This window comes from Ranitomeya imitator, chromosome 8 (assembly GCF_032444005.1).
Source record: "Ranitomeya imitator isolate aRanImi1 chromosome 8, aRanImi1.pri, whole genome shotgun sequence".
In the NCBI taxonomy this organism is placed as follows: domain Eukaryota; kingdom Metazoa; phylum Chordata; class Amphibia; order Anura; family Dendrobatidae; genus Ranitomeya; species Ranitomeya imitator.
The window spans coordinates 14,168,465-14,229,412 of NC_091289.1; the positions used below are offsets into that span (position 1 = coordinate 14,168,465).

Below are 60,948 nucleotides of genomic sequence, written 5' to 3' on the forward strand. Positions count from 1 at the left end.
GACTAAGGGACCTTTATAAACGCTTAGGAAGCCTTTGCGGGTGTTTTTTTTTGTTCATTATTCTAATTTACTGAGATAATGACTTTGGGGTTTTCATTGGCTGTAAGCCATAATCATCAACATTAACAGAAATAAACACATGAAATAGATCACTCTGTAATGACTATGTAATATAGGAGTTTCACCTTTTGTATTGAAGAACTGAAATAAATTACCGTAACTGTGATAAAATTCTAATTTTGTGAGAAGCACCTGTATATTTTCCTGGAATATTTTTCTAATTAGTAATTGAAGTGAGATTTTCTGTAAATGATTGAAATCTGGATTTATTTTACTATATATACTGCCATCTAGTGGTGAATTGGTGCATGATCTGATCGCTTACACTCTTGTAATAAATGGGATCGGTTTTTGGTTAATTTTAAGGAAAATGTTTAAAAATATTTACAAATATATATTTTTGAAATGCCTAAATAAATAGATATTTCTATGGAAATATTATGTTTCAGTGAACGTACGTGTGATTCTCACAAGCCTATCCTAAGGACAAGACCCCAATTTCTTAGTCCTAGACATTAAATTTAAGGCTCGCTACTCCACATCACCATAAAAATGGAGAAGATGTAGAAAAGTAATTGCTTTGCTAAAGGGGTTTTCTCCTACACATGGGATACCATCAATGCCTGATGGATCTGGGGCCTAAATCTTTTTGTTGGTCTCCAATCACCAATTTTTGACATTGAGGGTGTGCATAGACTTAATTGGAAAAGTGTCTGCTCCATAGGAGTCTACGTAATTACAGAAAGAGCAGAGCAGGAAACACAAGTAACCTTATCGTTCAGAATTCGAGATAGATGGGTAATAACATCTACACAAGCGATGATGGCCGTGATATTCGTTGTTCCCATGTTCCTGTAATAGAGGGAAAAATTAGAAACCACAGAAGGTCTTATGCCATTTTTTTAAGGGAAATATATCTCACTGTGTTTCGATCTTTTGGAAATTGATCAGATTTAATTATATAAAAGAAAAAGACATTTAATGTAATAGTAGCTGAAGAGCCCGGCGTTGCCTGGGCATAGTAAATATCTGTGGTTAGTTATAGCACCTCATGTCTCTTATTTTCCCATCACGCCTCTCATTTTCCCAATCACATCTCTCATTTTCCCCCTCATATCTCTCATTTTCTCCCCTCACATCTCTCATTTTCCCCCCTCACATCTCTCATTTTCTCCCTCACTCCTCTCATTCCCCCCTAACACTTGTCATTTCGACCTCACATCTGTCATTTTCCGATCACTACACTATTTTCCCTCACTCCTCTCATTTTGCACTCACACCTTTTCATTTTCACCTCACACCTCATTTTCACCTCAATATATACATGTTTGTCATCTCCCTTATATATAGTATACACCTGTATGTCATCTCCTGTATATAGTATATACCTGTATGTCATCTCCTCCTATATATAGTATATACCTGTATGTCATCTCCTTCTATATATAGTATATACCTGTATGTCATCTCCTCCTATATATAGTATATACCTGTATGTCATCTCCTTCTATATATAGTATATATCTGTGTGTCATCTCCTCCTGTATATAGTATATACCTGTATGTCATCTTCTATATATAGCTTATACCTGTATGTCATCTCCTCCTGTATATAGTATATACCTGTATGTCATCTCCTCCTGTATATAGTATGTACCTGTATGTCATCTCCTCCTCTATATAGTATATACCTGTGTGTCATCTCTCCTGTAAATAGTATATATCTGTGTGTCATCTCCCCTGTATCTATATATATAATTGCCTAAGGGTTTTTCCGTCTGTCTGTCTGTCCTGGAAATCCCGGCTCTCTGATTGGTCGAGGCCGTCAGGCCTCGACCAATCAGCAACGGGCACAGCGACGATGATGTCATAAAGGACATAGACATCTCACGTTTCTGATTCAGCGACGGGCACAGTATCGACGTAGATGTCATAATGGTTGCCATGGCGACGATGATGTCATAAAGGTTGCCTCGACCAATCAGCGACGGGCACAGTGTGCCGCGAATTCTGGAATCATCATTGTCCATATACTACGGGGACATGCATATTCTAGAATACCCGATGCGTTAGAATCGGGCCACAATCTAGTATAGTATATACCTGTGTGATCTCCTGTATTAGACCTCGTTAACACGTTATTTGCTCAGTATTTTTACCTCAGTATTTGTAAGATAAATTGGCAGCCTGATAAATCCCCAGCCAACAGGAAGCCCTCCCCCTGGCAGTATATATTAGCTCACACATACACATAATAGACAGGTTATGTGACTGACAGCTGCCGTATTTCCTATATGGTACATTTGTTGCTCTTGTAGTTTGTCTGCTTATTAATCAGATTTTTATTTTTGAAGGCTAATACCAGACTTGTGTGTGTTTTAGGGCGAGTTTCGTCTGTCAAGTTGTGTGGCGACATGCATGTAGCGACTTTTGTGAGTTGAGTTTTGTGTGGCAACATGCGTGTAGCAACTTTTTGTGTGTCAAGTTGCATGTAACAGGTTAGTGTAGCAAGTTGTGTGCAGCAAGTTTTGCGCATGGCGAGTTTTGCGCGTGGTGAGTTTTATGTCTGGTGCCTTTTGAGTATGTGCAAGTTTTGTGTGAGGCAACTTTTGCATGTGTTGCAAATTTTGTGCATGTGGCAATTTTTCCGCGTGTGCAAGTTTTGCGTGTGGCGAGTTTTCCATGAGGTGAGTTTTGCACTTGTGGCGAGTTTTGCGTGAGCCTAGTTTTTGCATGTGGCGAGTTTTGCGCGTGGCGAGTTTTGAGCGGCGACTTTTGTGTTTCGACTTTTATGTGGCGAGGTTGGTGTATGTGTGGTGAAATGTGTGCTGAGGGTGGTATATGTGTTCAAGCACGTGGTAGTGTGTGGCGCATTTTGTGTGTGTGTTCATATCCCCGTGTGTGGTGAGTATCCCATGTCGGGGCCCCACCTTAGCAACTGTACGGTATATACTCTTTTGCGCCATCGCTCTCATTATTTAAGTCCCCCTTGTTCACATCTGGCAGCTGTCAATTTGCCTCCAACACTTTTCCTTTCACTTTTTTCCCCATTATGTAGATAGGGGCAAAATTGTTTGGTGAATTGGAAAGCGCGGGGTTAAAATTTCACCTCACAACGTAGCCTATGACGCTCTCAGGGTCCAGACGTGTGATTGTGCAAAATTTTGTTGCTGTAGCTGCGAAGCTTCCAACACTTTTCCTTTCACTTTTTTCCCAATTATGTAGATAGGGGCAAAATTGTTTGGTGAATTGGAACGCGCGGGGTTAAAATTTCGCCTCACAATATAGCCTATGACGCTCTCGGGGTCCAGACGTGTGACTGTGCAAAATTTTGTGGCTGTAGCTGCGACGGTGCAGATGCCAATCCCGGACATACACACACACACATACACACATTCAGCTTTATATAGTAGATATTGTTCATTTTGAAGCATTGATTAAATTACAGATCGCCCACGGGTATTGATCAAGTTGAAGTCAAACAAGGGTCTTCTCAGTAATTTGATGTGATGACACACTGATTAGGGAGGCACAATGGATAATTTGCTGATAGTTGTTGGTGATAGTGACTCTGTCAATATATAACTGCCAGACATACAGAAATCTCATAGCCATTCAGTTATATAATAAATATATAAGAATAACCACCCAAAAGACTGACTCTATGTACAGGAATATAACTACTATAATACTGCTCCCATGTGCAAGAATATAACTACTATAATACTGCCCCTATGTACAAGAATATAACTACTATAATACTGCTCCTATGTACAAGAATATAACTACTATAATACTGCCCCTATGTACAAGAATATAACTACTATAATACTGCTCCTATGTACAAGAATATAACTACTATAATACTACCCCTATGTACAAGAATATAACTACTATAATACTGCTCCCATGTACAAGAATATAACTACTATAATACTGCTCCCATGTACAAGAATATAACTACTATAATACTGCCCCTATGTACAAGAATATAGCTACTATAATACTGCCCCTATGTACAAGAATATAACTACTATAATACTGCCCCTATGTACAAGAATATAACTACTATAATACTGCTCCTATGTACAAGAATATAACTACTATAATACTACCCCTATGTACAAGAATATAACTACTATAATACTGCTCCCATGTACAAGAATATAACTACTATAATACTGCTCCCATGTACAAGAATATAACTACTATAATACTGCCCCTATGTACAAGAATATAGCTACTATAATACTGCCCCTATGTACAAGAATATAACTACTATAATACTGCCCCTATGTACAAGAATATAGCTACTATAATACTGCTCCCATGTACAATAATATAACTACTATAATACTGCCCCTATGTACAAGAATATAACTACTATAATACTGCTCCCATGTACAAGAATATAACTACTATAATACTGCTCCTATGTACAAGAATATAACTACTATTATACTGTTCCTATGTACAAGAATATAACTACTATAATACTGCCCCTATGTACAAGAATATAACTACTATAATACTGCAACTATGTACAAGAATATAACTACTATAATACTGCCCCCTATGTACAAGAATATAACTACTATAATACTGCAACTATGTACAAGAATATAACTACTATAATACTGCCCTTATGTACAAGAATATAACTACTATAATACTGCTCCTATGTACAAGAATATAACTACTATAATACTGCCCCTATGTACAATAATATACAGTAACTGCTACAATTCTGTCTAAATGTAAAAAAAATACTAATTCTGAAATCATTTTCTTGGTTGTTACATTTACTTGGTTATTGATTGTACATGAGGGGAATATTTTCCTTCCATTCGCTATGTTTTCCCTGGGGACACTTTTATGACAACTTTTATTTCAGTGTTATGGAAAAATGTCGGAGACCAGTACAGTCCTGGTTGCAAAACAACCTTGAAATGCCGCTAATATCAAGAGAAGAAAGCAGAGACTCTTGGAAGACGCTGCTGATCAGATGAGGTGATACACAAACAATTACAGCTTTGTTCCTTGCAAGGACCATTGCTCCTTTCCCAAGTTCCTGTCAAGGACATGGAGTCGCCAATGTGAGTCCTTATGCCCGCAGTCCCTTTCCAGTGCCAAGAAGAGATGGAACCAGTGCCAAGGATCAGTCACTTGTGTCCAACTCTCTGGACAACTGTTAATCAGAGAGCGCAGATGGAGATTGTAAATAAGATGAGAGATGATATGAAGCTGGACCATTTATGTGTGTGTAACGCGTAAAGAATTCCTCCGGCTGCCAGTATGTCTGCTCCTGGCACATAGCGCGGTCTGTAATGCCGTCCCAGCGTGTCACACAAGAACCTACAGAGGTCACTCACTAGACGCCAGACCTTCCTACATGTCTCAAAGGGGAAATTTCGCCTCCAAGGAAACCTGCTTAATATATCTCACCACATAACAATATAGCAGTGCCACGCTCTGTGCCCCATGAACATGATAGTGCCACGCTCTGTGCCCCATGAACATGATAGTGCCACACTCTGTGCCCCATTAACCTGATAGTGCCACGCTCTGTGCCCCATGAACATGACAGTGCCACGCTCTGTGCCCCATGAACATGATAGTACCACGCTCTGTGCCCCATGAACATGACAGTGCCACACTCTGTGCCCCATTAACCTGATAGTGCCACGCTCTGTGCCCCCTGAACATGATAGTGCCACGCTCTGTGCCCCATGAACATGATAGTACCACGCTCTGTGCCCCATGAACTTGACAGTGCCACACTCTGTGCCCCATGAACCTGATAGTGCCACGCTCTGTGCCCCATGAACATGATAGTGCCACGCTCTGTGCCCCATGAACATGATAGTGCCATGCTCTGTGCCCCATGAACATGATAGTGCCACGCTCTGTGCCCCATGAACATGATAGCGCCACACTCTGTGCCCCATGAACATGATAGTGCCATGCTCTGTGCCCCATGAACATGATAGTGCCATGCTCTGTGCCCCATGAACATGATAGTGCCATGCTCTGTGCCCCATGAACATGATAGTGCCACGCTCTGTGCCCCATGACCATGATAGTGCCACGCTCTGTGCCCCATGAACATGATAGTGCCACGCTCTGTGCCCCATGAACATGATAGTGCCACGCTCTGTGCCCCATGAACATGATAGTGCCATGCTCTGTGCCCCATGAACATGATAATGCCACACTCTGTGCCTCATGAACATGATAGTGCCACGCTCTGTGCCCCATGAACATGACAGTGCCACGCTCTGTGCCCCATGAACATGATAGTGCCACGCTCTGTGCCCAATGAATTTGAAAGTGCCACGCTCTGTGCCCCATGAACATGATAATGCCACACTCTGTGCCTCATGAACATGATAGTGCCACGCTCTGTGCCCCATGAACATGATAGTGCCACGCTCTGTGCCCCATGAACATGATAGTGCCACGCTCTGTGCCCCATAAACATGATAGTGCCACGCTCTGTGCCCAATGAATTTGATAGTGCCACGCTCTGTGCCCCATGAACATGATAATGCCACACTCTGTGCCTCATGAACATGATAGTGCCATGCTCTGTGCCCCATGAACATGACAGTGCCACGCTCTGTGCCCCATGAACATGATAATGCCACACTCTGTGCCCCATGAACATGATAGTGCCACACTCTGGTGCCCTTTAACATAATAACAAAATACTGAAAAAAATACATATAATGGACCACCAAAACATAATCCTGCCCCACATTAATTGTCAAATGTAATAGCGCTACACACTGTGCTCCTGAATAATAGTGGCACAAACTGTGGCCTTTGAAAATAATAGCACCGCGCAATGTTCCTGCAAAATACTGCAACATTCTGTCCACCTGAATATAACAGTACCAGACTTTGCCCTGTGAAAATAAGATTGCCACATACAGTGTTCCCTGTAAATAATGGCACAACGCACTGAGCCCCCTGAATGTTATTGTGACACTCACCATGCCTTAGAATGTAACAGTTCCATACAGTGCCTCCTGAAAATAATAGAGCCGTAAATAGTGAACTCTGAAAAAATTGGGCCCAGTGTCCCTGAAAATAATAATGTCATAGATATTGCTATCTGAATATAATTAAGCCACACAGTGCCCCTTTAAACCATTAGTACCATACATAATAATAGTAATAATAATATTTTTATTTATATAGAGCCAACATATTCCGCAGTGCTTTACAAATTATAGAGGGGACTTGTACAGACAATAGACATTACAGCATAACAAAAAACACAGTTCAAAATAGATACCAGGAGGAATGAGGGCCCTGCTGCTCGCAAGCTTACAGACTATGAGGAAAAGGGGAGACACGAGAGGTGGATGGTAACAATTGCTTTAGTTATTCGGACCAGCCATAGTGTAAGGCTCAGGTGTTCATGTAAAGCTGCATGAACCAGTTATCTGCCTAAGTATGTAGCAGTACAGACACAGAGGGCTATTAACTGCATAAAGTGTATGAGAACATGATGTAAGGAACCTGATTAAGGTTTAAGTTTTTATTTTTTTAATGGGCCACACAGGGATAGTTAGGATAATGCGTTGAGGCGGTAGGCCAATCTGAACAAATGAGTTTTTAGCGTACGCTGTGGGGATTAATCGTATTAACCTAGGTAGTGCATTCCAAAGAATCGGCGCAGCACGTGTAAAGTCTTGGAGACGGGAGTGGGAGGTTCTGATTATTGAGGAAGCTAACCTGAGGTCATTAGCGGAGCGGGGGGCACGGGTAGGGTGGTAGACTGAGACCAGAGAGGAGATGTAGGGTGGCGCAGAGCCATGGAGTGCTTTGTGGATGAGGGTAGTAGTTTTGTACTGGATTCTGGAGTGGATGGGTAACCAGTGTAATGACTGGGACAGGGTAGAGGCATCGGTGTAACGGTTGGTGAGGAATATGATCCTGGCTGCAGCATTCAGGACAGATTGGAGTGGGGAGAGTTTGGTTAGAGGGAGGCCGATTAGTAGAGTTACAATAGTCCAGACGAGAATGAATAAGTGAAACAGTAAGAGTTTTTGCAGAGTCGAAAGTAAGAAAAGGGCGAATTCTAGAAATGTTTTTGAGATGCAGATAAGAAGAGCGAGCCAGTGATCGGATGTGGGGGGTGAATGAAAGCTCGGAATCAAGGATGACCCCAAGGCAGCGGGCATGTTGCTTGGGAGTAATGGTGGAACCACACTTGGCAATGTCGGGCAAAGGTAGGTTAGTAGAGGGAGAGAACACGAGGAGTTCAGTTTTTGACCGGTTCAGTTTAAGAAAGAGGGAGGACATGATGTTAGAGACAGCGGTAAGACAATCACTGGTGTTTTCTATGAAGGCAGGCGTGAGATCAGGAGGAGAAGTGTATAATTGGGTGTCGTCAGCATAGAGATTCTAGTGGAAACCAAATCTACTGATTGTTTGTCCAATAGGGGCAGTATACAAAGAGAAAAGGAGGGGGCCTAGGACTGATCCTTGAGGAACCCCAACAGTAAGGGGAAGGTGAGAGGAGGAGGAACCAGCAAAAGATACAGTGAAGGATCGGTCAGAGAGATAGGAGGAGAAACAGGAGGGAACGGTGTCCTTGAGGCCGATGGAGCAGAGCATAGTGAGGAGGAGCTGATGATCCACAGTGTCGAATGCTGCGGAGAGATCCAAGAGAATTAGCATGGAGTAGTGACCATTAGATTGAGCTGTTAGTAGGTCGTTGGAGACTTTAGTGAGGGCAGTTTCAGTAGAGTGTAAAGAGCGGAAACCAGATTGAAGAGGGTCGAGAAGAGAGTTATCTGAGAGATAGCGGGTAAGACGGGAGTGGACCAGGCGTTCGAGGAGTTTAGAGATGAAGGGAAAGTTAGAGACAGGTCTATAATTAGCAAATAATACAAAACCCGGCACTCAACTTTGTGGTGTGAAGAAACGAAAGATTTATTATCCCAAATCAGAAAACGTTTCGGTCACACAACTGGACCTTCATCAGTAACGTTTACTGGGACAATATATAGATTCAAGTGGCTATATGGCCTGCCCGGAGGTAGCTACCAATATAGTATTGGATATCCAGAGAGAAAAGTTACAGCCTATATGGGTGCTGTCATCGCGGCGTCCACCGCTGAATAGCAAGTCGACTTGCTATTCAGCGGTGGACGCCGCGATGACAGCACCCATATAGGCTGTAACTTTTCTCTCTGGATATCCAATACTATATTGGTAGCTACCTCCGGGCAGGCCATATAGCCACTTGAATCTATATATTGTCCCAGTAAACGTTACTGATGAAGGTCCAGTTGTGTGACCGAAACGTTTTCTGATTTGGGATAATAAATCTTTCGTTTCTTCACACCACAAAGTTGAGTGCCGGGTTTTGTATTATTTGCTGATTACGGTTTGGGAACCTACCCGTGCACCTCATACGGTTGTGCACACGTGTTTCTAACTAGGTCTATAATTAGCGGCACAGTTTTGGTCGAGGGATGGTTTTTTAAGTAATGGATGTTTGATGACATGCTTAAATGAGGAGGGAAAAATACCGGAAGTGAGAGAAAGGTTGAATATTTTGTTAGGTGAGAGGTGACAGCCGGGGAAAGGGACTGGAGGAGATGTGACAGAATGGGGTCACTTGTTGTGAATTCTGTTGTCAAGCTCCCTCCTGTGGTCATAAATGGTACTTCGGCTGGTTCTGTCCATGGGCTTCCTCTGGTGGTTGTGAGTGGAGCTGTGGCTTCTGAGTTTCCTTCCACAGGTGACGAGGTTAATTCGTTAGCTGGCTGCTCTATTTAACTCCACTTTGATCTTTGCTCTATGCCACCTGTCAATGTTCCAGTATTGGTCTAGTTCTCTCCTGGATCGTTCTTGTGACCTGTCTTCCCAGCAGAAGCTAAGTTCCTGCTTGTGTTTCTCTGGTTTGCTATTTTTCTGTCCAGCTTGCTATTTTGATTTTTGTCTTGCTTGCTGGAAGCTCTGGGACGCAGAGGGAGCGCCTCCGCACCGTGAGTCGGTGTGGAGGGTCTTTTTGCGCCCTCTGCGTGGTCTTTCTGTAGTTTTTTGTGCTGACCGCAAAGTTACCTTTCCTATCCTCTGTCTGTTCAGTAAGTCGGGCCTCACTTTGCTAAATCTATTTAATCTCTGTGTTTGTAATTTTCATCTTTACTCACAGTCATTATATGTGGGGGGCTGCCTTTTCCTTTGGGGAATTTCTCTGAGGCAAGGTAGGCTTTATTTTTCTATCTCTAGGGCTAGCTAGTTTCTTAGGCTGTGTCGAGTTGCATAGGGAGCGTTAGGAGCAATCCACGGCTATTTCTAGTGTGTGTGATAGGATTAGGGATTGCGGTCAGCAGAGTTCCCACGTCCCAGAGCTCGTCCTTTATTATCAGTAACTATCAGGTCATTCCGTGTGCTCTTAACCACCAGGTCCATTATTGTCCTTACCACCAGGTCATAACAGTCACTGGTGCAAGTGGTTGGGCGAGAAGTTGCAAGGAGCCTGATTACTTCTTCTTCTGTAACTGGTTCAAAGTCAGAGAGTGAACTAGATGCAGTGGGGGAGGGAGGAAAGTGCATGGTATGAAGAGTTTGGGAGATGATTTCCTGTCGAATATGGTCAATTTTTTCTTTGAAGTAATTGGCCAGATCGTCAGCGCAGAGATCTGTGGTTGGGGCCTGCACTCTTGGGTTGAGTAGGGACTGGAAAGTGTCAAAGAGACGTTTAGGGTTATTGGACAGTGAGGTGATGAGGGTGTTAAAATAGGTTTGTTTGGAGAAGTGAAGGGCAGAGTTGTATGTTTTTAGCATGAACTTATAATGGATGAATTATTCGGGTAGATTAGATTTTCTCCACAGACGTTCGGCGCACCTGGAGCACCGCTGCAGGAAACGTGTTTGCAGCGTGTGCCAGGGTTGTTGCCGTCTGTGCTGAGTTGTTCTATGTATAGGAGGTGCAGCTTCATCCAGGGCACTTTGCAGGGTTTAATTGTAATGCTTCAGAGCAGAATCAGGACATGAGATGGAGGAGATAAGGGCCAATGAGGACTGCAAGCTCTTCATAAGATTCAGGGTGTTAATGGCCTGTATGTTTCTATAAGTGTGGAAAGTGGGGGTGACCTGAGCGGGATGGCAGTTCTTGATATAGAATGAAAGAAGGTTGTGGTCAGGGAGCGGGAGAGGGGAGTTTGTGAAATCGTCCACTGAGCAAAGCCGGGAGAAGACCAAGTCAAGGGAGTTTCATATGTGCCTATGAATATAACAGTGCCCATGAAAATATAATCGTGTCATATATAGTGACCCTTCAGTATGACAGTGCCTCACAGTGCCCCTGAAGACAGAACTGCCATACAACTGCCATACATTGTGCCCAGTGAACATAACATTGCCACACAGGGCACCATAAAAACAACAGTGCCACTGCCATACATAACGCACACTTAATATAACTGCCACACAGTGACCCCTGAAAATGATACTGTAATGCCATACATTGTACCCTCAGATCACTGTGCCATAAAGTGACCTTGAAAAAAAATAAGGCAATATAAGGTAATCTCTGAGTACAATAATGCCACATGGTGCCCCTGAAAAGAATAGTGCCATGTTTTGTGCCCTCTGAATATAACAGTTCCACACATTGTGTTTCTTGAAAGAAATATATCTGCAGGTTTTGTAATACAGCTCAAAATAACAATCGCATCAGAGAAATGTATGCATTTTTTATAATTATCTAAATAAAAATTTTAATTCCATCCCAATGCCGAAACCCGGGATCGAACCAGGGACCTTTAGATCTTCAGTCTAACGCTCTCCCAACTGAGCTATTTCGGCTGGTGATACAGTGAGGCTGCAACTACCATAGCTGACACTAGGGGCAATGGGACTGGTGGAAGGTTCTGTGTGCTATTGTATCTCATAGGTGAGTATGAATGTATAAAGAATAAGTAAATATATATTTACCCATGAGATACAGCCGAAAACAGGATCCTCCCCGAGGTGTATATAGATAGATATGATGGTTTTATGTATTCCCTGTATATCAGACGGTCAGTACAAGACACTATCCATATGAGCATTGCTGATACTAATAGTACACTATGGAGAGTATTATTAGTCATATTGTCTCGTTTCCGTAGAAACAAGAATTACCAGTTCTAGCATTCGGAAACAAATCATAAAACTTATTCTCAGCTCATCTTCTCGTGAGTCTCTGTGGCGCAATCGGTTAGCGCGTTCGGCTGTTAACCGAAAGGTTGGTGGTTCGAGCCCACCCAGGGACGGTAACTATTTTCTTTGTAATTTTGATTAGTATTTTTTTTTTCATTGGTATTTTGCATTTCTTACAATTATCTAAAGTGTATTCATCCAATAATAAGTTGCTTAATCATATCGAGATGGTGAACATAAAAATGTGAGGTTTATTAGTTTGCTCTGAATATACTTCTGTACACATTTATCCCAATGAGATGTCCATAAATAATTCATCATTGTGATTTATAGAATGTATAGACTATACCGTATAATAAGGCACACATTGATCCACGGTTCAATGTAAATGTTAACTGTAATTCGCAAACTAGCCACACGGTGGCGCTGTGACCGCACAAATAATAGATCTGCTGCTGTACAGGAATTTGAGTGTGTTAGCACATATGACACATGAAGGAAGGACACAGTTTTCACATTAATTTATTTTCTTTGTACACAAGCAAAATATGTAATATGGGAGGTAATAAAAAATGAAAACTTATAAGTGAATATTTTCTTATATTCTAAGATGAGCCTGCCAATCAACCATGCAGGCAGAAGACATAGATGAGAAAATAAAATGGATTTCTACATGTTGGCACTGGCAGTCCCTATGGCACCTGCAGGCCTCAGATCAATTCTGTAACAATGCGGCAGAATACTCCATAGTTTTTACCCCATGTTCTTTTGGTCTAACAGTTTCCGACATGTATGCGATTATTTGCGAATCACTTTATTAAGAAATCTGTTAATAACTATGTTACTATGTTACTATGTATGTCTTAAATTCCTGTACAAACATTGCTGTAAGTGGCTGCAGGCAAGTCGTAAGAAGTCCAACTTTGTCGGGATTTTTTAAACTTGCATGTTGCAGTTGTAGTACCCTGGGGGGCCGCAATGCGACCCCATTCACTTGTATTGCGCTGCAGTAATGGAGCGGCACTGAGCGAACCTTAGTCGCATGACAGGTGGTTTAGCCAAAGTCGCCATGTAGCCCCAGCCTAAGCAGAACGCTCAGGAGGAAACAGGAGCTGAGACATCACTGCCATCATCTGTACTCCATATGTTCTGATATCAATGCAGCTGAAGGCTGGGGAAAGCCGGGGTATGGAAGCCAGCTACATGCATTTTTTTTTTAAACAACTGAATGAAAATCTCGTAATAAGTGATATACAGAGTTTCATAAATTTAAAATAAATGAGAATATTTAGTTACACTTTTCAACTGGCATTTGGTTTATCAATGTTAATCTGGGAGCACTGGATTAAAATGCATCAGACTGCAAAGGCTCAGCCATATCAATAGATCTGAACCATCTCTGGAAGCCTATGTGTTAGGGGAGAGGCAGGCTGTGTGCACACGTTGCGGATTTTGCTGCGGATCTGCAGCAGCCTTCCATGTGTTTACAGTACAATGTAAACCTATGGAAAACGCAATCCGCAGTGCCCATGCTGCGGAAAAAAACATGCTGAAACGCTGCGGGTTACATTCTGCAGCATGTCAATTCTTTGTGCGGATTCCGCAGCGGTTTACACCTGCTCCTTAATAGAAATCTGCAGGTGGAATCCGCACAAAATCCGCATAAAATCTGCAGTAAATCCGCAGGTAAAACGCAGTGCCTTTTACCTGCGGATTTCTCAAATCCGCTGCTGAAAAATCCACAGAGCTCAAAACTACGTGTGCACATAGCCTCAGACGGACATATGCATGACTCAGATGCAATGGGCGGACTGGCCGGCGGCTCTCCCCACCTGAGTGTGTCAGCATACATTTCTATGCAGCTCTCCCGCTCGGGTCAGGAGAGCCGACAGCCAGTCCGAGTGTTGCATTGCGATCCCTGTCTGTGTGATGCGGCCGTCTGACTCTTCCCTTAGAAACTAAAATACTATAGGCAGCAGAAAGTGCGCCAGCACCTGGTAAATGTGATCAACCTCAGACCTAGAGGCCTGTGCCCACTACATGCATGCTTTATACAGCTCTGGCGCTGGCTGTGTTGTCTAGCCGCCAGCTGAGTCCAACTTGTGATTTCATCACTTGAACCCATTAGTTGTTGGCATTTAAGAGGTTTAGTGATGAGCGAGTGTACTCGTTGCTTGGGTTTTCCAGAGCACACTCAGGTGGTCTCCGAGTATTTATGACTGCTCAGAGATTAAAGGGAACCTGTCACCTGAATTTGGCAGGCCCTTTTTTCGGTCCGATGAGCGGTGTTTTCGGGTCTTTTATTCACCCCTTCCTTTTCCGCTGGCCGCAACATTGTCTTGAAGTTGATTCGCTTTCCTCCATAGAACACGTGTGCGCAAAGCAATCTTGCCTTGCGCACGCGCAGTATGCTTTGCCCAACTGCTGGCAAAGCCGAAAAGCATTAGTGCGCATGCGCCGGCGCACTATGTCCTGGAACACAGCGAAATACTTCCAGGACATAGTGCGCCAGCGCATGCACACTAATGATTTTCGGCTTTGCCCGCAGTTAGGCAAAGCATACTGCGCGTGTGCAAGGCAAGATTGCTTTGCGCACACGTGTTCTACGGAGGAAAGCAAATCAACTTCAAGACAATATTGCGGCCAGCGTGCGAGGAAGGGGTGAATAAAACACCCAAAAACACTGCCCATCGGACCGAAAAAAGGGCCTGCCAAATTCAGGTGACAGGTTCCCTTTAAGTTTTCATCACCTCAGCTGCATGATTTACAGCTACTAGACAGCTTGATTACATGTGGGGATTCCCTAGCAACCAGGCAACCCCCACATGTACTCAGCCTGGCTAGTAGCCGTAAATCATTCAGCTGAGGTAATGAAAACTTAATTTCCAAGCACTAAAAAATACTCGGAGATCACCCAAGCGTGCTCAGGAAAACCCCAGCAACGAGTACACTCGCTCATCACTAAAGAGGATGTAAATGGAGAGCGGACTCCTGACCCTCATTACCACAGGCCCTATGGAAATGTGGGATACCAATGAAGTGGCATAAAGAAGGTCATTGTGTCGGCCATCATGGGAGATCAGTCATTTTATAACACATAGCAATATTACAGTGTATTATACAAGTCCTCTTTTGGGACTACTACACTATGTAAAAAAAACAATAAAAAAATTTAAAAAATAAAAAAAAGTCAGAATCGCTATTTTATTTGGTCACTTTGCCTCCTAAAAAGAATAGCTCTGAAAATAGTACAGACTCCAAAATGGTAATACTAAAAACTACCGCTCGTCCTGCATTAAACAAGCCTTGATACAACCTATAGATCGAAGCATAAAAAATAAAAAGTTATAGCTTTCGGAAGGAGAAAGGCAAAAATTGAAAGCAAAGAAGGGCAAGAAATACCTAGAGCCGGATCTGACGAGCAGGGCTGCATTTCCCTAAGAATTTACTCTCATTTCTGGTGTAAGTTATGGTGCTCCTGTCTCATTTATTTTTAGAAAAATGGTATTAGAAGTAAAAATGGAGTTGGGGCAGTAGCATATTTCTGTACAAGTGAAAGACCCTTGGTAAACGTCATCCGATGAGTCCGCCTTCAGTCTGGGGGTCCCGGAACTCGCACCCCCACTCATCGTAATGTCTGCGAGTCACAGCTAGGCGCTAGGGCCACAGATCGCTACATGTCACATTGCAGCGCAATACAAGCGAAAGGGGTCTCATTGCGAGCGCTACTAGGGCACGCGACAAGTTGCAAAAAATCCAACCGGCTGCGACTTTGTTGGCCCTTCCTGCTAGTTTGGGCCCACTCAGATGTCAGATTCTCTCGGATGAGCGCTATATGTGTTTTTTAGGGACAGAACGCAGATCTGTGATCGTCTACGGGACCGTTCACGTCTGTGACTTTTCACACATCGCGGAAAATCCCAGAGACGCGTCTGATTTTGGTCTGGGGGTCGGATCCAGGGCCGCCATCAGGGCATGACAGCCGTGACTGGCGTATGGGGCCCGGTGAGCAGAGGGGGCCCGCATCGGGCCCCGTCTCATCTGCTCACCGGGCCCCCCCTGCAGGCGCTGCGGGCGGCACACTATTGACGTGCGGGCCCGCGCCCGCACGTCAATAGTTAACAGCCGCCAGCCAGTCTGAGGCTGGAAGCTGAATAGGGCCCCGGCCGCAGTGCGCACTCGCCGGCGTCGCCGGCGTCTGACGTCATTGTCAGCCGCCGGGCCCGGCGGCGGCCAGTGCGTCTGTGTGGAGCCTGGGGGGATCTTCGCCCGGCGCTGGAGCATGGCCAGGTAAGTCGTGGGTTTTTTTTTTTGAGAGCGGCATCCAGGGGGGCCCGGGGGGCAGAATGCTGGACACACAGGGGCAGAAATGCTGGACACACAGTGGGGCAGAATGCTGGACACAGTGGGGCAGAATGCTGGACAGTGGGGCAGAAATGCTGGAGACACAAGGGCAGAAATGCTGGACACAGTGGGGCAGAAATGCTGGACACAGTGGGGCAGAAATGCTGGACACAGTGGGGCAGAAATGCTGGACACAGTGGGGCAGAAATGCTGGACACAGTGGGGCAGAAATGCTGGACACAGTGGGGCAGAAATGCTGGACACAGTGGGGCAGAATGCTGGACACAGTGGGGCAGAAATGCTGGACACAGTGGGGCAGAATGCTGGACACTGGGGCAGAAATGCTGGACACAGTGGGGCAGAAATGCTGGACACAGTGGGGCAGAAATGCTGGACACAGTGGGGCAGAAATGCTGGACACAGTGGGGCAGAATGCTGGACACAGCAGGGCAGGAATGCTGGACACTGGGGCAGAATGCTGGACACAGTGGGGCAGAATGCTGGACACAGTGGGGCAGAATGCTGGACACAGTGGGGCAGAATGCTGGACACAGTGGGGCAGAATGCTGGACACAGTGGGGCAGAATGCTGGACACAGTGGGGCAGAATGCTGGACACAGTGGGGCAGAAATGCTGGACACACAGGGGCAGAAATGCTGGACACAGTGGGGCAGAATTGCTGGACACGGGCAGAAATGCTGGACACAGTGGGGCAGAAATGCTGGACACAGTGGGGCAGAAATGCTGGACACAGTGGGGCAGAAATGCTGGACACAGTGGGGCAGAAATGCTGGACACAGTGGGGCAGAAATGCTGGACACAGTGGGGCAGAAATGCTGGACACAGTGGGGCAGAAATGCTGGACACAGTGGGGCAGAATGCTGGACACAGTGGGGCAGAATGCTGGACACAGTGGGGCAGAATGCTTGACACAGTGGGGCAGAATGCTGGACACAGTGGGGCAGAATGCTTGACACAGTGGGGCAGAATGCTGGACACAGTGGGGCAGAATGCTGGACACAGTGGGGCAGAATGCTGGACACAGTGGGGCAGAATGCTGGACACGGTGGGGCAGAATGCTGGACACGGTGGGGCAGAATGCTGAACACTGGGGCAGAAATGCTGGACACAGTGGGGCAGAAATGCTGGAGACAGTGGGGCAGGAATGCTGGAGACAGTGGGGCAGGAATGCTGGAGACAGTGGGGCAGAATGCTGGAGACAGTGGGGCAGAATGCTGGAGACAGTGGGGCAGAATGCTGGACACAGTGACAGGGGCAGAATGCTGGACACAGGGGCAGGGGCAGAATGCTGGACACAGGGGCAGACTGTGAGACCCAGGGGCAGAATGCTGGACATTGGGGCAGAATGCGAGACACGGGGCAAAATGGAGATACGGGGCATGATTGGAGACACGGGGCAGGATGAAAGACATGGGGGCATGACTGGAGACAGATGGGGCAGGATTGGAGACAGATGGGTCAGAATGGAGACACAGGGGGCATGATTGGAGACAAGTGTCAGGATTGCAGACATGGGGGCATGGTTGGAGACATAGGGGGCAGAATGGAGACATGGGGCATGATTGGAGACACTGGGGGCAGAATTGGAGACAGAGCGTGCAGGATCATGGGGCAGGATGGATATGATGGAGACAGATGGGACCGGATGGAGAGATCACATGGGGCGATCATATGGGGCAGGATGGGGAGATCATATGGGGCAGAATGGATACTCATGAGGGCAGGATGGGAGAACATCTGGCTGACGCCAGGAATGAGACACACGGGGCCAGGATGGGGGATATTATTAATACCATAGGGGCTAATTTAGGGATATTATTACTGCAGTGATGTATTTATTTTATTTTCTGAGTATACTGTTTTAAATGGGGGGCGGTCCTGTTACTGTATAGAGTGATACTATGTCGCCTTCTTCATGTGGTGTAATGTAGAAGTTGTGAAAAATTAAGTAATGTGTTCTGCAAGCGGAGCTCGAGATAACTGTGTTATTTCCTGCAGAGAGAAGTCCTGGCTGGATGAAATGATGGCGGTCTGTGCTGGATGAAAGATGAAGGACTTCACCTAGAGACGTCACTGGTGAGTCAGTGTGTTACCTATACACTGACACTATACACTGTATACAGAGCTCCTGTGTATAATTTCACTAGTGATCACTATATTATCTGTACACAGACACTGCATACTAAGTACAGATCTCCTGTGTATAATGGCACTTATGGTGATAGTATGGTGCTTTTTTTAAAATTACTGATCAGAATTGTAGTATTCAGTCACTATGTGGTGGTAATATGTGGTCTGGACATGGTGTAGCTGTATTTGTTCCTTGTATGTGATATTATTCGATCACTGTGGTGGTAATATGTCATCTGGTCATGGTGTTGTGGTATTTGTTCCTTCCTTTTAAAAATTGAAAAATAAATAAAAATATACCTAAATTGTATTGCATATTTTAACAAATATTGAATAGGTTACAGCAGAGTAGGGCCCGGCCAAAAGTGTCTACCGTGTTACGGTGGCGGCTTAAAAAATCTTTTGGCCAAAACAAAACCTGCCGGCTATATGTGTGATCTGGTGATGGGAACTGTTAATGTGTGATAGGTGAGAAGTGGAGATTTTCCAAGAGAGAGCGGTGGGACTGTGGACAGTTCGAGGGGTGGAGCCTGGAGGCGGGGCTGGGGTGGAGCCTGGGCGGAGTCTCAAGGGGGCCCTGAAAATTTTGCCAGTATGGGGCCCCGAAATTTCTAGTGGCAGCCCTGGTCGGATCAAAACCAGCAATGCAAGTCAACGGGTCTGTGACGTGTGAATGAAGCCCAACAGGGAGGGTGAAGGACGGGAACATTTGTTTCTCCATTGCTATAAATAAATAAAAATAAAAAACAAAACGTCGCTAATCTTTGTATTGTTTCTACAGCGCCTATGCGTCTCCATGGGAACAGACTACAAACAAACCATATGTAGTCTGATACCTGTTCTTTGTCCTCTGCGTTTATTCAACAGGTTAAAGTTAGAAATGGCAGAAACCCCTGGAGAAGAACGACCGCTCTTGCGGATGGTTTTTACTCCAGGACGAGGCTGACTGTGCCAGTATGGTTTATAATGTGGCAGATAAAAAATAAAATGACTTTGTTATTAGGACATTGTTATGTTTAAATAAAGTTTCCTTTAAAAAAAAAAAAAAAATAGAACTGGAAAAATAAACACACAGCTGCAGGCGCGTGCGCAGTGTGGCGGCGTGGTGCGCGCGCTCCGTGCGTCGGTGGGTCACATGACTGACGGGGACTTTCAGCCGCGTCGGGGGCGCGCTCAGTCAGTCACAGGGTCCGGCCCGGTGAGGACGGTTCCGCCATGTACCGAGCTCTGTACGCGTTTCGCTCTCCGGAGTCCAATTCTCTGCAGTTCGGGGCCGGGGAGAACTTCCTGATACTGGAGCGGTGTAACCAGCACTGGTGGCTGGCCAGCCGCTGCAGCAGCGGGGACACGGGCTACGTGCCGGCCTCCTACCTGGAGAGGATCAAGGTGAGCGGCTCTGGGGGGGTCCTGATAGGTTCTCCTCTGTGTGACGTCATCTGCTCCTGCACCTGTGACGTCATGACTGCATTCAGAGCGTATGACGTCAGCTCACACTGCAGTGATGTCATGTCCTAGGACTTTTATGGCACTTTCCATTGGAGTTTGTGGAGTTTGATCGATGGGCGGCAAACAAAATAATGTTCTGCCGTCCGCCCCGGTGTGTGCCGGTGGCTGGGTGTAAATCCTGCGCACTGCGTGCAACAATCACCGCCGCAGGCGACTGACAGCCCTCACTGTCTACATACGAGAGAGACCTGTCAATCATCCGCAGCGGCGCTGGGAAGAGGCGGCTGCTCCGCTCTCCTGCTTGGGTTTTGCAGAGTTGCCCACTTACCATATTGCGACAAACCCCTTTAATAAACTTTGCAGCAAATCTACTGTCTTGTGTATACAGCTTCTATGCAGACTAATGCGTCTCTGTGCAGTCGTGCTAGTTTGCTCTGTTTTTTCCTTGGTAACGTATAGACAGACGTTAGGGGAGAAGCGTAAGATGGAGACGGATTGGTTTCCATAGGAGCTGGATACAGAAAACAGTAAGAGATGTCCTAAGCGTCGGGGAAACTCGTCTAGTGATTATATGACATCACGTGAAAGTATTGTGGAGATCTACTAAAACGTCGTGGCGGCCAATCAGACTGTGCTTCTCCGAAAAAGAGCTCAGAAAAAAAGAGATTTGGCCTCCACTTTTATTTTGCGCCAGTGTTTATCATACTCCCTTATTGTACCTCAGTTGTGCCAGCGTTGATGCCCTCGGGGGAATTCATCCTTTATTGCTAAAACTCTGTTACTGCTCTGATAAAGTGATGGTATTTCCTTCGAGTTTATGATCAGCGGAGGTTTCATCTGTGGGACCCCCACTGATCCAGAGGGTGAAGGGGCACAGAGGTAGTATTGCTGCACATTAGTTCTTCTGGCCACTCCTGTGCTGCACATGCTCTGTCTGTTCATTTGAAAGGACCCTGCCAATTCCTCGCCCAGTAGGGCTACTGTTTAAAGAAATATTCCCACCGTTGAATTTTATCCCCTCTTTATCGGACAGCTTGGCCCACCAGCAAATTGGATAATGAAGCAGAGGTTGCACATGCTCGACCTTCACACCATTTATTTTGTACAGAACTGCAGGAAATTGAGCGCTGCTCTCCAGTATTTCTGGCCGTCCCATAGACAATGAATGGGGTGGAGATTGAGTACGTGCAGCCTCTGCTCAATTCTCAGGATCCAGTGGACCCCAAAGTTATCCACTATCTCATAGTTGGGGGTAACTTTTAATTGCGGGAATGCCCCTTAAGTAATAGCATAGCCTAAGGATGATCCATCGTATTATAAGAATGGAATGCCCCTTAAGTAATAGCATAGCCTAAGGATGATCCATCATATTATAAGAATGGAATGCCCCTTTAAGTAATGGCATATCCTAAGGATGAACCATTTTATTATAAGAAGTCACAACCGGGGCGCAGCAGTCTCCTATTCTGCATGCTGCGCTTGTGGCTGGTTCGGGAGGGATACAGTTGATGTCCAGGATGTGCATCAAGGCCGGCAAATAGTCAAATCCAATGTAAAATATCTAATTTAACGCTACAAGAAGTCATTTCCATCCGTTATATGCCGTGTATTAATAATCTGATAGTTGCCTTCTGTAAATTAATATAAAATCCTCCGTTATAGAGCGAATGTGACGGGAGAAAATTGAAGCGGAGAACGAACATTACATTATAGCCGAGAATTACGTCCTGCTGAAATGAACCTATTATACTGGAACAACACAGGATTGTTAAATACGATTTTATAGTTCTGATTCGCGACTAATCTGTTTTAGCAATTCTACATCGCCTCCGGTACCATGCCCCCATCAGCCGTTATATGGCTATTACAAGTCACAGGAGCCATATAACAGCAGAGGGCTGCGGGTGGTGGAGATCTGTGCAGGTCCTGGAGCTCCCGAATCATTTCCAGCATCCTTAAAAATTGCAGATTCTTCTTATATACCCCTCCTGCTGCAGAACCTCTTTAAGAAGTTGTCCTGGGCTCGGATATCGATGATCTAGTCTTAGGTAGGTTATCAGTTTGAAATGGCTGGTGGTCTGACGCAAAGCACCCCGATCAGCCTGGAAGTAAACATGTATGAAGCCAGAACAGCACAGCTCCATAAATCCTGCGCATCTCGGCTCCCATTCACTCCAATGACAAGGATTGACAAAAGCCTTCTGCCTCTGTCTGCAGTACGTAAGGCAGTTCACCATTAGATATGTGCAATACGCACACTCTCAGCCCAAATTTTGTTCCTTAGTAAGGCAGAGATCTGCAGCCGTTCTGCAGGAGGCCCACCGGGCAGGTGAAGGGCATCTGTTCCAGGTACCGGCTAGCAGCCTGCAGAAGCCGGCCATCCATTTTAGGGGCTCGATGTTTACCTTGCTTGGTAGGGCCACATTTTCTCCCATCTTTGCCATCATGAAATGTGGGCATGCTGGAAAGCTGGCCATGTACATAAGAGAGCCAATTCCTCCTGACCTCCTTGTAAGCGTGCACACATCGCTGGTCCCAAGCGAGCAGCTGTTAGGACACCGCTGGCAGCGACTTATCTCCCTGCACAGTAAAGGATCAAGCATAGCGAAACCCAGCATATCTGATCCTCTCCTCCATAACATCTGCCGTTGGGGGCTAGATCCCACCAATATTAATCCAGTGTGTATAAGTAGCTTAGGAAGAGAAAAATAAAATGCACCATGCTGAATGATAGATGGGGTTTAGCACAATTACATGTAATGGATATGAACGGTTTCCGTGTTATTCAAGTCCTCGCAAAGCAGATTTTTGCTCCGACAGCGTATGTTGTATGTGAAATGCTCCAGTGCCGGCCAGGGACAGGTATAACTGCAGGCTGGACAGGTGGACCGCCGCTGATGTGTGCACTGATGGGGACAATCCCATTACTGCAAATATCGATCAAAGTTTGCATGGACTCAATACACTGACCCGGAGATGGGAAATGCAAGGTTTGGTCCGTGCACAGACTCGTGTAGCATGCAAGTCACATCCGCTGTAGACTGGGACCGGAAATATCATCTGTGCCAGAAACCGGACATCAACACCAGCACAATGTGCAGAACAAAGAGAGACTAGCATCCAGTGTAATCTGGTATCTATCCATCGAATGTGCGCTTATAATTGGAGATTTAATATGCAAAATGCACAAAATTCTGTCTCCTTTTTCACCCATACACTGATGCACCTGGGTCACAGCTGTCAGATTTACTAATGGCACACACAAATAATTTGGTGCAAATTATTACTGTGGTGAGTAAGGAAAGCAAATTTATTATATAGCCTCGCACCGTTGCTGCTCTTCTCCCTTCCTCAATGTCTTTTTTTTTTGAGAGGTTCTGCAGCAGGTGGAGTATATTACAGTCCATATACTGTTTGCTGCTGCAGAGCTTCTTCTCGTAGGGACGTTCATGCCAATCTGATTGACATAAGCAGCCCTGCAGTCGGCTGACCTAAAAAAGAACCTTGGAAGGGGAATGAGAGGCGAGGAGGGCCGGGTATGTCTGTCAGTCACATATTACATCTCTCCATAGACCCTAATGTCCGATCCCGCCTCTGATCCTGTCTCTGTCCTGCCTCGGATCCTGTTCTCCTTTTAAGATCCTTAAATAACTTTTACCCATTTCAGATTTGACTGTCATTAAAGCGGCGGTTGCAGATCAGCCCTCCGAAAGGGAATGTTTACTTTTAATTTACGCTGCCATGTTGCATGCATAATTTACAGTGTTATGGTGTTGATATCACGCGCGTCGGGCCCCAGGGGGCCACAGACATGCATTATTAAAATCCAGGAGCTGAGATCCTCTGCTGCTTTTCTCTGAGGGCTCATTAAGGTTGCTGTAGCATATAGGTGATGGATGCGTGTTCCTTCCCGGGTGTCATAGTCATTTGCCTATCACAATTTAGGCCAAATTCCACTTGCTGGTTCCTACTTTCTAGTCAATCAGATTCCTGTAGATAACCCTCACTATAGCCTTATTGGTAAGCACCCAACTTCTCCAGAGTCCTGAATGGCAAATCTTCCTTGTCCTGCTACATTGCTGCAAAAGTAGGCACATTTACCATTCAAGGGTCAGGGAAAGCTGGACGTTTGCAGCAAGTTTTGGGGCATGCTGTCTTACTTGTGCCCTCTCTACTAGTAAGCTGTTACTGCATGGTGACTTTGGTCGCGTTGCAACATTGCAAGTAAGAATCGTGGAAAAAATTAAATCCTGGTTGATTTTTTTTTTTTAGTTGCAAATGACTTAACCATATTTTATATATTTGCCCCCTTTTCACATGTAAAGAGCCGTGGAATAAATGGCGCTATTAAAAAATGTATAATAATAATAATAGCCAGCATGGGGATTGTTTTAGGTTCCACAAAACTCACTCGCTAGGAGTCTGTATGACTTTCTGTGTGCAGTTTTTTTGGTTTTTTTTGTAGGGTGTGATTCAGCTGCAAATTTGGGGTTTGCAACATTTGATGCAAAGAAAAACATGGACTTTCCATAAGTATATTGTGGTGTGATTTGCATTAAAGTTTATGCTGAAAAAGTCACTTGCAGTTTGCAGCCAAGAATCGATGAGGTTTGTATGTTTCCTGGCAGGTACCAGTCCACGAGGTCGGTGCCTCCCAATGTGTAACAACCATTTAATTGAGCCTAACTTGCAGACAAATCGCACACTAAAATAGTCACGCAACTTAAATGCCGCAGCAGGTCGCAGGAAATCGCTTATACTTTGTTGATGTATTTTGTGGCTTGCAGATAAGATTTAGTGGTGGACCCCCTGGGGTAAATTCCCAATAATTGTAGGGTTAATTAGCGTGATCACTGTGGGTGACTTGCGCACCACCTCTCCCGCTGTGCCGCCCGGCGCGCTCCCCAGTTGCCGCTCCTTGTTACTTTCCCTCTGACCTTTGCGGCGCGGGAGGTTTTCCTACTTTGGAGCACTTGTTCCGTGTGAGTTTTTCTCGCTCAGATTAGTATTCGCTTCTCGTCTAACGCCAGGATAATTGAATCAACCTTCTGAGAATAAAATTAATAGTACAAATTAGATTAAACTACTTTGGGCGCTAATATTAATGGCATTTATTATGTGATTTCCTACGGTTCTGTCATGGCAGCCGTAATATCACTGTTTGATTGTTCTCAGTTTTTCACCTTTTTTTTTTTTTTTTTAAGGAATATTTTTAGCACAGATTGTGGCAGTGTATCGCGGCCAGCCTCGTTAGGGGAATTAATGGTGTCTCATTGCTGTCAGGGATGATGTGTGTTATGGTTTTGTGCAACGAAAAAGTAGATCCCAACCAGACTGTTCACTTTTTAATTTTCCATGATTTTTTTTTTCTTATAAAGTTGCGCTGGAAAATTGAACAAAGTGTAAATAAACTTTTAGACTCCGTACAGAAGTTGTTTTTTTTACTTTTAACTGAAATTTTAGCAAAAAAATTGCAACCCGTAAACACTGCCTTACAGGCAAATCTGTTTGTATGCAAGTTGTAGGATTTAGGCCAATGCGTTGGATTTGTTGTAAAGGGTTTGTTCATTTCGGAGGAGCGCAGTTTGGAGTGATTCACCCCCAAAAGAATCCTGATTACACGATAAACCGTTAAAAAATAAGATGTGACCTGCACTAAATGTGTACATTGTTCTGTGTAGCGCCACCACAGCGAAAATGAAATATTACATTTTGGGTCCTATAGAGATCGGTTCGCTTGATGGCTTCTCGACATTTCAAAATATAAAGATGAGTGAATGTTCTGGGATAAGGTGTTATCTGAGCATGCTCGTGTGCTCACCGAGTGGCTTCAGCATGCTCGGAAAATGTCAAGTTCCTGCAGCTGCATGTCTCACTGCTGTTCGACACCCACAACATATGCAGGGATTGCCTAAGAAAGATAATCCATCACTAATAAATATCCCTTTATCCTATAAATCACATTGCACTTTATTTAGCCCATGATTATTGACCGTAGTAATGCATTGAATGTGGCTAATACCTCGCCGCTCCACCGGCTGGTGGATTGTAGTATAAGGCTATGTGCACACGTTGCGGATTCCATTGCGGAATTTTCCGCAGTGGATTTGCAAAATCCGCAGAGAAAAACCGCTGCGGTTTTACCACGGTTTTTAATGCGGATTCTTCTGCGGTTTTCCATCTACAGTTTTCTATTGGAGCAGATGGAAAACCGCTGCGGATTCTGCACAAAGAATTGACATGCTGCGGAAAATAAACCGCGGCGTTTCCGCGCGTTTTTTTCCGCAGCATGTGCACAGCGGTTTTTGTTTTCCATAGGTTAGCATAGTACTGTACACCACATGGAAAACTGCTGCGGATTCGCAGCGTCGAAAACGCTGTGGATCCGCAGTAAAAACCGCAACGTGTGCACATACATAGAGAAAAGCAAAAAGCCAGCTCACCAGGCAGCTACAGCAGGTGGACGGAACTTCCACGTTGATCCACGTAGTATAGATAGGAAAACGAAAAAGGGGGGTTTGTTCCAGCTCCAAAGTTTAAAATTAAGTCCTTTATTGATACATGGTAAAAGCGTAAGCTGAATAACTCTCCACGGAGAGATATTCAGCTTACGCTTTTACCATGTATCAATAAAGGACTTAATTTTAAACTTTGGAGCTGGAACAAACCCCCCTTTTTCGTTTTCCAACGTGTGCACATAGCCTAACACGCTCGTTTGGAAGTAACCTTGCAGTGATTTACACTTGGCACCATGTTTTTTCCTGCTTGTTGATACTTGGCCAGCTCTACTTTACTGCTAGTATTGCTCTCTGCTTCTTTAATCCTAAGAATTGATTCGACTTGTCAAAATGTGAAGTGCAGAACGCTTTTCACGCTTCATTCTGCAAATGAAGCTAATTTACAGTGGTGCAAAGTAACGGTGAAAATGGAATGAATTTACAGCGGCAAATGCATTTCTCTGGGATAGTGCGGTTTGTGCTGTCGGTGCGGTTACTGAACACGTGTCGCCCGCGCACTCACTGGCGTGTCTTGATGTTTTTCTGATGTTCTCATAATGGACGGCAGATGTTTGGATTCTGGATGCATTTCTCATGTGCTGCACGGATTATAGAAAGTCATCTGCTGAAATGAAATGGCGCCGTGCTCTGTAGATGCCGGAGAAAAACTTTCTGCATAGAGCCTAAATGATAGGGATTCCTTGAGCTTTATCAGATGACGGGACCACCCTCCGTCACTACAGATCATGTGATACTTCGCCTCTGTCGTCCCACCACAGTGGTAGGCCACAGTGATTGAGTGCAAATTGGATTGTCATTTGTTGAATTTTTGGGGGTCTATTGTTGGTCCACTGGAGGAAATTGATGCTTTACTTGTGTATAAGGACATCATAGGAAAGGGTCCGTCCAAAAATGACATACTGACAGACATACTGATAGGAATTCTAGATTGTGAGCCCAATCGGGGACAGTGATGATAATGTGTGCAAACTGTAAAGCGCTGCGGAATATGTTAGCGCTATATAAAAATAAAGATGATTATTATTATTATTATTAAAATGGGGCTCGCCCCTCCAGCACTGAGCGTAGTTACAGTAGAGGATAGTTTAGACTGGGATCAAATGTCGCATATTTGGTGCGGATTCTACATGATGCCTTTCTGCATCACAAATCCATGCATACTTTCCACATCTGTTCTTGCAGAAAAGCACCAATAATTTTAAAAATCTGGGGTTGGTCATACTATTTTGATGATCTAAGGTCGCTGTGTAAATGAATGGGTTTTCTGCACTGAAAAGGTGCATTTCTGACACAATTTGATGTGCAGAATTTTAAAAGTGGATTTCCGCACCAAAAAAAAACACAGCATGTGGATGAGATTAAACTAAAACTCCCCCAGATTGCAGATACTGTAAAGGGATTTGTATTTTGCGTCCATAAAATCCGCACCAAATGCATAATGTGAACTTGGCCTTATCCGGCTGCACGGGAATCAGAGTCCAAGTTTGTGGTGATCAGTCGATCCCTGGGAAGCTTTCTTATGACAGTTCTCCTTTTTTTGAAGGGTTTGTCCCAAAAGTGGCATCTTATGGTGTCAGATTGCTGGGGGTCCCATCCATCATGGGTTCCTGGATCTGCGGAGTGAGTGGATGGATCTATGGGGCCGGCGGTGATGGCGGTGCACGGTGCCGTGATTGATATCCTCTCGTATCTTTGCTGTGTTCTTTCTCTTCTTAAAAAAAAAAAAAAGTAAAAAAAAAAAAAAATCAATAAAGTGATGATGAACATGGCAGCAGGAACCCGCGCTCTCATATAGCGAGACGCCACGCGATTGAATTAAAGAGATTTTCCTGCCCTTTACCTTGGAATTGCATTGAACTAACCTGTCAGGCGGACCGCACCGTCTGTTTTGATGCGACGTGACGGGGGAATAGCTGCCACTATTTTTAGTTCCCGTATACGGTGTAATGTGACATTTTTTCTCTTCTTTTCCCCCCTCTCGCCGTGCACCAGAGGATGATTGCTATTGTAGTCAATTATTGTAACCCTGAAGTGAATGTTGAATTTGCTGTGATATAATGATGTTCAGCTCCTTGACAGGCGGCACGTAACCCGAGCGAAAACCCCAGATGATATGGTGCCGCTAAACAAAGCTAATCATTTAGAGGGAAAGCGCATCCTGGAGCTTCGTGTAATAAATCTGTTGTAGGCCACAGGAAGAAAAATGAAATGTCACATACTACCTGGTGGTACAAGGGAATTAGGTGACATGGGGGATTCCCAGACAGGAGATGGGGGGTAGCACCAGATGATTGGGGTTACTAGGTTGTGGTCCTGCAATAACTGATGCCCCACAGAGAGGACTCAGAGGAGAGAGATCTTACAAAATCGACCTGTGGAAAAAAGGCTCAACATGCCAGAAATCTGTAGGTTTCTTTGTATCTTATCCCTAGTGTACATATAGGCTAATCCTATAAAGCCGCTCATCAACATTTACACGGCCGATATTCACACAAAAGCATCGGGTGTTTGCAACGGTCAATGCCCCGGCACTGTGAGGGCGCACTGACTCCACCATGTTTTACAGTCCGAGTTATCGGGGCAATGCCCAGCTGGACCGCAGGTCTCCTGACCTGAACCAACAGCCTCCTCTATACCTATAGGGTTATTAGTTCAGATTAGGAGACCTGCGGCCCAGCTAGGCATTACCCCCATAACACGGACCGCGAAATACGATCATGTCGTAAGGTGTCCGACGCAAATACTCCTGCAGATTTCACCTCGAATCTGCGTAATGCACTATAATTTATAACCATAAACAACATTTATTACCTACCATAGAAGGGCCCTGCTGGGAGACCCCCATTCACCATCTTATCCTATTCTGGTATGCATGGCTCCGTATCCCAATCCTGGTATGGGGGACAGAAGTAGCGGTCGATCAAATAACTGACGATATGACACCCACAGATGTGCTGAAATAGTAATAATTAAAAGGTTGTGCAAAATGTGCAAATACAAGAGGACCACTACTTAATCATGAATGGCAGACCATTCGGTGTAAGAGTGAAAAAAAGAACCTAAAGTATGGAAATCAAGATTATGATAAAACCCTACATGGGTGTATAAAGAATACCCAGGTAAAATAATAAAAAATATATAAAAATATAAAACCAAGGAAAGGTACAATGAACTAAAATGCCTTTATTACATAAATATATATATTATACAGGGCAACAATAGGCAACCACAAAAAGTGTGCCTGTAACTGGAGGACAGAATAATAAAAATAGCAGCAAAAAAATAGCAGCAATATAGTAACGGACACAGAGAGGGCTAGGTGTATATAAAAAAGAAAGCAAAAATATACAAAAAAATAGAAATAAAGAGCAATATATATATGTATACTATGTATATAGATGGCAATATTAGTATAATATCCGTATGTAGAAAAATGGCCGTATAATAGAGGGAAAGGATGGGCACTGAGCAGGCTAAATGAGGGCTATGTAGAAAAATTATATATAAAAAATATATATATACTAATGAATGAGGTACAGCGCTGTACCTGGAGGACCGGAAACTTAGTTGGCAGAGGTAATTATCGTTAGTGGCCGTATGGTCATTTCTACATTGAGCAGCTTCTGTGATCTTGGGCTCATTTTTTCACCACTCCTACACGTTGTGTGTTTACTGGTGTTTGATCACTTAGTAGTCCTCTTGTACTTCTAGCCTGATTTGCTTTATACTGCACGTTTATTTGCACCTTTCTCCATTGTGGACACTTTACACGTTATGTGTTCTTAATTTACACATTCATTAGTATATTTTTTTTTTGCTGCTATTTTTATTATTCTGTCCTCCAGTTACAGGCACACTTTTTGTGGTTGCCTATTGTTGCCCTGTATAATATATATATTTATGTAATAAAGGCATTTTAGTTCATTGTACCTTTCCTTGGTTTTATATTTTTATATATTTTTTTATTATTTTACCTGGGTATTCTTTATACACCCATGTAGGGTTTTATCATAATCTTGATTTCCATACTTTAGGTTCTTTTTTTTCATCCCCATCCTGGTATGCATGGCTCCGTATCCCCATCCTGGTATGCATGGCTCCTCATCCCCATCCTAGTATGCATTGCTCCGTATCCCCATCCTGGTATGCATGGCTCCGTTGTTGTGAATTCTGCTCTTGGGCTCCCTCCGGTGGTTGAGTGGTAGTGCTGCGGTAGTTGGATCGCAGGATTTATCAGGTGTTTCTATTTTTTGCAATTTGGGCTGGGCTATTTAGTCCTGCTTTATCATTTAGTCAGTGCCAGTTGTCCTTTGTTTTTTGACGATTCCCATCCCTTCTGGTCTCTTCTGTTCTGCTGTTCATTTCAACAAAGATAAGTTCTGGCTTTGTTTTTGCTGTCCACCTGCTGTGGACCTTATAGTTCTGTGCATTTTCATGTTTGGTCTAGTCCAGCTTTGTCAGTGAAGGATTTTTTGCAGCCTAGCTGTGTCTCTGGAGATGCAGATATACCCTCCAAGTCTTTAGTCAGATGTGGTGATTTGTATTTTCTGTGGTGGATATTTTCTAGTGTTTAAATACTGACCGCATAGTACTCTGTCCTATTCTTTCTTTTTAGCTAGTATGGCCTCCTATGCTAAATCCTGATTTCATGTCTGCGTATGTTATTTCCCTCTCCTCTCACAGTCAATATTTGTGGGGGCTGTCTATCCTTTGGGGATTTTCTCTGAGGCAAGATAGGTTTCCTGTTTCTGTCTTTAGGGGTAGTTAGTTCTTAGGCTGTGTCGAGGGGTCTAGGGAGTGTTAGGTACCCCCCACGGCTACTTCTAGTTGCGCTGCTAAGATCAGGGTTTGCGGTCAGTACAGGGACCACCTTCTCCAGAGTATGTCTCATGCTGCTCCTAGGCCACCAGATCATAACACTCCGTATCCCCATCCTGGTATGCATGGCTCCGTATCCCCATCCTGGTATGCAAGGCTCCTCATCCCCATCCTGGTATGCATGGCTCCTCATCCCCATCCTGGTATGCATGGCTCCTCATCCCCATCCTGGTATGCATGGCTCCTCATCCCCATCCTGGTATGCATGGCTCCTCATCCCCATCCTGGTATGCATGGCTCCTCATCCCCATCCTGGTATGCATGGCTCCTCATCCCCATCCTGGTATGCATGGCTCCTCATCCCCATCCTGGTATGCATGGCTCCTCATCCCCATCCTGGTATGCATGGCTCCTCATCCCCATCCTGGTATGCATGGCTCCTCATCCCCATACTGGTATGCATGGCTCCTCATCCCCATCCTTGTCTGCATGGCTCCTCATCCCCATCCTTGTCTGCATGGCTCCCATCAGAAAAGCATAAAAAAACAAAACCTGTTACTTACCTTCCCTTTGCGCCTTCGCATCATCTTGTTCCTGTGCCAGAAGTCGAGCGATCACGTGTCCCCGCTCATTACGGTAATGAATATTCACCTCTCTCCACGTGCTGAAAAACACGAGTATATATGGTAACTACTCACTTCTGCCCGTTCCAACACTGATCTAGTCTCTTCATATATCACAATTCTACCAATGGGCACTAGGGCCGCCACTCTCCTCAGCCCGCGCGCAGATTGATGGGAGGATGCGTGACCTGATGGGACGGCGCGTGCAGAGGAGAGAGAGCACAGTGCTAGTGATGAGGGAGATGGCGAGGGGGCTCAGGTGGCGGCACTAGTCCTGTGGAGATGGTGACCGCTTGGCGTTCCCCCTCTGGCATGCGTGCCATAGGGTCGCCGCCACCACCGATTAATTAGAATAAGAGGATTGGAAAAAAAAAAAGGGTCCATCGATTGCCGCATTATGGGGGTAATTTTCTTTTATGGTACTGACCACCATACTAATAATTGCCAGTGGCCCCATAATACAGGGTCGCAGGAGCTTCTGTGCCTCCGTACAGTTTTCTGAATGTGTTTTGAGACATTGACAGCCCCTTTATCAGCCCTAAATATTCAGCCCCATTACCATCAGCAGCGCTACCGTGCGATGTCTATGACCGGCTCATGTCTTATGTAGAAGTGCGAGCAATTTATCAGCGGCAGATGACCCTCAGCGATGTTTATGGGCTCGGCCATTATTCTTGCAGATGCCAAAAATACAGCCGGTCCGTAAAAAGATGACAGCTGTTCCCATTCAGCTCGCCGTCTCCTCTTGCACGCAAGGTTCTCGTTTAGCGACACTTCCAGTTTGAGTCGGTGAGGAATCGTGTGGCCAAAGAACTTGCAACACTTCATCTGCTGTGGAACTACAAATCCCACCATGACCTGACAGTTTGCAGCCGTGAAATAAATAAATTACATTTCTTTCATAGCTTCAGTCAAGATGGGGTGCAGAGTGCACATTAATGAGGAAAAATGAACTTTTTTGAATTTACCAAATGGCTGCAATGAAACAAAGAGTGAAAAATGTAAAGGGGTCTGAATACTTTCCGTACCCACTGTGTCTGCTCCTGGCTGGCACAGGGCACACATGCAGAATGTATTCTGCAACACGTATAATGAGACCCTTAAAGGGGTTGTCCATTGCAGATCAATACAGTTTAGGATGCAAATACAGTTAAAAGGGGACATGTCGGTGACCTCCCTGTCGCGGCAGTGACAATCGCGCCCTAATAATCTCCTGAGATCCTGCCGCCACATCAGAAGCTCCCTGCACTAATGGTAATTATGAAATCTGTATCTCTGCGGTTTCTCCGGGCAGTGGACACCTCATCTCATTTCCGAGTAGTTGCAGAAATGCATGTAACGGTCCGATGAAGTGAGATGCTAATTAATGTCAGAAATTAATCGCAGAGTTCTGCTCCGCCATGCTTCAGCAGGTTGTTTGCTTCATGTTGGATGGTGCTGTGGGTCAGGGGTAGAGCGTCGGGCGGAGGGAGAGCTTCCCTCGTTTTAGATGCTAATTAGATTACGTGCTTTTTATTAACGCCATCCTCAGCCGCCATCGATCATTTGTGATCGCTTTGATCTTCGTTTGGTTTTTGCTTTTTGCAGCTACTTTACATTTATAGCTTTATATCAATACATGGGGGGGGGGGGGCTAAAGTGTTTTTCATCAGAATAACCTGTCTCCCGAGTTATGTCATAGGAAATACACAATTAATAAAACTATCAGGAGGGAGGTGAGAAAAAGAGCAGAAAGGATGGGGGCAGAGAAGAGCACTCGAGGGATAGGGGAGGAGAAGAGAAGAGCACTCGAGGGATTGGGGAGGAGAAGAGCACTCGAGGGATGGGGAGGAGAAGAGAAGAGCACTCGAGGGATGGGGAGGAGAAGAGCACTCGAGGGATAGGGGAGGAGAAGAGAAGAGCACTCGAGGGATGGGGAGGATAAGAGCACTCGAGGGATGGGGAGGATAAGAGCACTCGAGGGATGGGGAGGAGAAGACAAGAGCACTCGAGGGATGGGGAGGAGAAGAGCACTCGAGGGATAGGGGAGGAGAAGAGAAGAGCACTCGAGGGATAGGGGAGGAGAAGAGCACTCGAGGGATGGGGAGGATAAGAGCACTCGAGGGATGGGGGAGGAGAAGAGAAGAGCACTCGAGGGATGGGGGAGGAGAAGAGCACTCGAGGGATGGGGGAGGAGAAGAGCACTCGAGGGATGGGGAGGAGAAGAGCACTCGAGAGATGGGGAGGAGAAGAGCACTCGAGGGATGGGGAGGAGAAGAGCACTCGAGGGATGGGGAGGAGAAGAGCACTCGAGGGATGGGGAGGAGAAGAGCACTCGAGGGATGGGGAGGAGAAGAGCACTCGAGGGATGGGGAGGAGAAGAGCACTCGAGGGATGGGGAGGAGAAGAGCACTCGAGGGATGGGGAGAAGAGAAGAGCCCTCGAGGGATGGGGAGAAGAGAAGAGCCCTCGAGGGATGGGGAGAAGAGAAGAGCCCTCGAGGGATGGAACAGAAGAGCACTCGAGGGATGGAGGAGGAGAAGAGGACTCGAGGGATGGAACAGAAGAGCACTCGAGGGATGGAACAGAAGAGCACTCGAGGGATGGAGGAGGAGAAGAGAAGAGCATTCGAAGGATGGGGAAGAGAAAAGCACTCGCTTGATGAGGGGGAGAAGGAGCGAAGAGCACTCGAGGAATGGGGAGAAGAGCACTTGAGGGATGAGACGGAGAAGGAGAGAAGAGCATGCCAAGGGGGATAAGTGCAGAGAAAGGCACTCGAGGGATGGAGGAGAAGATTTGAGTGCAGGAAGGATGTAGGAGAAAAGGAGCGCTCGGGGGGATGGGGCAGAGCAGAATGCTCCAGCATATGGGGGAGAAGAACATTCAAGTGATAAAGGCAGAGAAGAGCATTCGAAGGATGGTGATGGAAGATTTGAGCACTGCAGCGATTTCGGGGAAGAGAGGAGCACTGGGGGGAGTGGTGTCTGGGAAGAGAGGAGCCCTGGGGGCAGCAATGCGGGGGAAGAGAGGAGCCCTGGGGGCAGCAATGCGGGGGAAGAGAGGAGCACTGGGAGCAGCAATGCGGGGGAAGAGAGGAGCGCTGGGGGAGTGATGTCGGGGAAGAGAGGAGCACTGGTCGGGGAGCAATGAGGAAGAGAGGAAAGTTGGGGGGGGGAGTGATGTCGGGGAAGAGAGGAACGCTGGTTGGGGAGCAATGGGGAAGAGAGGAGCACTGATGGGGGAGCAATGTCGGGGAACAGGAGCGGTGGTCGGGGAGCGATGGGGAACAGAGGAGCGCTAGTGGGGGAGCGATGATGGGGAGCAGAGGAGCGCTGGTGGGGGAGCGATGTCGGGGATCAGAGGGGCGCTAGTGGGGGAGCGATGTCGGGGTACGAGCGCTGGTGGTGGGGGAGCGATGTCGGGGAACAGAGGAGCGCTGGTGGTGGGGGAGCGATGTCGAGGAACAGAGGAGCACTGGTGGGGGAGTAATGTCGGAGAACAGAGGAGCGCTGGTTGGGGAGCAATGCTGCGGAACAGAGGAGCACTAGTGGGGGAGCGATGTCTGGGAAGAGAGGAGCACTGGTGGGGGAGCACTGGGGAACAGAGAAGCGCTGGTGGGGGGAGCGATGAGGAACAGAGGAGCACTGGTGGGGGGAGCAATGTTGGGGAACAGGGGAGCGCTAGTGGGGGAGCGATGTCCGGGAAGAGAGGAGCGCTGGTGGGGGAGCGATGTCGGGGAAGAGAGGAGCGCTGGTGGGGGAGTAATGTCGGGGAACAGAGGAGCGCTGGTGGGGGAGTAATGTTGGGGAACAGAGGAGCGCTAGTGGGGGAGCGATGTCTGAGAAGAGAAGAGCGCTGGTAGGGTGAGGAGGCAGCGATGTCAGGGAAGAAGACAGTATGTCTGCTTTACTGGGAAAACTAAATCGACACTGCATATTCTTTATTCTCTGGATCTCTGGGGGTCCCAGAGGTAAAACTCCCACTAATCATAAAGTAATGGCTTACCCTAGCGATTGTAATATCCCTTGAACACAAGCCTTGAATCTACATGAAATGTTAGAGGGTCCATCTGTGCAGACAATATTAGGATTCGTCTTCTGGGACGTCCTCAGGAGATGTGTAATCTTACCTGCCTTTCTGGGGTAGGGGGTGTCACATTTATTTAGTGGTACTTTTCTTTGTGCCACAATTAGACACAAGTTCCTCCTGTCTGACTAATCTCTTTATATAGCGCCAACATATTCCTCAGCGCTTTACAGTTTTTGCACACATTATCATCGACAGGGAATTTAGATTGTGAGCCCCAACCAGTATGTCTTTGGAGTGTGGGAGGAAACCGGAGAACCTGGAGGAAACCCATGCAAACACGGGGACAACATGCAAACTCCTTGCAGATATTGTCCTTGGTTGGATTTGTACCCAGGACTCCGGCGCTGCAAGGCTGCAGTGCTAACCACTGAGCCACCATACAATGCTATCCACTGAGCCACCGTGCTGCCACGCTTTGGCCCTCAGTGTTTGCTAAACAGCAGCGCAGATATGCAAAGACCTGACTCCTGCATTCACCTCTGCTCCCAGATGAGTTATACTTGCAGAGATCATATACCTGTAGCTGGATGGTGTGCTGCACTATAAATTAGAGTATTTGGCTCCGTAATCCATTTCCTCTCTCTGATCCCATTCAGTTTTCAGTTGGCCACTAGTTCCCTTATGTTGATGGCCAGCTTCATTTAAAGCTGCACTCCTGGCGTCTGTCTAACATGTACAGTGCCTTGGGAAACTATTCGGCTCCCTGGAACTTTTCAACCTTTTCCCACAAAAATGTAAAATAACCAATACATTTCGTTCAACTTCACAATTGAGTTCCACTTGTTGTTGATTCTTCACCAAAAATGTACATTTGGTATCTTTATGTTTGAAGCACGATATGTGGGAAAAGGTTGAAAAGTTCCAGGGAGCCGAATAACTGTATGTATTGAAATTTCCTTTTTTTTTTTTTTTTTTGTGCAGTAATCTGTGAACATTTTTGCAATTTTTCATTTTTTAAAAACATTTTTTTTTCTTTATTGGCCGTCCCCTCCTTTCTCTCCCACCCAGATGATGATGTCTGTGTTAGCTCAGTATTAATCTGTCATAGCGAGCACATCTGCGGCTTTTCCTTCATTTCCCCTGTTGCTGCTTTTCCTGTTTTCTCCCCCTGTAAGTGCTGACGGCGAACCTTCCACGTCTGCAGAGAGACTCTGTAACCGCTGCAGGTCGAAGAGTGAGGCCTGCGTCCTCCTGGTTCTTATCGATCTGTCAGCAGGACCTGCTCGGGGGAAGATGGAGAAGGAATGTGGGGAAAAACAATTATATATATTTTCCCATAAGAAAGTGTACGGCTCTTTTGTTATAGTGAAGGTTCGCTCTCTTAGATTGTGTGCCAGTTTAATATCAGAAAAGGATGCGAGGATGGGGTCCGTGCCCCTGAGCTGTGGGTAACATTCCGAGCGGATCAGAAGGTGGAACAATCCATTTTGCAGGCTGAATCAGAATGCGGAGTCCCTGTGTTTCCATTAGGAATCATGCAGTGACTGTTGGGTATAAGACGGCGACTAGGGGCTATGCGACGCATTATTGCATTGTCCCGCTGCCACAGTCACAAGTTGTGATAGTAAATGGGGCCACACTGATAAGTCAGGGATGGATCTTTGTTGGGTCGAGGTGGCGGATGCTTGCTGGTCGTTGCTTACGATGTGACCGCACGACATTGCAATCTTGTGTCATATGGATAGAAGTCTTGGCATTAATCAGCATTTCAGCCTAAAAGTTATATATATATGTATATATATATATGTGTGACCCCTGGATACATTTACATCCATACATGAGACTGATTTCCTCTTATATCACCGCAGGGCTGTTATAACCTGCAGACGTCCGCACAGCCAGGTGAAATCCTGCTAAATAGGGCATGAGGCTCCGACCATCCCATTCTCCTGTTTTCTCTGCCTTTGTATATGTTGAACCTTATTTCTCTCCCCATTTATCGCCCGTCACCTCTCTGTTGGCCCCTGAGACTGTGCGGCCCTGATATTTTTAGCAAGATGGGTTGTTGTGCTGTTTTTTTTTTTTTTTGGCATAGGGTCTAAATATATTCACATTTCAGCGACGTCTGCTATCCCCAAAATGTCTGAGCGTATTACTGAGACGGGGACAATGTCGCTGGCTCCCAGCTGCTACATCACCTTAAAGTGGAAGGTAATGAAGTGGCATGATTGCATGTCGTCAGGGTGGAGGGACGTGGGGCAGCGCTTACCCGGCCCAGATAACACCGAGGACGAGAAAGACGTAATGAATGACCTGGAAAAAAAAAAAAGGAGCAATAATAAAATAATTTAGGACCATTTCAACATGAGAAATACTTTATAAGCAACTTGTTGCCATGGTTACAGAGGACGTTCTGCCCCTTATACTATGGTTTCCTATCAGGAAGCAAAATCTACATCACCTTTACTATCATAGATGAAGATGAGCCATACTGCATCAATAATAAATAGTGACCCGTCCTCGGCTGCTCGGCGTGTGTCAGTCTGCACTCTAGATCTGGCATTGTATTCATGCCATCCTGTCTACTCACCAGGATATAGCTCATTGAACTATACATCTGATATTTATGACTTTATGTAACGTTTTATGTTCGTTTATTTTCTCTTCCAGGTTCAAGAACAAGATGTTGTTCTCCAGTCGATCGATCGAGCCATTGAAGCCATTCACAACGCAGCCATGAAGAATGGGGGTAAATACAACCTGGAGCAGAGAGACGTGCTGCAGTAAGTACTGACACGGCTCGGCCGGTGAGGGGAAGCATCACTGTCACATATATGCAGTGCCGGTCCAATGTCCGGACACACCTGAGCATGCCTTGGTTTTCCTTCTTATTGAAATGCGCACATTGTAAATTCAGACTGAAGGCAGCAAAACCACAAAGGAAGGAACAGATAATGAAGCGAAGAGTAAAGAAACACATGTAAAACAGAGCAGAAGGTGTTACACACTGCCCCCTCCATTCTTCACCGGGGGCACCACAAATGTAGGAGATATCTGCTCCCGGTTTCTGCGTCTTGCAGACAAAAAGTTGTTGATACCAAAAATCTCACGTTCTGACTCCTCAGATCACCGTACAGATTCAATCGATCTAATGTCCTTGTGTTGCTCGGTACGTACAAGTCTCTTCTTGTTTGCACTCCTTGGTAGCACCTCCTTTGCAGTAGTTCGATCATAAAGTCATGCTTCCCGTTGTCTCCTCTGGAAGTTGTGTCTGCTACTTCGTCCTCATTTATGAGGGCTGTTATCGGAGTCAATTTGCAATTTCTAAGTCTGGTAACTCTGATGAACTTATCCTCTGCAGCAGATGTAAAATTGTTGCTCTTCATTTCCTGGGATGGTCCTCATGTTAGTCAGTTTTAACATAGCAATTGATGGTTTTCATGACTGCACGTGAGGATACCTTCAAGGTTTTAGCAATTTTTCGTATTGACTGACCTGTACAGTAATCACGAGCTGTTGTTTCTATTTACTTAGTGGAGTGCTCCTTTCCATATTTTTACTTACAGCAGTTGTGGAATAAGACTCAATACTATATGGTGCTGTGCACCAACACTGCCCCTGCAATACACACCTGACAATCGCCAACACAAATGAGCTCTTGATTAGCTGTTTTATCTGTATTTCTTTGCTCCTTGTTTCCATACGCATTCCCTTGTTGTTTTGCTGCCTTCAATCTGAAACCACAAGAGTAAGAATAAGAAATCCATTGCATAGTGTGCAAACTGTCAACTTGTAATTTGTGTGTATATAGGTGGGCGCGTGTGTGTACACTGTATGCATGTGTTACACACATTACCAGTTAACAGATTTCAGCTAAGATGATCTGTGTGAGACCATACATGTTAGCTTAGTGTTGGCTAGACTGGCTTTGCGCTCTTTTTCTACTTGCCGCTCATGCATTCTCTTAACCCATTTTTTATGTGCTTTTTTTTTCTCCCCCATTGATCAAGACACTATTGTGTTTGTACCTCATTCCTTGAAAGCGCTGCCCCCCATTCTGCACATGCTTTCTTCTGTGCCCCATAACCCTTGTATGCTCTTTGTTCCCCCCTATTCCTTCCATGCACTGTTCTTTCCTGCCCATCTCTTCTGTGCTGTCTTTCTCACCCATCCCTTGAGCACTTTTTTCTCTCCCACATCTGTTTGCTCTCTTCTCGTCATCCCTTGCGCCCTCTTCTCTCCTCTCCATCCCTTGCCCCCTCTCTTCCCTCCTCACCATCCCTTGCGCCCTCTCTTCTCTCCTCGCCATCCCATGCACCCTCTCTTCTTTCCTCGACATACCTTGCGCCCTCTCTTCTCTCCTCGCCATCCCATGCACCCTCTCTTCTCTCCTCGACATACCTTGCGCCCTCTTCTCTCTCCTTGCCATCCCTTGCGCCCTCTCTTCTCTCCTCGCCATCCCATTCACCCTCTCTTCTCTCCTCTCCATCCCTTGCGCCCTCTCCTCTCTCCTTGCCATCCCTTGCGCCCTCTCTTCTCTCCTCGCCATCCCATGCACCCTCTCTTCTCTCCTCGACATACCTTGCGCCCTCTCCTCTCTCCTTGCCATCCCTTGCGCCCCCTCTTCTCTCCTCGCCATCCCATGCACCCTCTCTTCTCTCCTCGACATACCTTGCGCCCTCTCCTCTCTCCTTGCCATCCCTTGCGCCCTCTCTTCTCTCCTCGCCATCCCTTGCGCCCTCTCTTCTCTCCTCGCCATCCCATGCACCCTCTCTTCTCTCCTCTCCATCCCTTGCGCCCTCTCCTCTCTCCTTGCCATCCCTTGCGCCCTCTCTTCTCTCCTCGCCATCCCATGCACCCTCTCTTCTCTCCTCGACATACCTTGTGCCCTCTCCTCTCTCCTTGCCATCCCTTGCTCCCTCTCTTCTCTCCTTGCCATCCCTTGCTCCCTCTCTTCTCTCCTTGCCATCCCTTGCGCCCTCTTCTCTCCTCGACATCCCTTGCGCCCTCTTCTCTCCTCGACATCCCTTGCGCCCTCTCTTCTCTCCTCGCCATCCCATGCGCCCTCTCTTCTCTCCTCGACATACCTGGCGCCCTCTCTTCTTTCCTCACCATCCCTTGAATCCTCTCTTCTCTCCTCGACGTCCCTTGAATCCTCTCTTCTCTCCTCGACGTCCCTTGAATCCTCTCTTCTCTCCTCGACGTCCCTTGAATCCTCTCTTCTCTCCTCGACGTCCCTTGAATCCTCTCTTCTCTCCTCGACGTCCCTTGAATCCTCTCTTCTCTCCTCGACGTCCCTTGAATCCTCTCTTCTCTCCTCGACGTCCCTTGAATCCTCTCTTCTCTCCTCGACGTCCCTTGCGCCCTCTCTTCTCTCCTCGACGTCCCTTGCGCCCTCTCTTCTCTCCTCGACGTCCCTTGCGCCCTCTCTTCTCTCCTCGACGTCCCTTGCGCCCTCTCAACTTAATCACTTCCTGGATATCATACGATTACTGTCCTTCAGGTGCACACGTAACCACTTATCGCTGACCAAGAGTTGTATCAGGTATTACTAATGTTTTCCACCCTGGACCGGAAAGATGCTAAATGAATTGTGGATGAGCATTCATATCTTTGCAGTGTGGTCTTCTTCTTTCTGTGAGTTATTTGAGTATTTTCTAACTCCCTTTTCTTTATACAGAAAACTTATCCATCATAGGAAAGAAACACAATCCAGGAAAACCCACTCTCCGACCAGGCACTCGAACACCATGTCCACCTCTTCCAGTGACCACCACTTAGACCCAGGGAGGCAGCCCAACGGCATGTGCAGGACCGGATTGGATCGGCACATGAGCTTACCCAGCTCCGAGATTCAACCTGAGGATGATGGACAGTATCAGGTACGAGCGATGACACGTGCTTTATACAAGTACCGGCAGATCAGGTGTGTCACTGTCATTTCTGCTGTGTTTTAGATTCCACCCCAGCCTCGCCGTGCTGCCCCTCTTACACCGCCCCCTCCTGAAAAACGAAAAAATGCCCAGATGTCACAGACCGCGAAAAGTGAGTGATCTGATGATTTTCTCTAGTCACCGACTGGTGGCAGGACATGATTGTGATGTGCACAAAACTCTGCATCGTGCTAACATAGCATCACCATAACAGAGGCTTACACTAAATGGGTCACCTCTAAAAGGATTAGAAAAGCATGGCTTCCCTCTTCTAAAATAGCGCCACCACTTAGCACCAGTTGCAGTATCGCACACAGCGCCTCACCTATGAACAGGTTGTGAATAGTATTGCAGCTCAACCATGTTAAGTCCAGTGGCTCCAAGCTGCAATGCCAGACAAAGCCCGTGACCACCATCTTGTATTCCTTGTGCAAACTGAGCGGTAATGCACATACATAACCGATTTTGCTTATAGGAGTGCACAATACCACTTCCATAGATGTTAATTAATTCCCAAACTGTTCCGTCACCCCCTGTTTTTGCCATCCGCATGGTCAAACCTTCACTGACCGTGCATATATTGCCTGTTCTTTGCATAGGTGTTAAATATTGTTTGTGTGTTAACTCATCTGTTCTGTACAGTATGTTTTCCGACCATTAATTCCATGTTTTTTTTTTCTTCTAAGATGGTGTGGATAAGACCTCAAGATCCATATTAAACATGTCCACCACTAGCATGTCCTCTCTCGACACCTTGTGCACGACTTCTACAGACTCCTGTCATCTCACCGGAGCCTCCAGTCCCAGTCACACTCCTCCACCGGTCCCCAGCAGAAGTGCACACACCACAGTGTCCCAAAGTATGGACACCTACGCCTCAGTCCAAGGAGCACTGGACTCCCACAGTAAACGAACAGCTCCATCACCTCCTGACAAGGGGGTCACTGCTGATATCGAGAGGAACCCCCCAACCAAGAGAACTGCCCCGGCCCCTCCGTGCATGGAGGCCTTCAACACGGTCAACCAGGAGAGCAAAGCTAAATCACCGTCAAAGTCCTGGGCACCAGAAATCGAGAATTCAACTGTAACTGTTCCCAAATCGATTGGTGCTGAGTTAATTGAATTGGTCAGAAAGAACACAAATCTCAGCTACGAACTGTCCCGGGTTGCTATAGGGGTCGTCGTCGGCCACATTCAGACGTCTGTCACATCTACAGGTCCCGTGATGGAGCAGATTCTCATCTCTCTAGTGGAAGGCAAGGTAACGTGTTACCCTGTAAGGCTATGTGCACACATTGAGTAAATGGAAGCAGAAATTTCTGCACCATTTCTGCGTCTCTTGGCAGGGAAATGCACATTTTTTTAATGCGTTTTTTGCCTTGCATTTTTTGACTGATTAAAGTGTGGTCAAAGGTGAAAAACGCACAAAGACTTGACATGCAGCAGATTATTTTCGGCACCAAATCTACAAATCAGAAATGCTCACGTGTGCATAGCACTTCAGGTTTCTCATTCACTTTGCTGGCATCACGATTGCTTCAGGTTTTGATAGCAAATCTGCATGGCAAAAATGCACCAATTCTGCAAAGTGTGCACAAACCCCTAAGGTGTCGTCTTGTTAACTTTTTGCAAACTCTTTACAACTTTTCATGCCGAAGTTTAATATTTGTTATTGAGATACTATAAGATTATACTTATTCCAGACGAAACCACTATAATTAATTAAATTCAGACTCCAGACCAGACCCCTAAAGTTAATTTGGATCCCTATCAAACCCAAATCTGACCTGTAAAATAATTCAGATTCCTAAAATTCAGACCACGAAAAGTAATCAGGTGCCCGAAAATGGTGCATGATCGCTATGTTGTCACCATTGTAGTCTACGGCCCCAGCGGCGCTTCTGTCCGAATCCCGTTTTGTGGGGAGCTTTGGATGCAAACACCGACAGAACCCACAAATGGGCACAAAAGTGCAATGTGAAAGCCTAACATTTTCTGACACATCATATTTCAGTCCAAAATTAAACCGTTCTGGAAATGTCCAAAACCCCCTACAGTTCTGTTACAATGCCGGTGGTGTCATACTGAAAAAGGATCAGCGGGACGGCAGAGCGGACTTGGTGCCGGACTCTTCTGGACACTCTTCTAATATGTATGGTCACCTAATGGATCACAGGCGTTGTCACCGCTGCACAGGATCACCAGGGACAGCAATGGGGGATTCTATCAGTTTCCCTTTTTTATTTTCTTTTTAAAATTCTTTTATTAAGTTGTCTGTAACTTTTTGGTTTACAAGCCAATATATTTCACTGTCGATCACCTACACCAATCATGAACACCCCCTGGGCTGATAATTTGTTCTGCATAATTTATTGACATTGTATTGGAAGCTGTGCATTAATATTGATGATGATTTATTGTAAGCGTTCCATAAATATTGATGCTGACCTGGTTTCCAGTTTGATTGAAGACGAAGGGAAAATGGAAATGCTTAACCATCTAAGCCCTGCACATTGGAAAGCACTACTATATATCCATTATATGTGGACTTTACTGATCTCCAATAATGGCAACACACACTCACATGCTTTTTTTAAAGTTCTTTTTATTAACTTTAAGATAGCAATACATATATGCAGTATATTCAAACTGATCACATAGCAGTAACAAAACCCAAAACCCCTAAATCCTCCCCAAACTCTTCTCTGCGTGCACTGAACTTTTGAGATGTGTTATGGGATCGGTGTGTGACCAAGTATTCGCTGCATTAAACACCATTGGATATTTTCAAAGTGAGCTCGTAGATTTTCTTTAACCCCCAAGGGTAGAGACGGACACACTCACATGCTTAACCCAATCCTCATGCACCATGACTTGTCATCTTATTATTTCAGTGGACAGTTCCTCTTTATGGACATTTTGGCCAGCACTATAGGTGTTGGAACTACCTTCCTCCATTGAGCTGTCCATTGGTCAATGGCTAGCCCTGAACTGATGCCCAGGTCCAATGTGCCTGTATGCAATTCAACTGACAAAAGAGCAAAAGTAGAGGGGCCAAGGCTGACCTCCCCCATTTCCTGTAGAGGGGAGCCATGGCCCGCACCCCATTTCCTGCAGAGGGGACCCTCTGCATCCATTTCCAGTAGAGGTGAGCCGAGTCCTGCACCCCCCCCCCCCAATTTCCTGTAGAGGGGACCCCCTATTTTCTGTACAGGGAGCCGAGGCCTGCCCCACCCTCACCTCATGCAGAGAGCTAGTTTAGTGTACATATTTGCATTTACCGTGAAATAATAATTCTGGACTGACTTGTTGTTTTCTGGGGCTTTGGTTTTTGTTACAGAGCTACACATCTGTTGTATCCTTTAGTTTCCACTAGAGGGAGCCTGCTGCATGCAGATTATCCATTGACCTCAATAGCCCATACAGTAATCTCCTGAGCTCCCCCTAGTGGTGGCTGCAGGCAGAGTTTTATCATGTTACTCTCTGTGCAGAGGATGTGGACTTCGGCATCGTAGACAACACTTTACAACAAGTTCTATCCACCGCAGTTATATTGATGGTACATGGGATTAGCGGCTCCATTATTACTGATAAAAAAATCTCTCATCTGAGTAATTCCCATTTCGGTTTTCTCGTCCTATTCAGCAGCAGCCTTGTAATTGTCTGGATTCCTCCTCCCGGTCCCTGTAGGATTAGCAGGGAGACATCTATTTTCGGGTATCGGTTGATATTCCCCTTGCCTTCAGCCCACGTGTCACCAGTAACCGGACCCTTACATGCCCCCTATTTCTCTATGTATGGTATGTGGATGCCACAGTGAGATCCCCCTCCCGCCACGTGGCGGCTAATTACCGGTATTATGTAATTGCTCTGCAGGATGCTGTTGTCACAATAATTACATTTTAATGTTCCCGTAGATTACATGGCCTGTTGGGTCTGTGTCTGACACGATTGATTTTTGTAAGATTTTTTGACAGCTCTGGATATTTCCGGGCGCCTCTTATGTAAGAAAACAATCCAAGATCATCCGTCTGATAATTCGTCATCATCACAAGACTAATTAGACGATGGGGAGAAAACATGAGACCTCTCAGCTTGTCCTTATTGATATGAGAAGTTCTCAGTTTTCTTATCTACTCATAGTTTGTGTTTATTGTTGAGTTGTTTAAGCCCGAGCGTCTCCATTCCCTTTCTGATTCCTGGTTGTATCTGCTTCTAGAAAAGCCCAGAGATGTAAGTACCATACGACTGCGACTTTTTATTTTTATTTTGCATTTTTAAAATAGTCCACCAATCCTCATAGATTGCAATGTGTCACCGTAGGAAATCGGTAAATGCGATGTCGCAATGTAACAATCCCTGTATCAGCTTAATGCAGGTGTACACGTTGACGACCGCAAAGTTTCAAAAAGGGCAAAACAAGGTTCTAACTTCCAAATGTGTCTCCACTTGCATTAGACTTCCTGCAGCTGCTGCCGCTCACTTGCATCAGCAAAAAAGGATGAGGGGACCCTCCGCCTATCGGACCCTCCGCCTATCGGGCCCTCCGCCTATCGTGCCCTCCGCCTATCGGGCCTTCCGCCTGTCGTGCCCTCCGCCTGTCGGGCCCTCCGCCTGTCGTGCCCTCCGCCTGTCGGGCCCTCCGCCTGTCGGGCCTTCCGCCTGTCGGGCCCTCCGCCTGTCGTGCCCTCCGCCTGTCGTGCCCTCCGCCTATCGGGCCTTCCGCCTGTCGTGCCCTCCGCCTGTCGGGCCCTCCGCCTGTCGGGCCCTCCGCCTGTCGGGCCCTCCGCCTGTCGTGCCCTCCGCCTGTCGTGCCCTCCGCCTGTCGTGCCCTCCGCCTGTCGGGCCCTCCGCCTGTCGGGCCCTCCGCCTGTCGTGCCCTCCGCCTGTCGTGCCCTCCGCCTGTCGTGCCCTCCGCCTGTCGGGCCCTCCGCCTGTCGGGCCCTCCGCCTGTCGTGCCCTCCGCCTGTCGTGCCCTCCGCCTGTCGGGCCCTCCGCCTGTCGGGCCCTCCGCCTGTCGGGCCCTCCGCCTGTCGGGCCCTCCTCCTGTCGGGCCCTCCTCCTGTCGGGCCCTCCTCCTGTCGGGCCCTCCTCCTGTCGGGCCCTCCTCCTGTCGGGCCCTCCTCCTGTCGGGCCCTCCTCCTGTCGGGCCCTCCTCCTGTCGGGCCCTCCTCCTGTCGGGCCCGCCTGCTGTCGGGCCCGCCTGCTGTCGGGCCCTCCGCCTATCGTGCCCTCCGCCTATCGTGCCCTCCGCCTGTCAGGCAAACCTTCATCTGCTACGGTGCTGCCGGTTAGTGACCGCTGCCCGAGAGCTGCTCTCCCCTAATGCTGGCTAAATCTTCATCCTTCTGATCCCCTTATACACGTGTACGCTCAGTTCAGCTGAGCGTACACGTGTTCTGACCGGCTGCTACCAGACCCTCCGGCAGCGAATTATCTGCCCTGAAAATTAGGGAATTGCAATTAATGAAATCCAACCTCTTTCCCCCGACATCTGCTGAAGGTTGGGACCCCGGCCCCCTGATACACACCTTGTGCGTGGCCACCGTTAGCCCCAGTATAGCCTTCCTGTAATCCATTACTTCACTACAGTCCCTTCTTGGACTTTCCCCACTTGATCATGGACTTCGCAGGAAATAGAAATCTAACGACGCTTATAATTTCATCAAAGCGCCATCGCTCGGAGCGTTTGTTCCAGAAGCAGCGGGGATGCGGTAAATACATTTCCACTTCCTGTATATTTGATAAAAGCCCAGTAATTGGTAATCCTACCCGCCTGTGTAATCCCACCATCTTATGACATGACTAGCCTACATGTATATCATTATATCATGCCCATCGAGGCAGGAGTGGGGGGTGCACTAATATACGAGGCAGCGATCTCCAGAGATGGCAATTCAATAAATTAGATAAAAGTTTCCTCTGTAATGCGGCCTTCTGCTGATCTCCTGGGGACGTCTTCAGTGAGACTTGTTGTACTGCTAGTAACCTGCCTAATTATAGGGACACCGTCTCTGTGAGATCATGAAGGTCGGCACCTGCCAGGTCTAATCCACGACACTGGCACACGGGGACGCTTCCATATCCGTGGGATTTGCCATAATTGATTATGACCATGACATTTTTAGGTCCATATATATGTGATGATTCAGAATAAACTGATACAGAGATCCAAATCCTCTACGTGAACACGGATGCTAGCGACCTGCAGCCGCCACTAGAGGGAGCTCCCTGTATACTTCTCTCACATTGCAGTTTATAATAACACTCTATGTGATAAGCTTCTTGGCGCCCCCTAGTAGTTTTGCAAGTATCAGTCTAATTTTTAAAGCGTACCTGCCCTACCGAAAAATCTGAAGAAAAGCATGACTTCTGCCCCCCAAAAAAGGTAAAACTGCTTGCTTTTGTCCAAGAACTGTCCTAATTCTTAATACTTTGTAACTTGCCATCCACTAATTTTGAGTGGGTGGTTCCTTTTCATCAACATTAAGCCAGCATTGTAGGTGCTGGAACCTCCTTTTTTTCATTGTTTGCCCTGGACTGAAAGCTCATTTTTCTGTTAAGGGTGTATGTAGTTTGACTGAGAGTAGAGCAAGATCAGAGGGGCAAAGACCCTTCCTCCTCTTCCCGTAGAGGGGGCAAAATCCTGTCCTCCAATTCCTGTAGAGGGGGTCAAAGACCCTCCCTCATCTTCCCATACAAGGGGGCAGAGACCGGCCCTCCACTTCCCGTAGAAAATCTTAAAATGCGCTAGTTTGAAGGGGCTCGTGCAGGTCTGCCTAACTCTGAGGCTATCCAGTCTTAAGTTTGCATCACCGATTACTTGGCATAGTTTATCACAAGTCGTAAAGTGTCAAAATCTCATTGTAAATATGGTGCAAGTTATTAAAGACAGGTTTTTTGGGGGGGTTGCTTGCCGCAAATTAACTTGGTGTGCCCCAATGACTTTTTTTTTCTTTTTCTTTTGAACGATACTGAATCCTCATAGCAGCAGCTGTTGTCCTCCTTACTGATGTCTCCATTGAACTATGCCATAGAAAAAAAAGATAAAACCTTCTATTATTGAAGGATGTACCGGCCAGCGGAGACTCTGGTCAGTCTGACACATCCCTAATGGATACACTAATGTTTGGTCAACGATCCCAGGTCAAGTTCCACACGAATCTGCGGGCAGAGCGTCAAGTGCAGGGTAGGGTTTCCTCAAGAAACTGACTGCCAAATAACCCTGAGAGGGTGAGGAGGGGACATTAAGATCTACAAGATGCCCATCAAGGGTTAAATGATTACTTTCCTCCAAATACAGCACCTCCAGTGTCCATGCATTGTCTCTGATTTTGCATCTTCGCCCCTTTTAGATCCATAATGGAAATAACCAATGTGTTAATAAATGCAATAACTTCTGGTCTGTTTTTTTTATAATAAACCCCCACTAACCTATAATGGCTGTAGCCATGTGTATGGGGGAATTGGGAGATCTGGCTGTTGGCCAATCGATTATTTAGCTAGCTGGTAAGATTTGTGACCAGGTTTTGACTCCGATTTCTAGACAAAAATTTCATGGGACACTTACAAAGTAAGAGAAGACTTTCATTAAAAGAGATTTTTATTTGGTCGCCCTTTTCTGGGATAGGCTGTCAATATCAGATTGATTGGGGTACAACAGTCATCACCCCCGGCCATCTGCTAAATGGGATGATATGGACACCTTTGGGTGCATTTTCTTTATTTTAAATTTGTTTTTTTGGCCCCCAAAAAATATTTGTGCACAGATTGACTTTACAGTATTTTTTTTCCCCTGCGCATTGCTCAAGAATAAGTTAACTGAGACTCAGTCAGCGAGCTTGTTATAATTTATGACCATGTCAAAATTGTTCATGATTTTTCACGAAAAGTAAATGGTGAACTCGCTAATTTGCAGTTTGGACTGTTTACAAACATGCGACAACTGCTTTTAGTAAAACCCAACTGCCAAACTTCTTGGCCAAAAGTGCCGGCATTTCTTTATGCATAATGCAATGGTTGTCTAATCTGGACGTCGTGATTTTCCCCCCACAAATATCGGCTGTAGAGTAGATTGTTTCCTGTTGTAAAATGTGTCTCTTGTCTTGATTTGCAGGACTCCAGCGCTGGATTACCTTCCGGACAGATCTGTCACGACGAGCAGCGCCTGGAGGTCATCTTTGCAGACTTGGCCAGGCACAAGGATGACGCTCAGCAGCGCAGCTGGGCCCTGTATGAAGACGAAAATGTCATCCTCTGCTACCTGGAGGAACTGCTCCTCATCCTGGTGCGTCCCTGAATACCGGCTTACCTAAGCCTTCCATACGTGCAGTCACTGGTTTTTACAAAAGAGGCTATAGCCAATTCTGTGTGTTAATGACCCCAGTGGGCTCAAGTCTTTAGATTGGAGTCTATCCTCATAGTTTTGCATTTTTGCTTGATTTGCTGCATTATTTGTTGTGATAAACGGCATCATGTTATTAATGTCCGTGCTCCCAGAAATGACCTGCAGGTCTTTGTTTTCCGCTTTGATCGTGCAGATCGCCATGACTGACAGGTGTCTTCCTCGCTACTCGTCTAGTCACTCTACCTATTCATGTGTTTTTCTTAGGCTCAAATTCATGTAAATTAATTATAACATGTGCAGTGTCTAAAAATATTCCACAGTAATATCCCCAAAGTCGACCTAACGTGCCCCGGTTTTCATCCAGACAGATGCAGATCCCGAGGTGTGCAAGAAGATGTGCAAGAGGAACCAGTTTGAGGCCGTATTGTCCCTGGTGGCTTATTATCAAATGGTAAGTAGTATATTCCCATAATAACTGGCAGCGCTTTCCACAAACTTATCGGTGTGTAAAAGAAAAGCATCTGGCAGCAACCAAAAAAGAGCAAGATTTTCTGTAAAACCTCCATCTGTTGGATGTGTTACATTAGTGATTTAGTTTTTAGAGTCAGAAATGGTAAATCTACACATTGTCTGATAAAAGGAGGACGACTTCATGGACTGTTCATCTGATCGGCACATCAATCTGTGCAGTCCTATAATATTGCCATACATGATGTGATACCTGCAGAGTGGTGGCCACATTTATGGACTGTACGGTGTTTCCCACTGAAGTCTACCGGAAATGGCCAAGTGTGACCACCATGTAGTCTCCTGACAGATCGGGGGTCCTACAGATGGGGGGTCCTACATCAGCATGACTGTCATTATTGTTTCTTACCTTTGCATATGTTTTTTTCCCACAGGAGCATAGAGTGTCGCTGCGCTTGTTACTTCTGAAGTGTTTCGGAGCCATGTGCAATCTGGATGCCTCCATTATTTCTTGTCTTGTTAACTCTCTCCTTCCCATGGAGCTGGCCCGTGACATGCAGACACACACTCAAGGCGAGTTACTCGGAAAAATTTGTACTGAAGAATGAAATTTTTAGCCCCCAAACACAAGCAGCGTCTTATGCCAAGATCATTAATGACCACCGACCGGCAGCAATCATTTACAGACCTGTTTACGCTCAATGTGCAGAGAGCAATCTTTAGTACACTTGACCAGTGCACATAGATTCATGATATCATCAGCACGTCCTATTTATAAGGGGCAATGTGCTACTGATGGCGATAATTATTAGACTGGCTTAAAAATAAGCCCCCCTGTTTAGATGAGTCTGGAAAGAGTGCACCTAGAAACTCTGGTTCCCTGATTTATTGTCTCTGCTAAGTTAGCTATTAGCTTATGTATTTTTGGATTATTTCATACACCAAGAGTAGGGAGCTGCGTATACTGAGAATATTGGGTAGGTCGATGGGTAAGAACAGCTGCTCTCCACGCTACTGATGTTTTGGAGATTGGACCTCTTTCTCTGCATCTCTCCCCCTTTAATACAGTGAAGTTTTGAGCAGAAGCCGCCATTAATTGTCCTTGCATTAGCACACACTTTTATATGGCCCCCGTTATACAATGCACTGCCAATACTTTACTGGAAAGTCGTTTCTTGGCAATGATAATTCTTCCATTCTGTATTTTATTGTTGCCTATTGATCACACGGTTTCAGAGGGTTGTAATTCCAGCATCGCCCAGAAATCATCTGTATGATTATGCCAGCTCCTGGACTCCTCGCTTGGCAGCGGGACACATAGGAAGAGAATATGAATCAGTATTGACCTTGACTTAATTTCTGCTCAAGACGCTGGCATCATGCTTGGGTGGGGACAACAAGGTGATGAGAATCGCATCTTGTATACTGAACAAAAATATCAACGCAAAACTTTTTTTGTTTTTTGCTCCTATTTTTCATGAGCTGAACTCAAAGATCTAAGACTTTTTCTATGGACACAAAAGGCCTTGCTCTCTCAAATATTGTTCACAAATTTGCCTAAATCTCACAGGGTGGGAACCGCAGCACTCTGACTGGTGGTATTAATTTTACCGCCGGTGTTTCTCGTTCTATCATGCAGATGACCACGCGAGAAACACCCGGTGTTCGGGGTGCCGAACCTGAACAGTAACACGGACTCTTTCTGGTGAAGTTCGGGTTCCATGCCCGAACAGTAGGTGTTCGCTATGGACCCTGAACTTTACTGTTCGGGTTCGCCCATCTCTAATCACCACCAATGTATAACTGCATGTCAGATGTTATGAGCTATATCTTCCACTACTGCAACCATGACGTGACGTGTCTGTGGTCCAGATCGGATCGGGAAAGGTGAGGAGCTTGAGGTTAAAGAGCAGATGGGTTCCTTAGGCTCCGCACCTTGGTGCACTATGCACATATTTTAGATTTGCTCTATATTTGCAAAACCGTATGATTTTAGATTTGTTGCACACACCATTGTAAGCCATCCTGTTATGGCGGCATATTTTATATACAGGATCTTTGGATGCATAAAAGTAAAGTGTGATTATCTAATCCCGCTGTGATGGAGGAGCCGCACAATGGCTCTTCCTCCTGGGGGGCCTTTCCCTCTCTGGTTTTTATTTCACATTCAGTCTTTGTCGTTTTTTCGCGCTCTGTGATCTTTCTCCTTCTGGTTTTATGTTTTTATTATTCACTAAATGAATGTCACTTTGTGTTAAAAGCTTGCAAGTCGCACAAGAAAGGCGAAGAGACAGAAGCGCTCGGTGTGCTCCACGCCGGCGTTCGGATATTTCAGCGCAGTGCATTCCCGGGCGGAAACTAAGGAGCAGAACCATTTATAAATCATGGCCAGACATTAAAGAACATGGACGGTGTATAAATATAGGATTGTAAATACGCAGCTCCCGGCGCGTGGACGCCGCTCCTAGTAACAGGCTGCAATCATGAAATGTGAAGGTGTAGAGCAGGAGAGAAAAAAAAACATTCATCCCGTAGTAACGCGGCGTGCAGGTCGTGTATGATAACGGCCTCCATAAATGTAAGACAATTGTATGTATTGTAGGAAAAAGGCTTTACCCTACCGATCCGAAGCTGGACGCACAAAAAACCCTTATAGATTGATAAATACGTTACTGGTTCAAAAGGCGTTCAGACCCCTAAAAATTAGCGTCCCTACTGTTTCCTGGTGTCAGCGTCTTGTCGTTTAACCGTGGCAGTCACGGGCTTATCCTCCGTAGGATATGGGGATAGCAACTCTATAGAGCTATGGAAGTCGCAAGGCAAGTTTACTACGTACCTGTGGCCAAAAATGAAGACCTCATGAAATCTGATGCTTTTGTTCTGGGGTCAGCTGTTTGTTCTACAGACGCCTCCGGAATATTTTTTAATCATTTTGTTGGAGTTGATGCCTGACATTGCTACCCCCAACACTCCCACTAAGTCACTATAAGTCTGTGAAGTCACTTCTAAGCTGTGACATCCGCGTGTAAAAGGTCCTGGAGGGTCTGTAGTGAGGCTTCTCCTGTTTCAGAACATGAATGAATCTTGGGTCTTGCAGTTGAGAAAAATCATGTTGTAAATTAACATTTTTCTAACCCTCTCATTCACTGTGAATGTCCTAGAAGGGCTGTAGTGAAGCTTCTCTTAAATGAATAGATCTCTGGTTTGTAGTGAAGAAAAATCACATTATTAACAAGCATGTCTTTATAAACCCTATTAATGACTTGTTGTAGTAAATATATATATTACTAGATGGTGTCAGAATATGAATGGATCTTGGGTGTTTCAGTGAAGAAAAATCACCTTAAAGCCAATCACGTTTGTTATAAACCCTATAAACAACTTATTATAAAAAACAAAAAAGCATTAATAGATGGCGCGTTGTTCAGATTTGAAAATGACCTTGAATTTCAGGCACCGTAAGCTGTTTTGGGGCTTAGGAGTTCTGGGCGGACGTCTGCTGCATTGTTGGTTCTAATCCCTTTTACGCCTGGTGAAGCCGCCCGTGCCCGTCCTCGCGACGGGAATACTTGGGCTCCCTGGGATCCGATGTGACTGAAGCCAACTGGTTAAATATTTAAGGTCTTTGAAGTGTGAGATTTCCACCTTGGGGACGGATTGTCCTGCAAGTTGGCAGCTCGTCACTCACCCCGTCCTGAGACGATAAAGACGGTGGTGTCGGCAGAGCACATGAAAGCGAGCGAAGCCGTAACGGCACAGTCTTCATTGTCTCTAACTGCATTCCAGTGTGAATATTCTGACGTTAATCCCTACAATCGACTCCCTATATTCCATGCTTTCTGGATCGGGGCCACAATTATGATTCGCAAACACCAGATTTCCAATGAATGTTTTCTTGTTATGAGTAGAGGAGACCGAGGACGATGCAAAGTCATCCGTATGCCATCCGCGCAGCATCGGCCCTCAGCTCCTTTATTCTTGGGGTCAGAGTTGGACACCCACTTAGATGAGATGAGGATGCCAGTTTTTAATCTTCATTTAAAGGGGTTTTCCTTCACAACCATTTTACTTTTAGAAATCCAGGAGAGTTGGTCCAGTGCTGAAAACTCACAAAGTATTAATCTGTCAACATCATAGATTATCGAGCTCCTTTATAAATATAGAGACGTGACTCTAAACCGATGTCCCCTTCTCTTACAGAACACCAGAAACTCTGCTACTCCGCATTAGTTCTGTCCATGATCTTCTCCATGGGAGAGCCACTTCCGTACCATCATTACGGTAAGTAGTGTCCACGTGACATCTGTCCGTGTGGATCTTGCCGCTATAATGTGGCGGTTAAATTGTGACCACGCCATAGAGAAGGACACCTCAACGCCTTATATTTACTGGCTGATTTTTTTTTTTAGTTTGTGGGGGTGGAGGGGGCGATGCCTTCCGCAGTGGAGTTTGGCTTCTGGCAAGGATTGAGTGGCTTGGCTTCGCAGGCAGGATTCCTTCAGGCACATTTACGATCTGGCGGGTTCTCATTTGTTTTCCCTCTAAACACATTCACACTTGGACATATGTTCATAGTAGCTGTGCTCACAATCAACGATCCGGGACGGGAATCTCGCCGTACATTGTGCAGCAGCTGGGAAAATAAATACATTCATACCACTCTCCTTACTGCAGAGCATCTCAACTCCCAGTTTGTCCAGTTCCTGCTTGAAGTGATTGAGGACGGTCTGCCTTCAGACACAACCGAGCAGCTGCCCGACCTGTTCCTCAATGTGCTGCTGGCATTTAACTTACACATAGCAGGTATGTGTGATAATCCAGAATGAGCCCCACTCAAGACGTAAACATTCACGAGTGACTGCAATGAACCCCAATATTTCACTCCAGACATGTCCTACTCACAGGATGCTAATACTGTAATACTAACCCTATGTACAGGAATATAACTACTATAATACTGCTACTATGTACAAGAATATAACTACTATAATACTGCCCCTATGTACAAGAATATAACTACTATAATACTGCCCCTATGTACAAGAATATAACTACTGTAATACTGCTCCTATGTACAAGAATATAACTACTATAATACTGCCCCTATGTACAAGAATATTACTACTATAATACTGTCCCTATGTACAAGAATATAACTACTATAATACTGCCCCTATGTACAAGAATATAACTACTGTAATACTGCTCCTATGTACAAGAGTATAACTACTATAATACTGCCCCTATGTACAAGAATATTACTACTATAATACTGTCCCTATGTACAAGAATATAACTACTATAATACTGTCCCTATGTACAAGAATATAACTACTATAATACTGCCCCTATGTACAAGAATATAACTACTATAACACTGCCCCTATGTACAAGAATATAACTACTGTAATACTGCCCCCTATATACAAGAATATAACTACTATAACACTGCCCCTATGTACAAGAATATAACTACTGTAATACTGCCCCCTATATACAAGAATATATCTACTATAATACTGCCCCTATGTACAAGAATATAACTACTGTAATACTGCTCCTATGTACAAGAATATAACTACTATAATACTGCTCCTATGTACAAGAATATAACTACTATAATACTGCTCCTATGTACAAGAATATAACTACTATAATACTGCCCCTATGTACAAGAATATAACTGCTATAATACTGCCCCTATGTACATAATATAACTACTATAATACTGCCCCCATAAGGTTACATAACTTCTTTACTGCCCGTTTTTGTAGTTCCAGCAAGTAATGTGATTATGAAAACTCTGTGTAAACGTCCCAATGTGAAGATCTTTACAGAGAAGCTTCTTCTGCTTCTGAACAGAGGAGGTAGGTGTGTGACTGTCCTCCCATGTTCCGGGTCTTGTAATGAAGAGGTGACTTACTTGTCCTGTCCTCTCTTGTTACCAGATGATCCTGTTTGTATCTTTAAGCACCAGCCTCAGCCCCCGCACTCTGTGCTGAAGATCCTGCAGGATGTATTCGCCGGCTCAGACACGGCTAACATCTTCTACCACACAGACATGATGGTAATGATCGATATCGTTGTGCGTCAGATCGCGGATCTTTCTCCCGGAGATAAGGTGAGTCTTGTCGACACAAGGAATGCCACGTTCATAGTCTTGCAATGAAACCGTTCTGACCACGTGTGTCTCACAGCTTCTCAAGACTCCTCAATATGGACTTATAGGGGTTGCCCTGCACTGAAATACATCTTTTTCTAGGTATGGATGGTTGTAAAATGATAAACGTAGACCTACTCGCCTTGCAAAACCCCCATTGATCCAGCGCAGGCCTCTTTGCTTCTGGAGCTGCCACAGACCTCCGATGTCTGCTCTGTTTTAAAACCAATGGAAAAACCTTCCGTGCCTAGGAAAAAAAATGATTTCAGTGTCGGGTGACCCTGTAAAATCCTACAACAGCTGCTCTTCCTGCTGTAATGCAGACCAGAAGTGGTAGCAGCTGATCATGGGTGTAGGGGGGCGTCGGACCCCCACAGATCTGATATGTATGACTTATCCTAAACATTGGCCATCAGTATCAGTTCTGGTTGCTTTCTGAGGCTCCTTAGTAGGTCAGACATTGGCTTACTAAGTCGATGGAGAAGAAGCCGTATTCTTCCTTCTAGAGGAGGACTACCTTGATAACTTGCTTGTAATGCTAGGTTCACATTGCGTTAGGGCAGTCCGTCTAGCGCATAGCGCTACGGACTGCGCTAACGCAATGTCCCAAAAGGGATCGCGTTAGCCGAGGAATGGACCGCGAACACTGGTCCGTCACTCAAATGACGGCACATCGCTAGCGCACACCCAATGTGGGCGTGCGCTAGCGATGCGTTCGCCATTACAAGCAATGGCGGTGTTAACGGACTACGTTACACCGCGTTATGCCGTGGTGTAACGTAGTCCGTTAAACGTACCGCCATAACACAATGGGAACCAAGCCTAAGACCCTCTATGCCAGCTGCATGTCCACACTGAGACCCTCTTGAGAGCGGAGGGTAAGGCATCCGTAGTCTCCCGCCGTGTGGTGTAATTACTGATTCCTCCCATCCCCGCAGCTGCGGATGGAGTACCTCTCCCTGATGCACGCCATCATCCGCTCCACTGACTACCTGCAGCACCTGCACCGCCGGCAAGACCTGCACAGCATAATGCAGCGCATTCTCGACGAAGAAGAGGAAGGACCTCACAGTCAGATGGACAAAATGATCATCCAGGAAATCTACAAGGAATTTCCTCAGATCTCCCCCGAGAGCGGGTGACCGATTCCTGGCCGGGAGGAACACGTTTACAAAGCTGCAGAAACTTCAGCTTGACGGTGACTTGTTCACAGCATTGCCGCTGCTCTCCTTACATCCTAGGGGGCGCAGCGTCTGTTGCTGCAGTTGCAGGATGTTTTTGCTACTGAAAGTATGGAAATTAATTTTGCATTAGAGGAAGGTTTTGTTTTCTCTTAAAGCTTTTCAGGTCTAAATCTAATCTCTTCCTTATATAACGACCTGGGGGAACTGTTAACTGGAAGTTTAATGTCTCCTGTCCTTTCTGATCCTGCTGAGTTTATTAAGATTTTTCTATCAAAAGTAACTGGTGACCAGTAATGGTGAATGAGGCAACTGTTGTTATTATGGGGCGGTTCTCCTGGGGTGCCTGGTACCTTCTGCCCCGGATAACACTGGTTGAAATGATGCAGGAAAGGCAGGAACATCACAGGAGAGAGATGCACTGAGTTATTGCAGGCCTTTATCCCCTCCTTACTGACACTTGGCTATAAAGGAAAACATTTAGTCTGCATAAATGGGAAGTCCACACTAAATGATCATTACTCTGTTGTAGATCCATGTAAGAAGGTCTTTTATCTCTTACCCCGCTGATCTCCAAAATAAAATGGCTCTGGAGGGAGTTTAAACCCCTTTGTTACAGCTCAGCGGTTTCTGTTATTCGATGCATGGGTCTTATAGTAACAGCAACGTCTCGGCAGTACCAAAGGGGTGTGAAATCTCTATACAGTCTATTCTTGCTAGAAATGGATGCTTGTCTGAAATCAGTCACCAGTGTTCATGTGTCTATAGGAGGTCACATACTTACCAACTTTTCCAATGCAAAATTGTGGCCCCAACCCTAGGATCACCCCAAAATGCCCACTTTTGGGTGTGGTTTAGCCAAGCCATGCCCCTTTTGTAGGACTAGCAAGTCTGGGTTGGAAATAAATTCTGGAGGGACCGGATCTCCTTATTCTTAATCCCCTATAAGCCCATATAGGACGGCCATCTTCCCCGAGTCCTGCCGGCACTTCTGCACTTCCACAGGTGACTTTGCAGATCTCCGTAGGAGCAAGGACAATTATGGTAGTCACCTGCTGATGGCAGCACTTGTTGCTAGGCAACAGCCCAGGCCATGCTGGGAGTTGTACTTCCACAGATGGCTGGGAGCATCAGAATAGCCGTTCTCTACAATATAAATGAGCTGGTAAGTCCCTATTGTCCGAAATATTAATATGCAAGTTCTTGGCGTATGTGGTTAGGGCAGTCGTCCCCCGGAGTGGTATAACTGTGCAGAGATCATTAACCCTATAAAACCAGAATTATATATATTTTACTAGCATGTGAAGTAATGACCGTTGGCGAGCTCGTCGTGCGTCTTGTTGCACCTTTCTACTGGATATTGCTAATCTGCAGATTTCTCTATTTTGTTAACCAGATGCTTTACTGACCAGGATGCATGGGTCTGACGGATGATATTTTTCTAATTGAAGCTGCCACAGATTATTTTATCACATGTATTTCGATTGCTATTTTAAACTGGCATGTTTTATAGTAAAAAAATAAATTGCGTCAATGGAAAACCAGACCCTTGGTGGCAGCAGCAGGTGGTATCCGCCGTCTCCAGAGTGCGCTGTGCTGTCCTGCCGTCTTTGTCGTGTATTTTGTCCTCCTTTATTAGGTCGGATTGACGAGCTGATGTTATTGGGTAATTGCATTGTAAGCAAGTAGTGTTCATTTTGGAGAAATAGCCATCTACGAAAACGAGCGGGTCATTAATAACCCGCAAGTATGCTGGAAATACATCGTTCTCGACTACGGCCCTCCCGATGCAAAATCCGTCACAGAATCCAGGCCGACCATATGTAAGGTATCTGCAAATCTACTTAAAGGGGTTGTCCACTACTTTACAATATATTCTGAAGTTATTCACCAACCGCATCATCGCCGCTCCTCCAATCTCCACACCGTGTTCCCCACCGGTCTCCTCGCTGCTCCTTTGGTGTTGGGGCGCAGCCTTACATTAAGCAGGAAGAGAGACTGGAACTTGATCCAACTTTCCCAAACATTTGGATCGCTCGGTGCGCCCCTCCGATCTCACATTGGAGACCAGTATGGCCGCTCTGCTGCACCTTGTCTGTTCATTATGCAGAAGTCTTGTGTTACGCCGTTGCTTCATTAATATGGAACACACACTGACATTTTTTTTGTTACTTATTGCTTTGCTACATTTGTTTTGTTGTCTTTGTATCCATTTGTGAGATGCTGTCGTTGTGTGAACATTGTAACTTTCTAATCTGCATTGTACGACTCCGCCAATGTAACCCGCCATTCATCTGTACACGGGGCACCTGCCCTGCTGCGCCCACGTACATTGTATGTCTGTCTTTCCGTACTTGGAATAAATGGAATCAAATAAAATGTATCTCCTCATCTATTGTCTTTTTACTGCTTTGTTAGCTGGTCTTACATTCTCTTAAAGGGGCAGCACAGGTAGTGATCTGTTGTCTGAATTAATCGCATCCTGCTTGAGAAGCTTCAGATCCCCAGGTCGTAAGTGCAGATCTCCAAGATGGACAAAAGCTTAAAGAGGTTGAGCACCACTGGGGACAATTTTTTTTTTTTTGCTTAAATGCATGGATTTAGGGTTTAAAATAATTTTTGTAGTTTTTCATAAAAATTTTTTGCACTGTTTGGGATTTACTGGCTTTCTTTCACTGCAAATTCGCCTTTGATGTGGTCTGTGGTCGTAAATCTGCTGAGAA

General features: G+C 45.8%; 1 protein-coding gene and 1 non-coding gene across 2 annotated transcripts; one reads left to right on the top strand and one right to left on the bottom strand.

Moving 5' to 3' along the window:
- Positions 1-11,819: 11,819 nt before the first annotated feature.
- TRNAF-GAA (transfer RNA phenylalanine (anticodon GAA)) lies at positions 11,820-11,892 on the bottom strand. The gene has a single exon. It is a non-coding gene; the product is annotated as a tRNA-Phe (tRNA).
- Positions 11,893-19,841: 7,949 nt separating this feature from the next.
- NCKIPSD (NCK interacting protein with SH3 domain) lies at positions 19,842-60,616 on the top strand. Its single transcript, XM_069736334.1, has 13 exons — positions 19,842-20,109; positions 38,807-38,919; positions 41,817-42,018; positions 42,094-42,181; positions 42,756-43,330; positions 50,186-50,356; positions 50,781-50,867; positions 51,319-51,457; positions 55,085-55,165; positions 55,559-55,687; positions 56,659-56,751; positions 56,833-57,005; positions 57,983-60,616. Exons 1-13 carry the CDS (start codon positions 19,939-19,941, stop codon positions 58,184-58,186), a joined length of 2,226 nt encoding a protein of 741 aa, XP_069592435.1. The 5' UTR covers positions 19,842-19,938; the 3' UTR covers positions 58,187-60,616.
- Positions 60,617-60,948: the final 332 nt, after the last annotated feature.

Coding starts and splice junctions, on each gene's coding strand:
- NCKIPSD (XM_069736334.1), top strand. CDS start 19,939: ATGTACCGAGCTCTGTACGCGTTTCGCTCTCCGGAGTCCAATTCTCTG. Junction 50,357..50,780: donor AGGAACTGCTCCTCATCCTG/GTGCGTCCCTGA, acceptor GTTTTCATCCAG/ACAGATGCAGATCCCGAGGT. Junction 56,752..56,832: donor TCTGCTTCTGAACAGAGGAG/GTAGGTGTGTGA, acceptor TCTTGTTACCAG/ATGATCCTGTTTGTATCTTT.